This window comes from Oratosquilla oratoria, chromosome 12, assembly GCF_046742065.1.
Source record: "Oratosquilla oratoria isolate Oo_2021 chromosome 12, ASM4674206v1, whole genome shotgun sequence".
NCBI lineage: Eukaryota > Metazoa > Arthropoda > Malacostraca > Stomatopoda > Squillidae > Oratosquilla > Oratosquilla oratoria.
Window position 1 is genome coordinate 40,890,498 of NC_134788.1, and position 72,089 is coordinate 40,962,586.

The window sequence follows — 72,089 nt, forward strand, 5'->3', positions numbered from 1 at the left end:
CTAACCTCTCATTTGTAAACACCGAAAGAAAATAATTGTTAAACTCCTCACTCATTTTTTCCTCTGATTCTATCATGACATGTTCATTGTTTTTAATTGGTCCTATTCTTTCTTTATTTTTTGTGTTATAGAGATGAAAGAAACCCTTTGGGTTGGATCTTGCTTGACTGGCAGCCTTAATTTCATAATTACGTTTTGCTGTACATGTATTTTTTTTTAACCAGCTTTGCCAATTCATTATATCTTGATGTAAGGTGTGTTTCCCCATTTTTTATTTTTACATAAAAGTCCTCTTTTCATTCCGATCTCATGTTTCAATCTGTCCATCATCCATTTGGGATTATTACTATTTTTCCGTATTGACTTCAGGGGGATAAATGTATTTTGTGCATTAATAATTAGATCAGTTAGATTGCTATATATTTCATCCAAATCGCAGACCTGTCTGTTGAGCCCCCGCCCCCAAGTGACCTGACCTAAGGTGTGCATGTTACCCTCCATGACCCAACCCCTGGTCATGTACAGAGACCTGACCATGTCAACAATGTCCGAAACGTCCATAACATCCGTATAACATTTCAGATTCAATAGGTTTTTATATTGTCAATGTTTGCTCTCCTTAAGTCTGGTACTTGGACGTTATTCATACTTTTTAATTCTTCCCAAATAACATTAAATCTTATTTCTTGATGATCGCTAGAGTCTAGACTATCTCCCACTTTTACGTTGCTCATTAGGTGCTCATTATTAGTTAAAAGTAAGTCCAGAGTATTTTCTCCCCTCGTAGGATTGGTAATCACTTAATTTAGGAAATTATCCTGCACCACATCTAGGAATTTCTTCACTTCCTGATCTATTAAAGTTTCCCAGTCAATGTTAATATAATTAAAATCTCCCATGATCACTGGGCTCCGCCATACTTCAATTTCTCATCCTAGCAAGTGTTTGATTCTTATTAATGTCTTCATCCTTTTCATTACAGTCAGTGATGTTAAGGCAGTGATAACTAAGGAGGAGCAGAGAATAATATACCATAGTTATTATAAGAGTTTTGTTTGGCCTCAGGGGATGTAGTTTTCTTATTTTCTAGATTTAAGGTCCAGACTCACTAACACTCCACATTCCTTATAATAACTTGTTTTCTTCAATATGGCATTATTTAAGCTACACCTGTTGGGTTGTGTTATTCTACATTTAACACACTGCATTTTAAGATATTGAAGTCCATTTGCTATTTCTCCAACCATGCAACCAACTAAGATCATCCTGCAGTAATCCCAGCATCTTTCCCAGACCTAATAGTGTCATCTTGCAAAATTAATATCACTTTCAATCCCATTGCTCGAGTTGTTTATATACATAATGAAAAATGTAATGACAGTGGAGGACAAAAGATCACGATGGGAAGTAATGATAGTGGAGAACAAAATATCACGATAGGATGTAATGATAATGGAGGAGAAAATATCACGGTAGGATATAATGTCAGTGAAGGACAAAATATAATTTTAGGAAGGGATACCGGACAGAATGTCAATGAAGGCCAAAATATCAAGATAGGATGTAATGTCAGTGGAAGACAAAAGATCACGATGGGATGTAATTATAGTGGAGGAAAAAATATCATGTACTTTAATGCTCGTAGTATTAGGAACAAATTTCAAGAAATACAGGCGTATGTCAAAAGTGAATATCCCGATATGATAGGAATAACTGAGACATGGTTAAATGGTACAGAGTTCGAAGCTGAATTTAATATTGCGGGATTTAAACACTTTCATCAGGATAGAAACCACAAGAAAGGTGGGGGTGTTCTATTGTACGTTAAAAACAATGTTCATGCTTGTGTTTTAGAGAAAGTGAAACAGGATGCATATGATAGTTTGTGGGTTGAGTTAACCCAAACAAATGGACAAAAAATTAATATAGGTGTAATATATAGGCCAAAGACATTATCATTAGCAGACGACCAACTGTTATTTCAAGAACTGTCTAGTTTCTGCAACCAGGATTTATTGATAATGGGTCATTTCAATTTTACTGACATTGATTGGATGACCCTTGAACATGGCCATATAGGTAGTCGCTTGATTGATTTTCTTGGTGACAATTACTTAATTCAGCATGTAAAAGAGCCCACAAGATATGGAAACTTACTCGATCTTTTGATCACTAGCCGCGAAAGCATGGTAACTGATGTAGAAGTTGGTGAATCTGTTGCAAATAGCGATCACAACCTAGTTAGATTCAAACTCCTAAACAATTTTAGAATAGATACTTGTGTTTCTAAAATACCCGATTTCAGTAAAGCTCAGTTCATAGGACTACGTCAGGAGCTTCAGCTTACAGATTGGGAGGCAAAATGAAACGAAAGACCTGTAGATCAGATGTGGGAAATATTTCAAAATACGCTCACTAAGATGATTCAAACTTACATTCCTTTTAAGGACAGACGTCCCCCAAATCAGGCTCGCCCAAAGTGGCTCGACAAAGAAACTGAAAAAAGTATTGCTAAAAAGAGACAGGCTTATAAGAAATATAAGTGCTCGGGTGCATCTAATGACTATGAAAATTATGTATCAATACAGAGAGATTTAAAAAAGACAATAAGGAAAAGAAAACGACAATACGAAATGAACATCGCTGATAAATCCAAAGAGAATCCCAAAGAATTCTATAGTTACATTAGAGATAAAAAGGTTGTTAGGAATCACATTGGTCCACTATTATCTGCTGACGGTCAACTTGAATATTCAAATGAAGGAATGTGTAATATCTTAAACAATTATTTTAGCTCGGTATTCGTAAACAAAACACCTCAAAGTGAATTCCAAACTGAAACCTGTGAAAAGTCTGGGGTAAACTTACTATGGTAAATATAACAAAAGAAAAAATTAAAAGATATATAGACAAACTCAAAGTTGATAAAACACCAGGGCCTGACGGTTGGCATCCAAGAATCTTAAAGGAAATTAAAAATGAGATTGTTGTTCCATTAGAAATTATTTTCAAGAAATCCATCATATCCGGAGATGTCCCAAGAGAATGGAAGATAGCTAACGTTACTCCCATATTCAAAAAAGGTGACAAAAAGAAACCAAATAACTATAGGCCTATAAGTTTGACTTCAATCGTGGGAAAAATAATGGAAACTATCATCAGAGATGCTATCGAACATCATTTAGAAAGTAACCGTTTGATAAATGATAGCCAGCATGGTTTCAGACGGAAACGTTCTTACGTGACTAACTTACTCGAATTCTACAACACAGTTATCTCGAATTATGACAAAAGAAACAATATAGATTTAATATATCTAGACTTTGCAAAAGCTTTTGATACCGTCCCACACGAAAGACTACTTACTAAATTAGCTTTGCATGGAATAAGTGGTAGCCTATTAGGTTGGACTAGTAATTGGTTAAATGGTCGAAAACAGAGAGTTGTTTTAAATGGAAAAACTTCTGGATGGAAGTGTTGCAAGTGGAGTTCCTCAGGGTTCCGTTCTTGGACCACTTCTTTTCATAGTATATATAAATGATATAGACCATGGACTAAAATCTACTGTTTCCAAATTTGCTGATGATACAAAACTGTGCGGAGTGGGAAATGATCACTCAAACCAATTGGATATTCAAGTAGATTTAGATAAATTACAGCAATGGTCTGAAAAGTGGCTAATGAAATTTAACACAAGTAAATGCAAGGTAATGCACATAGGTAAAAATAACAGTAAGTACGATTACAAGTTATTTGGTAATTCGTTAACAAAAGTGGATAGTGAAAAAGATCTCGGCGTAATTATCAGTAACGACCTCAAATCATCCAAGCAGTGTATTTCAGCCTCTGAGAAAGCAAATAAGATTCTGGGACTTATTGCGCGATCTTTTGATTACAAAAGTCCATCACTCATTAACAAGCTATATAGATCGTTACTTCGTCCACATTTGGAATATGCTGTTTCCGTATGGTCACCGAATCTCATTAAAGACATTGACAGACTGGAAAAAGTACAACGGCGAGCCACAAAACTGATTCCAAATATAAAAAATAAATCATACAAAAATCGACTAAAACACATGAATCTGTTTTCCCTAAAAAAGCGTAGACTCAGAGTTGACTTGATACAGGTCTTTAAGATTTTAAAGGGAATTGACAACATCAAAAGTGACCAAATTTTCACATTGAATGAGAATCAGACAAGAAACAATGGTCTCAAACTATCCGGAAATAGATTCAATTTGGAAGTAGGTAGAAACAACTTTGCCAACCGTGTAGTAAATGAATGGAATAAACTTCCTGCACAGGTAGTGCAATGTAGTTCAGTTCGAAGCTTTAAGAATCAGTTAGATAAATACCTAAGTAAGATGCTGTAATGATTATAATTTATCTTATATTATTTGTTTTTGTTTTGTTATTATTTGTCTGTCTGTGATTTTCATTTATTTTGTTTTTGTTTTGTTATCATTTGTCTGTCTGATTTTCATTTATTATTAGTTATATGTCAATTTATCATTATTTACTATTTACCTGTTTGTTTATTATTCAACTATACCTATGCATTTATTTATGTATCTTATTTGTTATTTACATTATTATATTTTTTATTTATTGTTTTATTATTAATATGATTTTTTTTTCGCATCCGACCTAGATATGGATCAAAAGGTCTCTTGTCGGCATGCTCCGCCTTTGTAATCCTTTGTAAAGGACCCAAAATTGACTACTGGGGAACACTAGTACCACTCCATTGGATTTTAAACTGTTAATGGTGACTCGCTGTTTTCATTCACTAATCCATGCTGTAATCCATTCAAACCCTTTAACTTGTATGCCATAGGCCTGGATTTTATTTAGTAGTCTCTGGTGGGGCTCCTTGTTGAACACTTTGCTCAATTTGAGGTGTATAATAATGTAACTATCATTGTTATCCACCACCTTGTAGACAAATTAGCTTAAAAGGATAAAAGATTAGTTACACACGACCTACCATTGATGAACCCATGCTGTGAGTCATAAATCAAATTGTGCTTCACTAAATGTTTCCAGATACTGTTTGGTATTAATGATTCCAGTATTTTACCCATAAATGACATCAAACTGATTGTTCTGTAGTTGTGCATAGAAGATTTGTCTCCTTTTTTTAATACAGGAACAATGTTTGCCTGTCCTGAAGAAATAGGTACAATCCACTGTCGACCGACTTACTAGATACTTTTGTTAACCTATCACAATTTCAAATATGCAGTCTCTCAGCACTGGTCTCCCATTATTTGTACGATGTTTGCCTTTAATTTAGAATAAGATTAAGTTGTGTGAAGATCCTTTGCCGTTTGTGACGTCACGGCTGACGACTAACGCCTTTAGTATGGAATAAGAACTCTCAGTGTTTACTCCCATTTTTCGACCCTCTTTGCGACCAATTCAGTAAGTTGTTTTTGAGCCAAATTTATGTTATATTGGAGTATCTGCTATTTTGATAAGTGTATTCTAAAGCTTGCGTATACATATTGTGTACAGATTCTTTGTAATTTTCCATTTTTATGTTTTTTTTTTTGGCTCGTGGCTGTGGGCCTAACCAGTACTTTTGTTTTTTCGTGTTTTCAGTTTCCATCTCCTCTCATGGAAAGGGGCAATTCTTGTTATGTAAGGGGGCAACTCCTCCTTTTTTCTATCGTCTAAATATACATGGCAAACACACAAGTGATCCTTCTTGCCCTTCCATGTGAGTGAACAATCTTATGTAAGAGGGCAACCCATTAGCCATGTTTTTGCCTCCATAACAAGCCAGTTCGCTGCGCCACAGTGATGGTGGATTGGCTGTTGAGATTATTTAATGTTTGTCTAAAAGAGGGTGCCGGAGGAGTGCCTGTATAGTTCCACTTTACAAGAGAAAAGGGGACAAGTGTGAGTGTAGTATTTTCAAAGAAATCAGTTTGTTGAATGTAGTTGGGAAAGCCTATGGAAGGTTTTTGATCAAGAGAATTAGGAGAGGAACAGAGGGAGTCATTGGTGAGGAACAGAGTGGGCTTAGGACAAGGTAGAGGTTGTGTGGATCAGATATCTGTGGTAAGGTAGCTAAGTGAGAAAGCTTTAGGAAAAGGTAAGGATGTTTTTGTGGCTTTATAGATTTGGAAAAGGCTTATGGCGGTATATAGGAAGGCACTGTGGGGGGTATTGTAGATATATGGGATAGGAAGAAAGCTGTTAAGAGCAGTCAAGAGTTTTTACAAGAGTAGTAGAGCCTATGTTAGAATTAGAAATGGAGAGAGCGAGTGGTTTGAGGTAAAGATGGGACTTCACCAGGGATGTGTTATGTCGCCTTTGGCTGTTCAATTTATACATGAATGGGGTGGTGTGAGAGGTAAACGCAATGGTAATGGTCCGGGGATTAGAGATTGTTAAAGGAAACGGAGAAAATGGGAGATAACCCAATTGTTCTTTGCTGACAACACTGCTTATAGAAGGATCAGAGGAGGGATTAAGGAAGTTAGTGACAGAGTTTGGCAAGGTGTGCGAAAGAAGGAAGTTCAAGATAAACGCGGGTAAAAGTAAGGTCATGAGATGTACAATGGAGAATGTAACAGCAAATTGGAAGTATTAAGGGAGAGAGATTGGAGGAAATGGATAGCTTTAGATACTTGGGTGCGAATGTGGTAGGAAAGGGAGTGGAGGTAGAATGTTGACTAAGAGAAGGAGGTAAATGCCTTTGGAGATTAAAAAGTGTAATGAGAAATAAACATTTGGGAATGGATGGTACGAAGAGATTGTATGAAAGCATGATTGTGCCTACAACACTGCATGGGACAGAAACATGGAACATAAGAGAGGAAGGGAAGATTTTGAATGTGTTTGAGATGAAGTGCCTGAGAAATATGATCGGGGTTGCTAGGTTGGATAACGTGAAAAACGTGGAGGTGAGGAGGAAAGCGGAGGTGGAAAGGGATTTGGGAGATAGGGTTGATAAAATAGTATTGGGATGGGTTGGGCACATGGAAAAAAAGAGTGAAGAAAGATTAGTAATAGGGATGTGGAAGGCAGAGGTGGAAGGAGTGAACATGAGGGGGCGACCAAGGATGAGATGGATGGATGGGGTATAAGGGTCATTGGGGAGGAGGGGAATGTAAGTTGAGTAAGGAAAAGGGAAGACAAATGATAAGGGTGATGGAGAATGGTTGTGTATGGATGATGCCAACTGCGTCCAACGACGAAAATATGCTATCAATACACATTAAATGCTAAATTATAAACAATAAACTGTTTCTTAATTAATTTTCATCTATATCTGTCACACAAATTCATATAAATTGTTCTATTTGGTCATGTTTGCTTATGTCATCATTTTCCATCTTTCCCATTGCGTCCATAGCGTCGTGGTTGTTCGTGGTGGACATACCGTCGAACTAGTTGAAATAAAGAGACAAATATTATTTCAAGTACCCAACCTTATATATATATATATATATATATATATATATATATATATATATATATATATATACATAATTTTTTTACATACATATATATATATGTATATATATATATATGTATGTATATATATATATATATATATATATACATATATATATAAGTAAAGGGGGGGAGCAGATTCTCAGTAATACACGTGGAGTTAAAAACGACAGCATTGTTGTAGTTGTTCAGTTTTTTCTTCGTATTCTCGATTTTCCTGATAAGAGATTTTCCATTAACTGGGTGAATTGAAACTAGGTCTCTATATTCTTCCATTTGTTCCTATTTGACATAACTGACTGAAATAACAAAAATGACATGGTAACAGTAAAGGTACTAGACAATATCAAGATATAACTGAAATAACAAAAATTACATGGTAACAGTAAAGGTACTAGACAATATCAAGATACAACTGAAATAACAAAAAATTACATGGTAACAGTAATAATAAAGGTGACAAATTTGTAAAAAATAAATACGAAGACTTACATACAGGTATTTAAAGAGAGGAAGAAGGGTGTGACAATCCAGAGATGACAGAAGTATATATACCTAAGATCTGGTCAGACGAAGGGGGGGGGGAGGGACAGACAATAAGGACCTCAGAGGTCAAGGGTAGGGGGGGTTGGGGGAGGGTTAGGCGGGTGCGGTCACCGAGGGTGGGGGAGGAGGTGGAGGTGAAGGGAGAGAGAGAGAAGGGGTAGAGGGAGAGGGGGGATTTTTATTTCTAAATAATGGGATAGAAGAGATTACATTGCATTGAATGTTAATAACCGGAGTTTTGTCCTTAATGTGGAAGGCTTCGAGTAGTTTAGTCTCCTAGGGCCATTGCTCGATCCAATAATTTTGGTGTTGTTGATCAAATCATCTCTCCTGAGTGCAGCGTTATGGGAACTCCTATGGTGTTCTTTGATTGCTCCCTCTTGTAGGTGGAAAGTTAGGCGACGGCTGACTTTACATCTAGTAAAACCAATGTAGGAATGGGGGAGGAAATTACAATTTCCTGTAGAACATTGATATTGTTATACTACATTAGTTTTAGATGTGAAGTCTGATCGCTTTGACAAATTGTTTGTCATGATCAGAGAGGAAGTTTTTGGATTTTTATAATAGATGAGAACTGATTTTGTTGTTCTCATTTGTAGGAAGGCAATTTTTATGAATGATGTCTCTGATGACTTTTTCATCTTTATTATAATTACTAGTGAAGGTGTTTCTGTAGTAAATGTTAATGAAGTTATGCTTTTGTGGTTCTTTGATTGTGAAATGGGATTCTAGCATTTTGGAGGTAACAGAATCAAAGTCAGTGTTAGAATACCCATTATTTGTGAGCATCTGTCTCAGGTGTTGAAGTTCACTATGTAAAGCTTGCCATGAGGAACATACTGATATGGCTCTTTTTATGTATGCTCTAATGACACCTTTTTTGTAGTTGTCTGTGCACTCGCTCTTGCCATTCATGCACTTATCCAAGTTGGTGGGTTTTCTATATACACTAGTAATGAAGTTGTCGGAAGTAGAATCGACCAGCACATCCAGGAAGGGGAGTAGACCATTGCTGTTCATTTCAGTGGAAAAAGTTAAGCCTGAAATTTCCTGAAGTCGGCACCGTATATTTTCTAACAAATCAACAGAAGGGGTGCTGACAAAGATGTCATCTACATATCTACAGTATATAGGTGGTTTTAACTCTCCGTCCTGGAAGTCTTCATGTCGGCGGTAGAAAGATCAGCCTTCCAGGACGGAGAGTTAAAACCGCCTGTATACTGTAGATATGTAGATGACATCGCTCCCTGTTTGCGGAAGTGTGGGGTTCAGGTAACGCCACTGTCAAGTGTGTTACCCAGCACACAGGTATGGTCTTTCACTAGTACGTTTGTGTTGTTTATTTTAAGAGGAGTGTTTGTGATTGTACTGTTGGTTCGCTTGCAGCAGAAGTATACAGCTTTGCATTTCGACGCGTTGGTCTTAATGCGCTACTGTTGCTCCCACGCGTGTGCCCCGTCTAGGATGTTTTGCATTACGTGTAACGCTCCCTGCAGCGCTTTGTGTCTACTAATGTGGTTGATGTCGTCCGCATACGAAAGAGGTAGAGCTCGGTTGCGTGGATAAGCTGCTGGCTCTTGCAGGTCATTCGTATATAGATTGTACTGAGTAGGGGCAAGGACTGACTGACCCTTGCGGTACTACTCCAGCCTTTGGTTGGAACAGACAGCCCCGCCACTTTATTCCTATTGTCCTGTCGTCCAGGTAGTTGCAGAGCAACCTTGTGAACGGCAGGGCAAAGTCGAAATTGTGGTACAGTTTGTACTGAAGGCCTTCATACCAGACAGTATCGAATGCCTTCTCCACATCCTTACAAACCAAAATGGCCTTACCAGGGCGACGACCGTCTGTCGGTCTTTGAACCCATCGAGTGATCATGGAGATGACGACCGTCTTCTGCACCGCCCCCCGGCCGAAAACCCAACTGGCAACCCCTCAGCACATTCTCCGTCTCTAGGCACGTACGTACAAGGTCAGGCGGCGGCAGAGGACGTGCTCAAACGCCTTACCAAAGTACTCCAGAAGGGAGATGGGCCGGTATGAAAGGGGGGCGGAGGCGGGTTTCTGGGGTTTAGGAATGAGGATGGTATGGGGGGAGGCCTTGAATAGTTGCGGCAAGTACCCAGAGGCTAGTGAGCTATTGTATAGTGTTGTCATGTGTGAGATTATGTTGTCTGGCTGGCATACGTTTGAGTATGTGTGCATCGATGCCTGAAGGGTTAGGGGGGGATTTTAGTTTTAAAGCCGAGATAACCCCCTTTACCTCCTCCTCCAAAACGATGCGGCAGGCAGATAAGGGGATCATCTTCATCTAACTGAGAGAGATCAACAGTCTCGTCGGAAATGAGGTCACTACATCTGTTCATGAAAGAATTAACACTGTGCGAGGTGCTAAAGCAATGTGGTCCTTGCACACGATGGGGTTTCAAGACCTCACTCCATGCTGACGCCAGACAGAAGGTCAGCTTGGTGTTGCCCGGGGGAGTGTGCAGAGTGGTGAAGATGGCTGATGACCTTGGGTGGAGGCACAGAGCGCCGTGACGTCATAGGCAGAGACTGGTAGATAAAAAAATAAATAACGAAGATATACATTAATAGATCAAAAAGATAAAACATAAAATTAAATAATAAAGAAAAAAGAGAAAGGAGAAAGAATTAATTTTGAAAGAATTAATTGTCGGTCGTCTTCGGGTTTGTTGTCTTTTGCGCATGCGTCGTGACGTCATGGGCAGAGACTGGTAGATAAAAAAATAAGTAATAAAGAAATACGTTAATAGATCAAAAAGATAAAACATAGAATTAAATAACAAAGAAAAGAGAGAAAGACCAAAGAATTAATTTTGAATTTTAGGTTAATCGTTGGTCGTCGTCGGGTTTGTTCTCTTTTGCGCATGCGCCGTGACGTCATGGGCAGAGACTGGTAGATAAAAAAAATAAGTAATAAAGAAATACACTAATAGACCAAAAAGATAAAACATAAAATTAGATAATAAAGAAGAGAGAAAGAAGAAAGAATTAATTTTGAATTTTAGGTTAATCATTGGTCGTCGTCGGATTTTTTGTCTTTTGCGCATGCGTCGTGACGTCATGGGCAGAGACTGGTAGATAAAAAAAATAAATAACAAAGAAGTACATTAATAGATCAAAAAGATAAAACACAAAATTAAATCACAAAGGAAAGAGAGAAAGGGGAAATAATTAATTTTGAAAGAATCAATCGTTGGTCGTCGTCAAATTTGTTGTCTTTTGCGCATGCGTCGTGACGTCATGGGCAGAGACTGGTAGATAAAAAATAAATAATAAAGAAATTCGTTAATAGATCAAAAAGATAAAATATAGAATTAAATAACAAAGAAAAGAGAGAAAGACCAAAGAATTAATTTTGAATTTTAGGTTAATCGTTGGTGGTCGTCACGTTTGTTCTCTTTTGCGCATGCGCCGTGACGTCATGGGCAGAGACTGGTAGATAAAAAAATAAGTAAAAAAGAAATACACTAATAGATCAAAAAAGATAAAACATAAAATTAAATAATAAAGAAAAGAGAGAAAGGAAAAAGAATTAATTTTGAATTTTAGGTTAATCATTGGTCGTTGTCAAGTTTGTTGTCTTTTGCGCATGCGTCGTGACGTCATGGGCAGTGACTGGTAGATAAAAAAATAAATAACGAAGAAATACATTAATAGATCAAAAAGATAAAACACAAAATTAAATAACAAAGGAAAGAGAGAAAGGAGAAAGAATTAATTTTGAAAGAATTAATCGTTGGTCGTCGTCGGATTTATTGTCTTTTGCACATGCACCGTGACGTCATGGGCAGAGATTGGTAGATAAAAAAAATAATAAAGAAATACATTAATATATCAAAAAATAAAACATAGAATTAAATAGCAAAGAAAAGAGAGAAAGAACAAAGAATTAATTTTGAATTTTAGGTTAATCGTTGGTCGTCGTCGGGTTTGTTCTCTTTTGCGCATGCGCCGTGACGTCATGGACAGAGACTGGTAGATAAAAAAATAAGTAATAAAGAAATACACTAATAGATCAAAAAAGATAAAACATAAAATTAAATGATAAAGAAAAGAGAGAAAGGAAAAAGAATTAAATTTAAATTTTAGGTTAATCGTTGGTCGTCGTTAGGTTTGTTGTCTTTTGCGCATGCGCCGTGACGTCATGAGCAGAGACCGGTAGATAAAAAAAATAAACAATAAAGAAATACATTAATAGATAAAAAAGATAAAACATAAAATTAAATAACAAAAGAAAGACAGAAAGGAGAAAGAATTAATTTTGAAAGAATTAATCGTTTGTCGTCTTCAAATTTGTTGTCTTTTGCGCATGCGTCGTGACGTCACGGGCAGATACTGGTAGATAAAAAAAACATAAAGAAATACATTAATAGATCAAAAAAATTAAACATAAAATTAAATTATAAAAAAAGAGAAAAGAGAAAGGTTTTATTTTGAATTTTAGGCTAATCGTTGGTCGTCTTCGGGTTTGTTGTCTTTTGCGCATGCGTCGTGACGTCATTGGCAGAGACTGGTAGATAAAAGAAATAGATAACGAAGAAATACATTAATAGATCAAAAAGATAAAACATAGAATTAGATAACAAAAGAAAAGAAAGAAAGAAAAAAAAATTAATTGTGAATTTTAGGTTAGTCGTTGGTCGTCGTCGGATTTGTTGTCTTTAGCGCATGCGTCGTGACGTCATGGACAGAGACTGGTAGATAAAAAATAAATAACGAAGATATACATTAATGGTAGGGCTAGCACTGATGGCTGACAAATCTTTAGCCCTGGCAATTAAAAATTCCACTTAATAAAAATATTTCAATGAGTGTTTTAAATTTTCAATTTGCTCATTTCAGTTGGGGGGGCTGGCTACTTTTTTTTTGGGGGGGGGCTAATACATTTATGTAGGAAATACATTTAAGAAAATAATAAATGCACAATTACCCATCACTTTATATATATGTATATATATAGATAGATATATATATATATATATATATATATATATATATACGTATGTATGTATACATATTTACATATTAATTAAGGAATTGTGAGTGCATGTATTTGTTTACATAAAGAATGGCGGTTGTAAACAAACACGAACGAAGTCAGTATGTACACATATTGTCCAACTCATGCATATTTGTTCAAACTTTATTAAGTAACAGCAATGTCAGCGAGTCTTCACAAGGAAGAGAAGGCCAAGGAATTGATATAAGAGCAGGTGAGAAATGGTTATGTTGAACGAGTCTTATAAGAAGATGAAAACTGTGATGAACTCTTGATGCAGAAAATCGTAAACAGTGTCTGTGACTGTCACCTATTTAGTACAGGCTTACCCCTGTCCTCAGCTGAAAAGAAAATAGTCTCTTTCAGTACAAAAGATTTTTGAGTTGTTTGCCTTCACAGCTCTAGCTTTGTATGCCTCAAGATTATCCATTAATAAATATGACAAGATACCATGATTTCATAGCCCAAGAATTTTAATATACATTTTATATTTATATCCTTGCACTCACTGTTAGTGTCATAGAATATAGATGAATGACAGATATGTCATTATGTGTGATTTCCTGTAGGATAATCAAAATGCAAAACCCAGTTAATATGGAAACATTATGAGGTACTAAACTAAAATCCTAGCATAGTCAGTTAAAGATGTGTATCTAGCGGTACAGAGAATACCAAGTGAGGAGGTTGCATTTGTAAAGGGATTCCACAAAGGCAAAAACCAAACAGCAGTGAAAATGAAAAGATTGCAGATATCACACGAGACCTCTAAATAGATTTTTGTATTGACCCACTATTATAGGCTGCTAGTGAACCTCACCTACCTAATACTCCAGCTGTGAAATAAAATGCTTACCTGAACCTCCTCAAGTGGCCAACGCTGGGCCATTAACCTTAACTTGGCCACCTCAGTGGGTTGGAGACAGGGCCGTATCCACAGGGAGGGCTTAGCCCCCAAAATCCAATTAGCCACCCAAATTGATTTTTGCTCAAAAGTATTATAAATACACTACACCAGAATACTTACAAAAAAATAAGCTAAGTTGTGAATTTGTGATACATGATGGATGTACATGAAATATAAAATTGTAGCTATCATTACAGGCATATCAAATATTATCAGTACAGTGGCAGCCCTGGTTTGAGGGAGTTTTCCCCCTCCACCCCCACTCTCTCTACACACACACATACACACACACACACACACACACACACACACACACACACACACACACACACACACACACATACAAACACAAACACACACACAGAATCATGAAAGGTATAGAAGTCCTTGATATATAAGTCTTACTAAACTGGGATAAGAGAAATACAAGGGGACATGTAAGAAAGCTCAAAAAGGACAGTTAGAGAAGAGACCGGAAAAAGAATAGCTTTCCACAGAGTGGTGGATGTATGGAATAAGTTAGATGAAACAATAGTGTGTTCAAAAACCATGCACGAATTTAAGAGCAAATTAGATATGGCGAGATACAGAAATGGGACACCTTTAGTGTAGCTCCCCTTCCCCTAAGATACAACTAGGTAAATACAATCCCACAGTGGTAGTGTTCACAACTGTTATTCTAGCAGTGTGAATTCAGTTCCCGCCCAAGGCTGAAATAACTTCAGTATCACTCCGCTGCATGCCAGCACTCCAAATCTCATGAGCTTGAAGATGTGCGTGTATGTTTATTTAACTAATTATAGTATACAGGAAAAGAGCAATGCTTGTTGGGTCCCATCTATTCTCTAATTCTTTTATCACACCTGGACTCAAATTCATGTACAGATCCAACTTAATCTATATCCTTGATTTCCATTTATCATATTTAGATTTGAACTCTTGTATTGTTTGAGATTGGGCTATATCACTTTACAAGTTTTTTCAATTATTTATGAAGAATCATCACCCCAGACTTTGACAGGGTGACAATTTTTCATGTGGGCTATCCTCCTAGGGTGACAATTCTTCATGTAGCCAATCCTGGGTTTATGATTCTTCAATTGTGTAAGTTGATGACAATAAGCATAATCTTCATTCAACCTAACTTAACATAATCTCTTATTCCACTTTTGATATTTGGAGTACTGGGGTGACAATTATTCAGGTAGGATTTCATGGGGTGATGATTCTTCATGTGGACTTTCTGGGGTGACAATTCTTCATGTGGATGTTCTGGGGTGACAATTCTTCATGTGGACGTTCTGGGGTGACAATTCTTCATGTGATCCAACTGTATTTATTTCATCCTTTAGACATGTAGTCTTTCTTGATTTGCTCTCACGACCTCATGAAACCCTCCCAGCTTTATCAGGATCTTCTGTCATTGCAATCTATGTGTATGTATAAGTAAGGTCAAAGCATTACCCATAGATCAGGTCATATATGAGCTCTGAGCTCTCATCCAGGAAGTTAATAGATCTCAATCACGAATCCAATATGTGATCCAAGACCATGGTGAATCATACACACACACACACACACACACACACACACACACACACACACACACACACACACACACAATAGACGGAACAAGTTGGATGAGAAAGTGGTGTGTGCAAAAACAATACATAGATTTAAAAATAAATTAGATAAAATGAGATATGAAGACGGGACACCACAAGCATAGCTCCCCTTCCTGTAAAATACAACTAGGTAAATACACACACACACACACAAACACACACACATAAAATGGGATGATAGAAATACAAGAGGACATGGAAAGAAAATCAAGGAAGACAGCTATAGAAGAGATCTGAAAAAGAAGAGCTTTCTTCACAGAGTAATAGACATTTGGATCAAGTTAGATGAGAAACTAGTGCGTGCAAAAACAATACATGAATTTGAAAATAGTTTAGATAAAATGAGATATAAAGACGGGACACCACGAGCATAGCTCCCCTTCCCGTAAAATACAACTAGGTAAATACATAATTTAGATAAAGATTTTAAGAAAAAACTTGATGCTGAAAGATACAAAGACGGGTCACCACGAACATAGCTCCCTTCCCGCATAATACAACTAGGTAAATAGGTAAATACACACACACACACACACATCTGACCTAGTTATGGACCAAAAGGTCTCCTGTTGGCATGCTTTTCCTCTGTAATCCTTTGTAAACATCTTAGTAGACTGATCTCTGTCCAGAAAATAATGCTCATCTTCTTCACCTTCTATCCCTCCAATTTGCTGTTCTTAGATCTCTGCCTCTTTGGTGCTGTCTCCAAGGATAGAGACATTGCTTTTAATTGATAAAGTTCTAATTCCCCACCCCCTTCTAAGTATGCATTCATGTCTTTGCCAAGGACGTAGTTTGGAACATTTAAAAGTTGAGTCGGAGATATCCTGGAGGATTGTCTCTTGTTAACCCATTCAACTCCGATGACAAGATGTCTTGTCATTTGGTCAAATAAAACAAAAAATCATAAAACACCAAAATGTTTGATCAAACACCAGAAAAATATGACGCCAGTCCTCGCTTCGCTGCGAGCGAAGCGAGGACTGACGTCATATTTTTCTGGTGTTTGATCAAACATTTTGGTGTTTTATGATTTTTTGTTTTATTTGACCAAATGACAAGACATCTTGTCATCGGAGTTGAATGGGTTAAGGATGTATATGTTGACTTAATTTTTACTTAGCAAAAAATCTATTTTAAATTATAGTTAATGAATTTTCTCTTGTTTTGAAGAAAAACTAGATACTTTTGTATATTAAGTTCTTGGTTTTGGGGTTTGATACTCGTGTCATTGATGGTTAGTATGACAATTATCTCCCAGTGAATAAAACTTGAAATTTCCAAGTTTTTACTTATTTATTTATTTATTTATCTATTTATTCTCATCCATGGTGTATTATTTGGTGTCCAGACAGACAGGTGTTTATTCAGTGATGCTCATCTTGGGTAATTTTGGGAAACTTGTCTTTGTGCATCCTCCAACTTGAAGAATTTATTGTTATGAAATGGAAAAATAAAATACAAAGATTATCAATTGTTAGATTGTTATTGCATTTAATTTTACACACACACACACACACACCTACCAACTATCTATAGAATTATGAAAGGAATGGAAATCTTAGATAAGAATGATTTATTGAAATGGGAGAATAAGAGGACACAAAAAGAAACTCAAAAAAGCTAATTACAGAAGAGATCTGAAAAAGAATAGCTTCCCACATAGAATGATAGATACCTGGAACAAATTAGACAAAGAAACAGTGTGTGTAAACACTATTCAAGATTTTAAGAAAAAATTTGATGATGAAGGATACAAAGACGGGTTACCACGAGCATAGCTCCCTTCCTATATAATACATACATATACCAAAGGCTTTTTCCCTCTGACATGGGGGGTAGCCAAAAGAAAAAGGCATAGAAATCACTCTCACCCATTTCATTTCCCATATATTCTACTCCCCTCCACCCTCCTCCCTCCCTCCTATCTTGGCACCTCCTGGATGACGGGTCATCCCTGCATCCTGTCCACTATCCTGGGTCAGAAGCAGTGGTCACAAGATACAGCACATCCATAGCAAGGCTGCTTCATAAATTCGGTGACCCCCCCCCCCCCTCTCCGTCCCCCCATGCAGGAAAGGAGAAGACGGGGAGAAATCCCTTGGGCTGCGTCAATTTTTTTTCTCATTCATACTTCCTCACCCCCCATCCCCCACATGCATCACAGCCTCATCTATACACAACCCTTCTCCATTCACCCCTATCTTCTGTCCTCTCCCATCCTTCCTCTACACTTTTATACTATGACTGTCCCTCCATTATGCTGTCCCCCAACCCCTTGTTACTGTCCTGTACCATTTCTCTGAATATTCATTTCTTTTTTTTACCTACCTACCCTGTGGTGGGGGAAATGAATACTGCCACCAAGTATTTCCACTTGAGTCATAAAAGGCATATAATACAACTAGGTAAATACACACACACACACACACACACACACACACACACACACACACACACACACTTTCAACGAACGGACGGCTTGAAGAACGTTCTGAAGAAAAGTGAAGATTGTGGATCCCAACGCAAAGAGAAGTGCCTTTTTGTATTTGCAGGGTGGGGGGAAATTGCTCGTCAGACACTAGAGCAAAGAAGAGAGAGAGGAGATTTGATAGCTATTTACAGAATCATGAAAGGCATAGAAATTACTGATAGAGAGAATCTGATAAAATGGGATGACAGAAATACAAGAGGACACGGAAAGAAAATAAAAAAAGACAGCTATAGAAGAGATTTGAAAAAGAACAGCTTTCCTCACAGAGTAATAGACAGTTGGAACAAGTTAGATGAGAAAGTGGTGTGTGCAAAATCAATACATGAATTTAAAAATAGTTTAGATAAAATGAGATATGAAGACGGGACCCCACGAGCATAGCTCCCCTTCCCGTAAAATACAACTAGGTAAATACAACTAGGTAAATACACGCACACACATACACACACACACACACACACACACACAAAGACAGCTATAGAAGAGATGTGAAAAAGAACAGCTTCCCTCACAGAGTAATAGACAGTTGGAACAAGTTAGATGAGAAAGTGGTGTGTGCAAAAACAATACATGAATTTAAAAATAGTTTAGATAAAATGAGATATGAAGAAGGGACCCCACGAGCATAGCTCCCCTTCCCGTAAAATACAACTAGGTAAATACAACTAGGTAAATACACACACACACACACAGTCATAGAAGAGACCTGGAAAAGAACATCTTTCTCCACGGAGTAGTGGATGTATGGAACACACTAGATAAAACTATAGTGTGTGCAAAAATCATACACCAATTCAAGAGCAAATTAGACATGGGGAGAAACAGAGATGGGGCACCATGAGCATAGCTCCCCTTCCCCTAAGATACAACTAGGTAGATACAACTAAGTAAAAGTAAATACACACACACACACATGTATATAGATATTGATATGTGTGTGTATATATTTTCTTTTTCTTTTTTTACTATCTTAGTTCCTTATAGATGAAGGGTCATCTCTGTCTTCTGTCCATTGCTTGGGTCAGAAGTAATGCAGTGAGCCACAACACCTCCACAGCAGGACCCAATGACTGAAGCTGGTTTACTCGCACCACATCATTACATGACAACCCTCCACACCTCATCCACTTCAACACCCGATTACAATCTTCAGGTCACTAAAGGGGATCACATTGATAAAAGAGATCTCCTGATTAAAACTGAGAGGGTTTTAAGAGGTTGTGGCAAGGCTACTGCAAGAAAAGAAAGGTTTTGTTGAGTTTGTCTCCTTTATTGTAAGGTACGATTGAACTGGTTTTACATGCAGCAGGAGCCAATATATATATACTGCGTGGGTAGTCACCCATGGTGCGTAATTACACAATGGCACTGGATTAGGTTAGGTCAGGTCAGGTCATGCAGGGTTGCACTGTCAGAGAAACATCAGATCATGGGTGACATGACGTGCGTTCTATGCCACAGGGTTATCGTGGTCATGGAAGTAAATTAAGAAAGACCACATGTCGAAAGAATGTGAATAAATAAGTTTTCCATATGTGAAATGGCTTAGATGGTGATATAGCCCAAGCTCAAACAATATATGAGTTGACATCTAAGTAATATAATTGGAAATCAAAGATATATATTAACCTCTTCAATACAAGTCAAATTAGAAATAGTTTTCCATATGTGAAATGGCTTAGATGGTGATATAACCCAAGCTCAAACAATATATGAGTTGACATCTAAGTAATATAATTGGAAATCAAAGATATATATTAACCTCTTCAATACAAGTCAAATTCTTGTGGATGGCATTGGCTGCCTGATGTACAATGATGCATCACACTACTTGCATTATAAAATATCAAATTAGAGCTGTATTACTTGTTCTTTTTCACTCTGAATATCAATAAATCATAGAAAATGGGATCAGGCCAGTTCACAGAATATAGGGGTCACTCAACTATAATTAAAAAATAAATATAAACGAGACGCTGACACTGGCATCCTCATATATCTACTTGTGCCTCATGATGCATGTGTAGGATTTGAGTCTAGGTATGTTAGAAAATTAGGAAGTAGGAGATAGGACCCAAATAGCATTGCTCCTTTCCTCTATACTACAATTAGATGAATACAGAACCCTAAGGGGCTGAAAGTTTGTTTTGGAATTTGTGAAACAATAAATGTATGATATGTGTGATAGTTGATAAGTATGATATACAAATATTAATCTACAATTGACATTATTTACTGTTTCAGAGATGACTTATACAAGGAAGATGTCACTGATGGTGGGTAATATGATATGTGTGATAGTGGATAAGCATGATATACAAATATTACTCTACAGCTGACATTATTTACTGTTTCAGAAATGACTTGTACAAGGAAGATGTCACTGATGGTGGAAAACAGATTTCTTTACAACTGCAACCAAAGATGCCAGAGAAGAAGATAATGTATAAAAGATGTATCACTTCTATGAGGATAATCGTGAGAGATGTTACAGTGCAAGAGATTCTGGTACGGTGAATATATTTATAAGGTATGGCTGGTCAGAGTGGGGAGAAAAACAGTGAGGTGGAGTGCGATGAGATGGCGAACGTATTAGAAAAGGCCCATAAATGTTTGATGTGTGACATTGCCTTTTCTACAGGGAAATCTCTCAAACGACACATGCAGACACATGTACGAGAAAAGCCTTATAAATGCTATGCTTGTAAATCGGCATTTACTCGAGAAGATACACTGAAAGTGCACCTGCGGACACACTCGGGCGAAAAACTGCACACGTGTTCTGTTTGTAGTTCTTCGTTTTCTAGGAGCGAGCATCTGAAGAGGCATCTCTTAACGCATACAGGCGAAAAACCGTATGAATGTTCAATTTGTAAATCTGCATTTTCACAAGCAAGCAATTTGAAAATGCACATTCAGATACACTCGGGTGAAAAGACCCACATTTGTTCAATATGTAATTCTGCATTCTCGCGAGCAGGTTACCTGAAGATTCACATGCGGAAGCACACGGGCGACAAACCTCACTCGTGTTCGCTTTGCGAAACTTCTTTTTCTGATCCAGGGAGTCTCAAAAGACATATTCGGTTGCACACGGGGGAAAAACCGTACGCTTGTACAGTTTGTGCTTCCGCTTTTTCCGATAACGGGAGTCTGAAACGACACCTCCGTGGGCACACGGGCGAGAAGCCGTTCAAGTGTTCTGTTTGTGAGTCTGCCTTTTCCGAAGCGGGGACTCTGAAAGTGCATGTACGAACACACACGGGAGAAAAACCGCACGTGTGTTCGATATGCCAAGCTGCATTTTCTCAGTCCGGAGCTCTGAGAGCCCACCTTCGGAAGCACACCGGCGAAAGGCCGTACAGGTGTTCCGTTTGTAAATCCACTTTTTCCGAAGCAGGTACTCTGAAGTTGCATATCCGGACGCACACAGGGGATAAACCTCATGTATGTTCCATATGTAATTCTTCATTTTCCCAGTCGGGAAGCTTGAAAACCCATCTTCGGAGGCACACGCACCAAAAGCCACACAAATGTTCTTACTGTGATTCAGCTTTTTCCGGAGTGCAAGGTCTGAAACGACACCTTTGTGCGCACACAGGTCAAAAACCCTTCAGGTGTTCCTTTTGTAAATCTGCATTTTCTCGAGCAGATAGACTAAAGATACACATGAAAATTCATTCTCATATCACAGCACTAAATTGCACAATGTGTAGTGCAGAGTGTTCTTGTGTCAGTCGTGATTCTCAAGTGAAAACACATTCGAGAGTGAGAGCTGTAAGAAGTCAAAGTGATAGCGTTCATTTGCCTCAGGTAATTCCCTTGAATTCGCTCACCCACAAAGAACTTCCAGACATGGAATCCACTGCTCAGCTCCTTCCCATAGATGAAATCTTAATAGATGAAGGCAGCATGAAAAAGGAAGTCAAAGTAGAGAAGAATAACTTAAACGAGGACACAAATAATTTAACTTGAAGAGAGTTTCTCTGTGGATTATGTGTTGTGTGGTCAGGATTATAATCTGACTATTATCTGTAAAGATATTTATGTTTATATTGCTCTAACAGTCTTCTCAATCTATATGAAAGAAAACCAAATATTTCTTGGGGGTTTTCCATTATTGGGAAGTGGAATACTTAAAACTCCAGTTCACTGTTTTCCCAAAAAATTTTTTTAGACATTGTCAAGTTTATTTCATGTTATTTTGTGACTTTCCACATACAGACTTACAGAGTAATGCCTCCAGAGTGATAAGGTTGTATCATATACATATACCAAGGGTTTTTCCCCTTTACAAAGGAGGTAGCCAAAATCAAAAGGCATAAATCCACTCCCACCCATTTCATCTCCATCCACTCCACTCCCCTCCACCCCTCCTTCCCTCCCTCTTTTCTTGGCTCCTCCTGGATGATGGGTCATCCCTGCATCTCTCCCATTCCCCTTGAGAGGAAATATCATCACTGTATTAACATGACAAGTAGTATAGGCAACTTCAGAGTCTAGTGTAGACACTGTGACACATCATGCAGGTTTGTGATCCCTGATTCGTTTTTGGTATCTGCTCAAGTTGTTGCCCTTTGCAATCAAAGAAGTGACATCATAATTTTTTTAGTTTGCCACGTGCATCACTGGAACTCATTTGTGTACATTGAAAAGGGATTCAAATATGAAATATTTAGTTTGAAATAGATGAAAACTTATGAATAATAAAGTAATGAGCTCAGGGGTGAGCAAGAAACTCCGTTATTTTTCTTCATTACTATCCTACAAAGGATTACAAAGGTGGAGCATGCCAACAGGAGACCTTTTGGTCCATATCTAGATCAGATGCAAAACAAATCATTACAATAATAATAAATAAATAAAAATTATAATAATGTAAATATCAAATGAAATAAATAAATGCATAGGTAATAAGCAGGTAAATAGTCTAATGATAAATCTGCTGCAAGATAACTACACATAATATCAACATAAAAGTAAGGTTCCTATTCCCACTTCCTACATATCATATTAAAAAAAATTTAATGGGCCCTTACGCCGTTTCACGGTAAAAAGGATTACACCCGAAGGAGCGCTGTACTCGATCATAGGCTGTGAGGGTTTTTTGTGAACATGCCTGAAACAAATCTGAAATTATGCCACCAACAAAACCGACTTTCTACGGCGTTCCGGTTGATTCGAGGGAAGAGGAATGGCCAGAGCTACTTCAAAATTGGCAGTCCAAAGGTATCGCCATTTCTGGAAATGGGTAACGGAGAAGAAGAAGCTCGACAAGAAGGAGTTAAACAACGAGAAGACTAAAGCTCTAAAAAGTGAACATAAGGAGAAGTTTCCTAGCCTCTATGACGACAGCCAAACAAAGAAGTTTCAAGTAAAAGAGGAGATAAAGTTATTCCAGAGAAAGGCGATAGCCTTTAACGAGCTCCTGAAAGAACAGAAAAATTACGTCTACGACGAAGGTTTGCTTGATTCCTTGGAGCCCTATAGTGGAGAGATTTCCGAAGAAAGGGTAGAAAGTTTCATCAAACACTACTTCGCTGGCTATAAGAACTTCACCAAAAACGGAGGTAGGTCTGATCACACAGACTACCAGAAACACTATCTCTGTACGAGTTTAGGGACACAAAAACGCATTCAAAAGGCGAAAGCCTACGCCATAAAAACAGCTCGAAAACGAGCCCCCGAGCCAAAAAAAGGAAGAAGAAAGCGTTCCCATGATTGTCGAAGAAGGAGAAGAAGAGCAAGAACAAACTGCGGGACCTGCCAGAGCGAAGCTCGAGGAGTTTGAGAGTAGTCCCTCTCCTCAAACCATAATAGAAGAGCAACATCCTGTCACGTCTGCAGACATGGAAACGGAGAAAATTGTCTCCGCCGCCGCACCTGCTGGTGACACACTAGCAGAGCAAAGGCAAAGCCTCAAAGAGCTCAAGGCTCAAAACCGTGAAGTTAGACAAAGGCGCCCCAAGCGGACAAAAGCTGAAATAACTAAAGAAGTCAAGATGTCTAGAGATATTAAGAATGAAATCAAGCTCATGAGATTGCGTGCAAAGATTCCCGCTGGCGGTTTTCTCTCCTGTGCCATCATTCCCAAACCGTCCGAGGACGAAGAAGTTCGTGCTGGAGTCCTAGAAAGAATAGCCAGTGTGCGCGAAGCGCGTGAAGAACGCAGTAAGAAACCCGTGTTCCTAGAGATGAAAGAGCGAATGCTCAGCACGTTTTGCGGTTACATCTCTGAAACCAGCGAAGCCAAGGTGCCTCAGCACTCGGTAGGCGAGATGGGCGCCTATAGATGCAAGCACTGCCAAGCGTTACTCTTCAAGAGAGAACGAAAGACGTTATGATGTAACGGAGGAAAAACACCCAAGGCAATATACGAGTTGTCACCCCTGGGCGATAACATCAAAGGCTTCTACGACGGTTCCTCCAAACTGTCGATCCACTTTCTTGATAACATCGTAGGGTTTAACAGTATCTTCTCTTTTACGTCCTTTGCGTCCTCGGGGACCTTGGAGGACAAAAGAGAGTCTGCAATCTTCTACAAAATCCAGGGTAAAATTTACCACCGTCTGGGTGGCATGAAGCCTAACTTGATGATTACGGAAGACGACAGCAGTCGTTTGGGTCTCAAAGATCCAACGTCAAGGAAAACGTTTTGGAAATCTGCAGTAAATTTCCTGGATTTGTACTTCTACCACGACAAGGAACAGCAATTAAAACTACGCTGCAACAGGTTTACCTACAGAAATAAAGACGGCGAGAGTCCCGAGACGTCTAAGCGTAGGAAACGCGAGGACGAACAATACCGAAGGAATGAGGGAATTATAGAGCTGTTATACACGTATTTGGTTAACAACAACGCTGCGCTGAGGGAAATCCTCAAAGAGGCGGAGACGTCAGCGAAGCTGGTCCAGGCTTACGTTCCTCAGCACAGCTCTTTGCCAGACGTTACCATCACTCTTAAGACAGCAGAAAACGTCTCCACCAGGGAACACAAGGGCGTCTACCATCTACCGACGGCTTCCTGCCAAGTAGGGGCGATAGTCAACCTGGGTCCAGATACCGATACTTTGAAGGTCAGAATAGCGTCGCCTCTGCCCGATTCGAAATATGCCATCAAGATGATTAGCTCTACCAACTACTTCTACGATCTCTTCCAGTATCCCATGTTGATCCCCAACGGAGACAAAGGTTACAGCTTGAATATGGAAAAGAATGGCTCCGCCAAACGACTGACTGCGCTCATGTACTACTCGGCCCTTTACATGGAGAGAGAAGGGATCTTCAACCACATCACAAAATGCCGTCGGTTGTTCCAGCAGTTTGTGGTCGATAACTACGTAAAAATCGAGTCTAGCCGGTTGTGTTATTTTGAGCACCAACACTCCGGCATGCGCAAGGAGAGGGCCGACGTGCTGAGCTCTGCCGACAAAAGTGGTGTCGGGCAACGCATAGTGCTCACACCGTCGTTTGTTGGAGGGCCCAGATACATGAAAGAGCGCCAACAGGATGCCCTGGCCTACGTTACGGCCTACGGGTCGCCCGACTACTTCATAACCTTCACTATGAACCCTAGATGGCCGGAGGTGTTAGAGGTGGTGAAGAAATTTGGCGGACCAGGGACCCAAGGGGCCGACAGGCCGGATCTTATGAGCAGGATCTTCAAGCTGAAGCTGGATAGCCTAATGGACGACCTGATACACAAAAAGGCCTTCGGGGCCGTCAAAGCTTATCTCTATAGTGTAGAATGGCAGAAACGCGGCTTGCCGCACGCCCACATACTATTGTGGATGGCTGTTCGCGTCACCGCGGATACTGTAGAGCAAGTCATAAGAGCCGAGATACCCGACAAGGAAAAGGAGCCGAGGCTCTACGACACCGTCACTCGGTGCATGATACACGGACCCTGCAAGGGTTATGACGAGTCACAACTGTGTTGCCAAGTAAAGAGCAAGAAACCCGGGCAGTGTGGCAAAGGATTCCCCAAGACGTGCAGAAATGAGCTGCTCTTTGGAAACAGCGGTTATCCCGAGTACGTCAGACGTTCCATAGGAGAAGGAGGTAACTCCTTCAAATTGAAGCTGAAGGACGGCCCCGTTACCGTAGACAATACTTGGGTTGTCCCTTACAACCCTTATCTTTGTATAAAATACGATGCACACATCAACGTCGAATGTTCCAATTCTATAAAGGCTATAGCCTACGTCACAAAGTACGTGAACTAGGTGTAGGACAAGGTGTTGTTCACAAAGACGACGGGAGAAGAAGACAACCGAGTCGTCAACGAGGTTAAAAATTATCAAGAGGCCAGATATGTCAACTCTAACGAGGCTGCGTGGAAGATCTTCAAGTTCGACATCCACAAGTGCTACCCTCCGGTGTTTATGCTGGATCTACACCTAGAGGGCGAGAAAGCCATCTTCTACAACGAGCGTATGACGGCGGCTCAAATTGCCAGAAAGGCCAAGGCCGATACCCAGCTAACTGCTTTTTTCAAGCTTTGCCAGAAGGACGAGTTTGCGAGAACGTTATACTATCACCAATTACCGCTACACTACGTATATAATCTTCAGGAGACTATATGGGAAGAACGTAACGGAAATACATACAGTCTCGGACGCATACGTGCTGTAACCACAAAAACCGTAGAGCTCTTTTACCTCAGGTTGCTGCTAACCCATAAAAAGGGTCCCAAGTCGTACGAAGACCTCAGAACAGTAGACGGCGTCATGTACGAAACTAATCGCGAAGCTGTGAAGGCCCTAGGGTTGTTAACCGACGAAGCCACCTGGAAAGACACCATAATGGAGATCATTAACCACACAAATGACAGGAGACAACTCAGAGAAACCTATGCCAGTATGTTGGTCTTTTCTGACCTCGAGGACCAGTCCGAGATATGGGAAGAGATAAAGGACTATTTTTCCAGCGATTACTTGAACATGGTAAACCTAACAGATTACAACGACGAAATCTACCTGGATGCCCTGGATGACATCCAGCAACACGTGCTTAATTGTGGAGGGGGTTCAATCACCCAATACGGTCTCCCTGCTTCTAGAGGGGGCGTACGCCCCTCCAATCTCATCAGGAGAGAGAAGGCATATAACAAACAAAAGTTGAAGGAGTCTGTGGAGGAAAAAGTTAAGCTTCTCAACGACAAGCAGCGGCAAGTCTATGACACTGTCATGTATCGAGTCGAGAATAGTCACCGTTACAGGAACAATGGTGTGTTTGTCAACGCCGCTGGCGGAACTGGCAAGTCTTTCGTTTTGAATCTATTGATCGATACGGTCCGTTCACAGGGGAAGGTTGCCTTGGCGGTAGCCTCATCCGGGATTGCGGCTACAGTCCTCTCTGGGGGCCGCACGGCCCATAACATGTTCAAAATACCCTTGATGGAGTATGACGAGACTAGGGCGTGTAGCATCAACAAGAACACGGAATTGGCGAGGCTTCTGCAGCAGACTCAGCTGATCGTCTGGGACGAAGTCGTGATGGCCAACAAGAATATGCTGACTGCCGTAGATATCACTCTCCGAGATATCATGGATAACGACGATTTCATGGGAGGAAAAGTGTTTGTCTGCGCAGGAGACTTTCGCCAGATCTTACCGGTCATAAGAAATGGAGGGAAGACGGAGGAGCTAGCCTACTGCATCAAGTCGAGCTACATGTGGGACGGGCTCACCAAGCTAGAACTAACAGAAAACGTTCGTCTCAAGAAGGACGATGTCAAGAATAACAAGTTTGCGAAGCAACTTTTGTCGCTGGGGACTCGCGATGCCGGCGAGCTCTTCTTTGAGAAAGGTTTCGGGGTACGAGCAAATTCGCGGGAGGAGTTGGTTTTCAAGGTTTACGACGATTTGAAGGCAAACCACTTGAACCTCTCCTACTTCGAGAAGAGATCGATAGTCTCGCCCACTAACGACGATGTCGGCTGCGTCAATCAACTCATCTACGATCTCAACGAGGAGAAGGAGGTCGTCTATTACAGCGTTGACACGCCGTCGGATCCAGAACCCGACGTACAAGCCTCTGTTTTCAACTCCATGTGCAGCCCGTCGGTGCCGCTGCACGACTTGAGGTTGAAGATTGGCTGTATTGTCATGGTAATGAGGAACATTTGTCCTCCTAGGATATGCAACGGAACCCGTTTAATGATTACTAATCTCAAGAAACACGTTGTTGTGGGCAAAATATTAGGAGGAACATATCGGGGCGAGCAAGTCTTGATCCCGCGGGTCGTGTTAGAGGCCCAAGATACCCCTGTCCCATTCAAGCGTAAGCAATTTCCTATCAAGTTAAGCTACGTCATGACTATCAACAAGAGTCAGGGACAAATTTTGATCGTTGTGGACTGTTGCTGGACTCGGTACAGTGCTTCGCACACGGACAGTTGTATGTAGCCTGTTCTAGGGTAACAAATTGGGATGCTTTGGTGTATTATACGGGCTGGCGCAAGGTAGGAAATGACGTTAGACGCCGTCCTGCTGTAAATGTGGTATATAAAGAATTGTTTGAAGCCCATGTGGGAGAAGAGGATGAGGAAGGTCCCACAGAAGAGGCTTTAGTTGCTGCTTCACTCATTCCTGAGGAGGCCGACGAGTCTGAAAGGACTAACAACATCCCAGAAGATATCCACAAGATCTCAGAAGACGATTGGGTCAAGATGATTATGCCGGATTGGTACGGGGAGGATGATGTGAAGGAGGTTTCCAGCAACAAGAAAGGAGCAAGTGAAGATCTATTGTCGAAAATAAAGAAGATGATAGAGGAACATATGACTAATATGACTGACGAGTCATCCGATGACGATGATGAAAAGGGCTCCGAGGCGAGCAGATCCCCAAAGAGAAAGCGGGAACCTGAAGAAGAGAAAGAAGAGGTTGACCAAGAAGAACAGCCTTCGGAAGAGGATGAGGTTTGTCTGCTTTCCCCGAAGAGAAAATGTATTCGAGAATGATGTTTTCAGTAAATAAAAAGCGTATAACTTATTCAATCTTTTAATGTCCTAAGCATATTAAAGGGTTAAAACAGGGGCGAAGCCCCAGGGCGCGAAGCGCCCGGAAGCGAAGCGAGCAGCGCCGCAGGCCAAGCCCCCAGGCGGAGCCTGGCCGGCGAAGCCGGTGGGCTTGTATTAAAAAAAAAAATCTCTCCACGTTTTTAAGAATTTTCTCGGAATGTTTCCTTCAGTGTTAATATGAACATAATTGTCAGAATGCTTCGCTCAGTGTTAAAATGAACATAATAGTCAAAATTTATCGTATTATCCATACGAGTATTTTTCATATTATCTCTACAAGTGTTTAGGGATATTTTCAGAATGTTTCGCTCAGTGGTAATATGAACACAATTGTCAAAAATCATCTTTTCTATATCTTTAAAGCAGTTTTCTCTCCACGTATTTAAGGGATTTCTCAGAATGTTTCGTTCAGTGTTAATATGAACACTTCAAAATTCATTGTCTTTTCCATATATTAAAAAGGTTTTCTGTTTTCTCAACATGTTTTGTCAAATTCCATTGTATGTTCTATATTTTTAAAACATTTTTCTCTCCACGTGTATAAGGATTTTCGCAGAATGCTTCGTTCAGTGTTAATATGAACACAAATATCAGAATGTTTCGTTTAGTATTAAAATGAACATAATTGTCAAAATTTATCGTATTTTCTATACGAGTATTTTTCATATTTTCTCTACAAGTGTTTAAGGATTTTCTCAGAATGTTTCGCTCAGTGTTCATATGAACACAATTGTCAAAAATCATCTTTTCTATGTCTTTAATACATTTTTTCTCCACGTGATTAAGGGTTTTCTCATAATGTTTCGTTCAGTGTTAATATGAACACTTTTCAAAATTCATCGTCTTTTCTATATTTTTAAAAAGTTTTTCTCTAGGTTTTCTCAGAATATTTCGCTCAGTGATAATATGAAAACCGTTTTCAAAATTCATCGTCTGTTCTATATTAAAAAAATCTCTACACGTGTTTAAGGATTTTCTCAGAATGTTTCGCTCAGTGTTAATATGAACACAATTGTCAGAATGTTTCGCTCAGTGTTAAAATGAACATAATTGTCAAACATTATCGTATTTTCCATACAAGTATTTTTCATATTTTCTCTGCAAGTGTTTAAGGGTTTTCTCAGAATGTTTCGCTCAGTGTTAATATCAACACAATTGTCAAAAATCATCTTTACTATATCTTTAAAGAATTTTTCTCTCCACGTGTTTAAAGGTTTTCTCAGAATGTTTCATTCAGTGTTGATATGAACACTTCAAAATCCATCGTCTTTTCTATATTTCTAAAAGGTTTTAAGGTTTTCTCAGAATGTTACGCTCAGTGTTAATATGAAAATGATTTTCAAAATTCATCGTATTTTCTATATTACAAAAATTCTCCACACGTGTTTAAGGATTTTTTCATAATGTTTCGTTCAGTGTTAATACGAACACAATTGTCAAACTCAATCGTATTTTCTGTTTAAAAAAGTTCTCGAATTTCGTTCAGTGTTAATGTGAATACAATTGTCAAAATTCATCGTCTTTTCTATATTTTCTATATTCTTTTCTATATTCTAAAACGTCTCTCTAAATGTATAAAAGGATTTTCTCAGTGTTTCGCTCAGTTTTAATAAGAACACAATTGTCAAAATTCATCGTCTTTTCTATATTCTTAAAACATTTTTCTTTCCACGGGTTTTCTCAGAACTTTTCGTTCGTCATTAGGCAAAAACACAGTCGATTTCCATATTCAAACGAGGTAAAAATACAGTCGATTTTCATCATCACACTAGACAAATATGACGTTGATTTCCATCTTCACACTAGGCAAAAATAACATTGATTTCCATCTTCACACTAGGCAAAATACCTACGACATCCTCCTTCATACTAGGCAAAACTGCCGTCGATTTCCACCTTCACACTAGGCAAAAATACCGTCGATTTCTTCCTTCACACTAGGCAAAAATACCGTCGATTTCCATCTTCACACTAGGCAAAACTACTGTCGATTTCCACCTTCACACTAGGCAAAAATACCGTCGATCCTCACCTTCACACTAGGCAAAACTGCCGTCGATTTCCACCTTCACACTTGGCAAAAATACAGTCGATTTTCTCCTTCATACTAGGAAAAAATGACGTCGATTTCCACCTTCACACTAGGCAAAAATAACGCTGATTTCCATGTTTACACTAGGCAAAACTGCCGTCGATTTCCACCTTCACACTAGGCAAAAATACCGTCGATTTTCTCCTGCACACTAGGCAAAACTGCCGTCGATTTCCACCTTTACACTAGGCAAAAATGACGTTGATTTCTATGTTCACACTAAGCAAAACTGTCGTCGATATCCACCTTCACACTAGGCAAAACTTCCGTCGATCCTCACCTTCACACTAGGCAAAACTGCCGTCGATTTCCACCTTCATACTAGGCAAAAATACCGTCGATTTTCTCCTTCACACTAGGCAAAAATGACGTCGATTTCCATCTTCACACTAGGCAAAAATGACGTTGATTTCCATGTTCACACTAAGCAAAACTGCCGTCGATTTCCACCTTCACACTAGGCAAAAATGCCGTCGATTTTGGTTTTCTATGTCGGTATCTTCACATTTGGCTGACAAATCGTATATTTTTGGTTCTATTCGCGAAATAAAAATCCTTCAACGGGAAAAACTTCCTCACATGGACTTCCTTCACACATGACAAAAATACAGTCGACATTTTTGCCACTAAAAACCCGTAAAGCTGTTTTTGTTCCTTGAGAATATAAATAAATAAATAATTAAACATACAAATACGAATAGAATTAATAAAGAAAAAATTAAGGAATAAATAAAGATTAAAGCACATAAAACGCAATATATAGATAAGTAAATAAATAAATAGATGGATCAATAAAATTATTAAACAAAATCAACTTTTTACATTGCCGTATTCTTGCGCATTGTTACATGATTTCTTTAGCTTAGGGTAAAAGCATAATCATTACTTCATTAAGTTTTTGTCTTGCCAAAACGATGCTTACTATCTAATTGATATAGTAAAAAAAATTGCCATGCTTATGCATACTGTTGTTCTGGAGAAATAATGCGAAATATTGGAAAATTTTGAGTGAAAATGGGCTATTGGCAACTCGACGGCAGTGCTGGAATATGATTGGCTAAATTATGTCGTCATACTGAATTTACATCTTGACTAATTTTGAGGGAAATATGCCGTTGAAAAACCAACATGCCTGTTTTGAATAATATAATATATATATATATATATATATATATATATATATATATATATATGTATGTATATATATATATATATATATATATATATATATATATATATATATGTACCCGGTATATATATGTATATATATGTGTATATATATATATATATATATATATATATATATATATATATATATATATATATATATATATATATATATATATATATATATATCCTCTCTTCTGGGTGATGATAGCAAAGTTTGATCACTTCGTCGCTTTTGGCTAATGCTAATTTGGGTCCAAGTATCTGTCATTACCGCTAATTATATACTGTATGACAATGAAAAAAAAACGGAAATGAGACTATCCTTTTCTAGAGTTATTTTTTGCGTAGATCACGAATATAACATCAATTTCTTTCTGTGACCCTCCAGTTCTTCGTAAATAGCAGTGCCCGCAATGTCTATCTGAACGGTATTTTTTGTTGCTTTTACCATTTATATAATTTTTCACATAGCTATGTGTTTTTTTTTTCTTAACAGGATACAGAGCTAAGATGCCTAGAGAATGTAAGAATTCGCCAGACAAGTTTTGTTATATATGTGGATCAGTTACATTAAGGCAATACAAGAGACAGTTGACTCAACGTGTAAAGAAACTTTGTGAGCTGTACTTTGGATGTAAAGTGGGTGACCAGGACAAAAGCTGGGCACCTCACATATGTTGTGTCAGGTGTACAAGTTCCCTTTCTGCCTGGGTGAAAGGCAAAGGGACTGGCCTCATGTTTGGCGTACCAATGGTCTGGAGGGAGCCAAAGGACCACTCAACAGATTGCTACTTCTGCTTAACGGATATTAAAGGTGGGTGTTCAGTGTTTATTTTGTACTGTTTTTATATATATTTTCAAGAGATGTATCAATAAAAAAGATCGAAATACATGATAAGTTGCATTTCTACTATTTTTGAACGTGATCACAACCAATAGTATCCATTTTTAGTCTGATTTTATTTTATTTTCCTGCAGGTCGCAACAGAAAAGGCAAGAAATCTATCGTGTATCCAGATCTTCAGTCTGCTATTCGCCCAGTTCTACATTCAAGTGATATTCCTGTACCACAGCCGCCCTCGCGATGACACGAGCAACTCAGACGATTCAGAATCTCAAGATGCAACGTATACGACACAACTTGAATCTGATAAGAAACCACACCTCATCACCCAACCAGAACTCAATGATCTAGTTCGTGATCTAACACTTACTAAGCAACAGAGTGAACTCCTGGCCTCACGTTTGCAACAATGGCACCTGTTGGATGAAGAAGCTCGAATTACAGTATTTAGGAAGCGTTCTGCAAATCTACAGGATTTCTTCACTTTGGAAAACAACTTGACTTATTGTAATGATATCAGATGCCTATTCAGTGCCCTTGAGCTGTCCTATGAACCCAATGAGTGGAGGCTATTCATAGATGGATCCCTTTACAGCATAAAAGCAGTTCTGTTGCACATTGGGAACACCATGCCTTCAGTTCCAGTTGCTTACTCAGTCATTTTAAGAGAGACATATGAGAACCTTGCTTTTATTCTAGACCGCATAAGTTACAAAGAGCATGAGTGGTTAATTTGTGCAGACTTGAAAGTAGTAGCCATACTTAATGGGCTACAAACTGGATACACCAAATTTATGTGCTTTCTTTGCAAGTGGGACAGTAGGGCCAGATCAGAACATTATATACGCTCAGAATGGCCATCTCGGGAATCTATGACGCTTGGATGCCATAATGTAATTCATGAGCCACTAGTTAAGAAGAAGAAAATCATTTTGCCACCACTGCATATAAAACTAGGCCTAATGAAGCAATTTACCAAAGCACTGCAACATAACAAGCCATGTTTCCAGTATCTCAAAGGGATCTTCCTTAAAATTAGTGATGCCAAGATTAAAGAGGGTATATTTGTAGGCCCTCAGATTCGCAAGCTTATAAATGATGAGGACTTTGAGGCGACAATGGATGAACCTGAGCTAGCGGCCTGGCATGCATTCAAAGATGTATGCAAAGGGCTTCTGGGAAAGCACCAAGAGTCCCAGCGAGAGCGTAAAGTGGAAAGGCTAATCAAATGCTACCAAGATCTCGGATGCAATATGTCACTGAAGATACACTTTCTTCATTCTCATCTGTCCTTCTTCCCAGAGAATGCAGCAGATGTGAGTGATGAACATGGAGAGAGGTTCCATCAAGATATAGCGTCAATGGAAAACAGGTACAAGGGAAAATGGAGCCCTGCTATGCTGGCTGACTTCTGTTGGAACCTGAAGCGTGACACGCCTGAGACATCTTATAAAAGAAGAAGTAAATAATAGATTGTAGGTTAATACATCATATAAAGCTAACAAACATGCCGATTCATTATATATTAATTAAATAAATACAATGAAGACATTTAATCTGACTTTGGGAGCAAAATACATTTATGGAACCTTGGAAATCTCTATTAATTGCATAATTATTAAAACAGCGATTTACAAAAAATTGTGACGTGGCATGAAATTTTTGTTATCAAATTTGAATTCAGCACACTGAACTTCATAATAAAACGCACATGAGAACTATGTTTTTTTCTTAATCCTGAAATTTGTTGTACAGTGTTATGTGTGACCTAATACAAAAAGAATACACAAGATAGCAATAATACCATAATACCATTATAATGATCATAATGATAATTGTGATTATAATGATAATAGTACTGACGATAACAATGATGGATGACAATAATAGTGACGGTAATGATATTGATAATGATAATGATGGTAAAGATAATGTTAATGATGATACTGATGTTGATGGCTATTGTGATGAAATAACGATGAATGAAATTGCAACTCTAATAGGCCAGTTGACAAGAGAGGCTCTCAGTGACAAATGGATCTTATAACAACATGCAAATCGTGAAAATCAGAAAGATTCATAAGACAAAACACATGCTCCCAGACAACCATGCCAACAAAAGTGTTCTATCCCACACGAGAAATATTAGCACGATGTGTATGGTTTGTCGCTGAAAGCCGACCCCGCTCGCCTCAAGTTCACATGAACCTGTAGGCGACGTGACGTCATAACGTAATTTTCAATAAGGTGGACAGACCGAGTTTATATACACGTTGCAAAGTACTACATAATTGATTTCAAACATATCTTTCACCAAGGCAAAACTGCCGTCGATTTCCACCTTCACACTTGGCAAAAATACCATCGATTTTCTCCTTCATACTAGGCAAAAATGACGTCGATTTCCATCTTCACACTAGGCAAAAATAACGCTGATTTCCATGTTCACACTAGGCAAAACTGCCGTCGATCTCCACCTTCACAATAAGCAAAAATACCGTCGATTTGCTCCTTCATACTAAGCAAAAATGAAGTCGATTTCCATCTTCACACTAGGCAAAAATGACGTTGATTTCCATGTTCACACTAAGCAAAACTGCCGTCGATTTCCACCTTCACACTAGGCAAAACTTCCGTCGATCCTCACCTTCACACTAGGCAAAACTGCCATCGATTTCCACCTTCACACTAGGCAAAAATACCGTCGATTTTCTCCTTCATACTAGGCAAAAATGACGTCGATTTCCATCTTCACACTAGGCAAAAATAACGATTTCCATGTTCACACTAAGCAAAACTGCCGTCGATTTCCACCTGCACACTAGGCAAAACTTCCGTCTATCCTCACCTTCACACTAGGCAAAACTGCCGTCGATTTCCACCTTCATATTAGGCAAAAATACCGTCGATTTTCTCCTTCATACTAGGCAAAAATGACGTCGATTTTGATCTTCACACTAGACAAAATACCGTCGATTTCCTCCTTCATACTAGGTAAAAATGACGTCGATTTCCACCTTCACACTAGGCAAAAATGCCGTCGATTTTGGTTTTCTATGTCGGTATCTTCACATTTGGCAGACAAATCGTATATTTTTGGTTCTATTCGCGAAATAAAAATCCTTCAACGGGAAAAACTTCCTCACATGGACTTCCTTCACACATGACAAAAATACAGTCGACATTTTTGCCACTAAAAACCCGTAAAGCTGTTTTTGTTCCTTGAGAATATAAATAAATAAATAATTAAACATACAAATACGAATAGAATTAATAAAGAAAAAATTAAAGAATAAATAAAGATTAAAGCACATAAAACGCAATATATAGATAAGTAAATAAATAAATAGATGGATCAATAAAATTATTAAACAAAATCAACTTTTTACATTGCCGTATTCTTGCGCATTGTTACATGATTTCTTTAGCTTAGGGTAAAAGCATAATCATTACTTCATTAAGTTTTTGTCTTGCCAAAACGATGCTTACTATCTAATTGATATAGTAAAAAATTGCCATGCTTATGCATACTGTTGTTCTGGAGAAATAATGCGAAATATTGGAAAATTTTGAGTGAAAATGGGCTATTGGCAACTCGACGGCAGTGCTGGAATATGATTGGCTAAATTATGTCGTCATACTGAATTTACATCTTGACTAATTTTGAGGGAAATATGCCGTTGAAAAACGAACATGCCTGTTTTGAATAATATATAATATATATATATATATATATATATATATATATATATATATATATATGTATGTATGTATGTATATATATATGTATATATATATATATATATATATGTGTGTACCCGGTATATATATGTATATATATGTGTATATATATATATATATATATATATATATATATATATATATATATATATCCGCTCTTCTGGGTGATGATAGCAAAGTTTGATCACTTCGTCGCTTTTGGCCAATGCTGATTTGGGTCCAAGTATCCGTCATTACCGCTAATTATGTGTGACCTAATACAAAAAGAATACACAAGATAGCAATAATACCATAATACCATTATAATGATCATAATGATAATGATGATTATAATGATAATAGTACTGACGATAACAATGATGGATGACAATAATAGTGACGGTAATGATATTGATAATGATGATGATAATGATGGTAAAGATAATGGTAATGATGATACTGATGATGATGATGGCTATTGTGATGAAATAACGATGAATGAAATTGCAACTCTAATAGGCCAGTTGACAAGAGAGGCTCTCAGTGACAAATGGATCTTATAACAACATGCAAATCGTGAAAATCAGAAAGATTCATAAGACAAAACACATGCTCCCAGACAACCATGCCAACAAAAGTGTTCTATCCCACACGAGAAATATTAGCACGATGTGCACGGTTTGTCGCTGAAAGCCGACCCCGCTCGCCTCAAGTCCACATGAACCTGTAGGCGACGTGACGTCATAACGTAATTTTCAATAAGGTGGACAGACCGAGTTTATATACACTTTGCAAAGTACTACATAAATGATTTCAAACATATCTTTCACCAAGTATTTCTACTAATGTACCACGAGATGATAATAGTATATTATGCATTAGGCATGCTAAGAAAATATGGGGAAAGAGAAAAACTGCAACCATAACATTATAAAGCGAGATTTTTTTTATTGTGTGCATGATATTTTCATGCCTGACTTTATTTCTCGTGTTTCAGTATTATTCTGTACTCTATATTCATATTTCTAATCTTGCCATATAATTTACTAAACAAGAAACTGTTTTCGATAAAAAAAAAAAAATATGAGCCGTTGCTCATTAGTGTAGACTAACAAATCAAAGCAATAGTTTAGCTAAGGTTCAAGAAAAAATAAAACTATTTGTGTCTTATCCAGCGGCGGCGCCAAGGGGGGACTTGGGGAGGGGGCTTTAGCCTCCCCAAACAAGTGGTCAGCCCCCCCCCCCATTAGCGCCCCCCCCCAACTGAAATGAGCAATTGAACATTTAAAACACTCATTAAAATAATCTTATTAAGTGGAATCTTTAATGGCAAGGGCTAAAAATTTGTCAGCCATCAGCGCTAGCCCTACCATTAACCCCCTCCCCATCTGAAATGAGGACAATATATGTGTATTATTGCGGCGTTATGCAAGTTCAACTGCTTTCATTATATATGACCCACGCCTCAAATCACCTGTAACCCGTTGTAGAAATGTCACACATTACAGATAGCCTATCTGTAATGTGTGACATATATATGCATAGCCTATCTGAGATAGACTATGCAACGAATAAGGGCGTGGCCAGGCGACAATAGTATTCCCAAAGTATATAGACCAGGGGTTCTCAAAGTGGTCGATATCGACCCCGCAGGAGTCGATCGGAACATCCAAGGGGTCAATGAATACCCAAGGGGTCGAAAAGGGGTCGATGAATAATCAGGAGGTCAGTGAATGTTTACTATTGGAGTAGAAGAGACCATTTAAAAATAATTTCAAACTACAAAATTACACTGTATTAATGATTATGCTAATAAACATTTTTAGTTAATACCAATCATTGCTTTAATACCGATAATATAAAAATACTTTATAATAGGTTACAATACATTATTGTAGTGGAATATATATATATATATATATATATATATATATATATATATATATATATATATATATATATATATATATATATAATTCGACGCACCCAAGTTATATCACATTTGACCTCTGTCACACTCCAAACTTCATCATAGTTCTTAACTCTTCTTAAACTTTTCTTCGCATTCATTCTTATCCTCTACCCACGTTGATTTTTTCTGTCATATTTGAGATGGTGCCAATATGAATGGATCGTATTTATATGGAAACCAGATATAACTAATATTAATGACTAATGAGACTGAATAGGTTCTTCAAGATGCAATAGATGATGAAATCAATTCATACTAATTAAATAAAATCAATTGAAGTTTCAATTTTACAGCCTTCGTTGTCCGTGCAAGTTTGGTATGTAGTGTTCATAAGCAAGATGCATATTTTAGGCGAAATTGCGTTCTTGGCAACTATAAACTTTAATCAGTTTAATTGGAAACACTTTGAGGAATTTTGTGGTTGTTATTCATGCAGTTTCAGTTTGGTTGGTTGTGGGTTTGTTTGTGATTTTGTACATGCTGAGGTTTTTCAACTTGCTGTTTCAATCTTGTAGATCGTTTTCCCCACATGGAGATGATTTCACTTCATGTATCTGTTTTTATATTGTGGTGCTGCTATTGATATATGGGCATTTTTATGCATAATTATACAAAAAAATGTTATGCTCTTGTTTCGTTGTGAAGCACATGATTTTTCTTAATTTCACAGCTCCACTAATAACAATACAGGCTCTTGTTTCTTAAGAATGTTTTCTATTCGTTTAGTGGTTGTTGCTCGCAGCACATTAGCGCTGGGGGACCCGCTCAGTTTCGAGTCCAATATTACCAATATCGGATTTTAAACGAATACAGCGACCCTATCAAGATGACACTGTTACTATACTATAAATGTTGTTATTTGATAATAGTAATATTGAGAACGCCAATAATGTTCTATGTGAATTTTGTGTTAAAAGACAAAGAGGAAAGATAGAAATGTTAAAGAAGAAATATTAATCTCTTCTTAGAGAATTAGAATCGATGTAAAAATTAATAAGCTTAACATATTTTTGTAACACAAGTCATCAAAAGGATGGAATATTTATACAAAAATTTAACCTAAGCTAACCTAACCGAACCTAATTCAGTTAAAACCTAACCTAAAGTGAACCTAACCTACCTAATGTATTTCCCAATGGTGACAATTGACGAATGAGTCACGAAGTCTATAAGTGGTCCGAATCAGCCATTGCTAGCGAGGGCTGAATGAACCACGAAAATGAACACAATTTCTGATTGTTAGTGTGTTATGTATAGGGCCTATAGTACTTAAAGAAAAATTCGTCCCACCCCCATTTTTAATCATGTGTTCTATTTTTCTGTATAGGTCATAGATCGCTTCCTAATTCCCCACAAGAGGCGACAAGTTAATGACGACGATCAAGAACTATGTATTTCTAGTTCTACTGAAAATCCGGAGTTCGAAGACAGTGTGGATGATAACAGTACCCAGAAAAACACAAGACGTCCTCCAGGGCCAAACAACATCAGCCTGCTGCCAGATAGTGGGCCTACCTGTCCTGATTTGAAGAAATATCCTTCACACATGCAAGGTGGTCAGACAAGATCAATCAATAAAAGATGGCACCAACAATATTCTTGGCTTGAATATTCCGTGGTCAAAGATGCAGCTTACCGTTTTGCGTGTCGTCATTTTACAACTTCCCATCTTGGTCGAGCTGAACAATCATTCACCCACAACGGATTCAAGAATTGCAAGAAGGCAACCATGTCTCTGAAGGCTCATGGTATTGATACTTCAGTTTGTCATAAATTTGCGATGCAAGCTTGGGGAGAATTCAAATTGCAGAAAGTTACAGGGGCAACAATTTATCAAGCCATTGATGCCGGGCATGCCAAGACAGTGGTGGATAATCGGCGGTACATTAAAGCAGTTATTGATGTACTTCTCTATACAGCATGTCAATATGTTGCCCAGAGAGGGCACAGAGAAGGGGATGAATCCGACAATCGAGGAAACTTTTTGGAATAACTTAATGTGCTAGCCAAGTATGATCATACAGTTGCAAAAAAGTTAACGGTCCGGGGAATGCAAAATATACTCACCACAATATTATTTGAAATAATGGCAGGTATGATCAGAAAGGAGATAAGTGATGAGGTGAAACAAGCAGTACACTCTACCATCATGGTGGACGAAACGAAGGATATAGCGAAGAAGGAGCAGATCTCTATTGTTGTGAGGTATCTCCATGATCGGGAACGTCATGAAGAATTCTTGGATTTCACACCAGCTGAAGGCCTTGATGCAGAATCGTTACTCCAGAAGATAAAAGAAACTTTAGCCAAACGTAAAATTGACCACAATACCTGTCTCGGTCAGTGCTATGATGGAGCGGCAGTTATGTCGGGTTGCACCAATGGGGTCCAAGAAAGATTCAGAAGAGATGTTTCACAGGCTGTATACATCCACTGCTATGCTCATAGGCTAAACCTCGTTTTAGTTGACTGTGTAAACAATATAAGGTCAATCTCTGAGTTTTTCGTCACAATCCAATCACTGTACAATTCTTTCTCCTCGTCGGTGGTGTATCAGGAATTTCTAAAATTCCAAAAGGAGCTGAACCCAGAAAGACCACACATAGAACTCAAACGGTTATCGGACACCAGATGGGCATGCTTACACTCAGCCTCCCAAGCTGTTAAGAGGGCCTTGCCTGCCATCGTTGCAACCCCAAAACATTTAATGGAAGGGGGAAATGTGGACAGGGCCAGTGGAGCAAGGTCACTCGCTGCCCTTCTGGATCACCATTTTGTGACGAATCTGGTGTTCATGGAGAGTTTGCTGCATTTGACGAAAACCTTGTCAGATCAACTCCAGTCCCCCTATCTCCAACTTGCCTCAGCAGTTGATTTGGTTGAAGCAGTGATGTCTAGTCTTACAGAGATGAGAAACGAAGAGAGCTGGGAGCAACTACGAAATCATGCTGAAGAATTGTGCCAGACTGTAGGGATTCCCAGACAACTTGCACGTCAGAGGTAAAGGGCAGCCCCACGATACTTGAATGAGTTTGTCATAACATCCGGCATAGGACAAGATGATGATTCGAATGACTCCGATGTTACCAAGAGACGAATTTACTACTCCGTGATAGACAAGTTTCTCAGTGAGTTGAAAAGAAGGTTTTCCGGCGATGCATGTCAGGTACTTATTGGAGTATCTGCCCTCAACCCCAATCACCCATCATTTTTTTAACAAGGAAAAGCTATCAGGAATGGCTGCAAATTACGGGGTGGACCCGGTGGAGGACAAAGATCTATCCGTAGAGTTGCACCAACTAAGACGGTTCATTGCCAGAAAGCAGGAGCAGGCAATGGAAGTGGACACACCTATGCAACTTGCCATCATGCTCCAAATGTACAGAGATGCATTCATATATTTGTATAAGCTAGTGCGTATTAATGTTACTCTTCCAGTTAATTCAGCATCATGTGAAAGAAGCTTTTCGTGCCTAAAGCAACTGAAAACCTACTTGTGTAACAGTAGCGGTGACAAACGTAACAGTAATCTTGGAGTATTAAACATCAATTCCCAAAGAGCAAAGATGTTAGACAGGGATATGATTATCGATACATTTGCTGCCAACCATAGGAATAGGCGTATCATTTTAAAGTAGGTGGAACGATGTATTTCCTGAGATACATCATCGTGAGTTTCTCTTCACTTTTTAACTTTATCTGTTTATGGTTGAAATCCATGAAATGTCAAAACATCAAGGATTTACTGGCTTTTTCATATGAAGGACACTGAATGAAGAAAACATGTATTTCTATCTGTTTTTAAAACTATTCTTAAGGAACAACTTGCAATTAAGTTTAGCAAGAGGATTACATTTTTGTCATTGAAATATATAAGTAGTTTCTAGGGAAGTGCTTATATTTCAAAAGTGTTTGTTCAGCTATATATGAATTTAATTTTCATTCATATAAATGTTTTACAAACCGTAAAACCTTTTTGTTTTTGTTTTTATTTCAATTTTCGTTTATTCGACAATTGAAGAAATATGGCCTACTTCAAGTAATGTTTCATGAAGCAATTTACACAGACGTATATGCTACATGAGTTAAAAGGGTGATTAGATGCCAGGGCCCACAGTACTATATAAGAAGCTTTTGAATTTCCACATTGGCCCTGAATTTCCTATGGCATGTACTGCATGATGAATTGGTCATGGTGAAAATATACACTTGATTTCCTTCCTTACCCAATTACACAATTTGATGATTGACAGACAATAATACCCCATTCATAGACATTTAATCCAGCTCAAGAAACCCTAGTCACAGCATGCAAAGCATGTAGTGGGGGTTTTGATTACAATCCTGCCCAAAGTACCGTGTATTTTTTTGCAACCTAAGTGGAATAGCAGTTCGGTGAAGTGATAATATTAGACCTCCAGCAGTGGGTTTGGAAACTCGATATACCTCATTCGAACAATAGATAAGGGAGGTTAGAAAAGCAACTTTTTTACCGGGATCAAAACAGCATGGTATGCCTCCTATGTTCAGATGTTCGTAAATGATCATCATCTGAGTTTATTTTCTGAGACCCCCCCTCGTCAACATGTTGAGTCCCTCCTCAGCCCCCAACAAAAAATCCTAGCAGAGCTCCCGTCTGGGCGGTGCTCCTGGACCCCACTAAGGACCCTAGGCCGGCCCCTTTGACCCCATGGCGGACCTTGGACTACGTCTTTCGGATTGCCGCTAACACGGAAATTATAGTACTATAAGACACCCCAAAAATTTGCCCAGCCCCCCCTTATCCTTTCCAACTAAAAATCCTTGGCGCCGCCGCTGGCACCATCTCAAATATGACAGAAAATATTAAGAAGAGTTAAGAACTATGATGAAGTTTGGAGTGTGACAGAGGTCAAATGTGGGTGCGTCGAATTTATATATATATATATATATATATATATATATATATATATATATATATATATATATATATATATATATATATATATATATATAAATTCCACTACAATAATGTATTGTAACCTATCTTTTATTCTTTTATAAAAGAATATTGAAACATAAATATCATATGAAAACTTACAATGTGAATAATACCATTGTTAGACATAGATACGATACAGGCCACAATGCTGACTGGAATAATTCTAAGATTATTAAATATGAAAACCATACTATGAAACGTAGATGTTTTGAATCAGCTTTTATATTTCTCATATAAGATATGAAACAATGGATTTTTTACAATAAATAAACATTTAGCAATTTTAATAAAAAAAAAATGAACAAGCAATTTACACAAATTGTGTTTACACCAGTTTCATGTTCGTTTCTCCCCGCAATATCGGTTTTTTTAAGGAGTCAGATGTTTGTCCACTGTGTTATTTCTGAAGAAGCCCTGCTGGGCGAAATGTTAAATACATTGGATCCCATACTCTGCGTTTGGCTTTTCTCCTAGAGTGCTGCTGCAAACGTTGCTGCTTTTACTCAAGGCTGTATACAAAGATATATGTACTGTGCCTACATCTCACACTTAAAATGGATTAAAATGGATGAGGAAGATAGATCTTAAAATACACATATATTTAGAGTGCATATAACAATTGAAGAGTTAAGAAAAAAATATTAAAAGGAAACTACAATTTAAAACCCTTAAAAATGGTAAGCAAGGCTATATTTAATACGTGTGTGAGTGTGTGTATACAGGTATAGTATATACATACAGTACCTGTATACGTATATATATTGAAATACAATACAGTATTAAAACATTAAAAATCTAAGAAAAAAATATAAAAATTAAACTAAAAGGCATAAAATTGATAAGCAGTAAACAGCTTGTATATAATGGTATTCAACAGAAAAAGTCACTTAAAAACGCAACAGATTGATATCGTGTATCCTAGAGTGTAACCCTCCTGTCGGCCATTTTGAATGTGATCCGACTTACGACTGGTTGGTCGGAACCTAAGTCGTAACTCGAATAGTGACTGTATATATTTTTTCATCTCGGCCAAAGTGTGCCAGTGTCAATTGTGGTGATTTATTACTACAAAATCTAATTATTCTTTACACAAGTTAGATACATTATTTTAGTGTTTACTGAGTATAAACAATGAAAGCTTCACCAAACTATAGCTAAGAACAGTTCCAGTAAATTACAAGTGCCTTTTACATTTTTCCTATACTGCATGCCAATATATAGCCAACTACTAAAATGTGATAATAGTGAACTTATAAAAATTAACTTCCTGAATTTTTTCTTTGAATACAGAAAAAAATACTAGTTTAAACAAAATAAAAGGTAAAATATTTGTGTCTGCCTATAAGAGAATATGGTATTACGTAACTTGAATTATCAGTGATGTCGGAAACCCTTACTTCGTCACTTGTTTCACTGTCTTCCTAATTAACCTATCTTGTGTCTTGGTTTATTTTCCCTTTTGCTATATTTATTCTACATAATTTCTCCTGTTTTTATAAGCTTATCAGATATCAAGAATTCAAAAACAATATCTATCATTTGTTTTGCATACGCTTTAAAATATGCTCCCTGTATATATTCTGCACATTAATAATATTGTTACTGGGTGGTTATCAATGCTTTCTTCTGTTGCTTTTCTGAGTTTTGTTATTGATATATTATTATTTTCCATCTCTTTTATATTCTTTTCATCAGTATTTACCTCAGTAGTTTTTTTCACAATTCTCAAATTTGATACCAAATAGCCTGCAGCACATGAGACAACAATTCATCAAACATCATGTCAATGCATGAAGAATAAACACATTCTATAATGTCACTGCAGAGTAGGTGGCACCATGTACAGGTTTTAGGAGAATGGCTGAAGCAGACATTTTGAGGATAGGATCATGGACTCCATATTGCAATGAGATGAAATAAAAATGCTGTGTAATTTATTCAGCTATCACTGGCTTTGGGAAGTACTAAAAATAATCTTGGTAAATTTAGACACCTTTTATTTACAGTGGTTACTCTTTAATATGGGACATTGTAGGGCAGCTTTATCTGTGGCTTGCCTTAGTCTGTGTTGATATTGTCTTTGACCTGGTGTTTTTGTGCATGGCAGTTGGTTCTTCATTACCTTGACAGGGCTTTTCTGCAAGTAAGGGGTTTGTTGAAGTATTGAGTTTGATGTTCTGTCTTGTAGAGCTTGTTTGGTGAATGTATGAATGTTCCTCATGTGGATGTATTGTGTGGTACAGAAGGCTGGTTATTTATGTTTGAGTATTTCAAACTTTCAGCTGGTAGTGTTGTGTGATACAAGATGTAGCTCAGAGTTATAACAGTGAAATGTGTACCTATCACTTTCATGTAATCCATATGCATAATTTTTATTACTGTATGCAGCTGCCCTATTGGGGTGATTTCAGTGCTCTTCATACTTTCAGTGCTCTTCATACTTTTTGCATAGTTTGTAAAATTCCCATGTGTGGCTGATATTGGGAACTGTACTGTGGATGCATATTCAAAGGTAGTTCTCATTATTTGTTTGAAGACAGTAATTGGAATTTTGTTGTTGTATGAAGCTTGTGCTGTTGGTGGATTTTAGTAGATTAGGAGAGAAACAGAGGGAATTGGTGAGGAACAGTGTGGGTTTAGGATAGGTAGGGGTTGTGTGGATCAGATTTTTGTGGTAAGACAGATATGTGAGAAAGGTTTAAGAAAAGGTAAGGATGTTTTCTTGGGCCTTTATGGATTTGGAGAAGGCTTATGAGAAGGCAGATAGGAAGGCACTGTGGGAGGAATTACAGATATATGGGATAGGAGGAAAACTGTTAAGAGCAGTCAAGAGTTTTTATGATAGTAGAGCCCGTGTTAGAATCAAAAATGGACTGAGATCAAGGTGGGACTTTGCCAGGGATGTGTTATGTCACCTTGGCTGTTCAATTTATACACGGATGGGATGGTGCAAAAGGTAAACACAAAGGTAATGGGTCGAGGATTGGAGATGGTTAAAGAAAATGGGGCAAAGTGGGAGATAAGCCAGTTGTTGTTTGCTGATAACACTGCACCTGTGGCAGGATCAGAGGAGGGATTAAGGTAGTTAGTGACAGAGTTTGGGATGGTATGCAAAAGAAGGAAGTTGAAGATAAATGTAAGTAAAAGTAGGGTGATGAGGAGATTGTATGAAGGCGTGATTGTACCGACAGCACTGTATGGGGCAGAAACATAAAACATTAGAGAGGAAGAGTTTGAATGCATTTGAGATAAGGTGCCTGAGAATAAAGATAGGGGTTACTAGGCTGCATAGTGAGAAATAAGGTGAGGAGAATGGGGGTGGAAAGGGAGTTGGGAGATAAGCTTGATGAAAGAGTATTGGAATGGTCCTGGCACATGGAAAGAATAAGTGAAGAAAGATTAGTAAAAGAGGTGTGGAAGGCAGAGGTGGAAGGAGTGAACATGAGGGGGCGACCAAAGATGAGATGGATGGATGGGGTAAAAGGGGCATTGGGAAAGAGAGTAATGTCTGTTGAGGAAGGGAGAAGATAGGGTTTTTTGGAGAATGGTTGTGTATGGATGATGCTATGATACATGAAAGGGAGTGGGTGGGGGATAGGGGGATGAGGGAGTGTGTGTGAATATTTTGATGTATCCCAAAGGGATTTCTCCCTGTCTTCTCTTTTTCTGCATGAGTGATCTGTAAGGGGGGGTCACCAATTAAATGAAGCATCCCTGTTATGGATGTGCTGTGTCTTGCTGCATTGCCTCTGAACCAGGGCAGTGGGCAACATGCAGGGATGACCCAGCATCCAGGGCCATCCTCTCCCCTTGTACATCTCATCACCTTTTACCCACATTTATCTTCAACTTCCTTCTTTCACACACCTTCCCAAGCTCCATCACTAACTTCTTTAATCCCTCTGATCCTGCTACAACATCAGTGTCATCAGCAAACAACAACTGGCTTATCTCCCATTTTTCTCCATTTTCTTTAAACATCTCCAATCCCAGGACCATTATCCTTGTGTTTACCTCTTGCACCACCCCATCAATACATAGAACAGCCACTTAACTGCATAAAATTTAACAAACACAACATAGAAAAATTACATCAGAATCCTAAAGTTGTTGACTTTGCTACAAATATTATGGCAGATTACTGGTATTTCATTGCTCATGTGAAACACACATGGTATGACAATTTCTAATATTATATACATTTTACATTAAAAAATGTACATTACAATAAAATTATATATATATATATATATATATACATATATATATATATATATATATATATATATATATATATATATTATATATATATATATATATATACATATATATATAATCAAGGTCCTCAAATTGTTGACTTTGATACAAAGACATTCAAATACAACACCAAGGTTATCATTTTTCATTCAGCAAAACAGCTGAGAAATTTAATGATACACTATAATATCAGGTTATTTAAATAAGACAACTTGTAAAAAAGTAAGGGCAACTATGGGTTAACAGTGTGATTACTGCACCACTGCAGTTCCATTATGGTACTTCTGAAAAACTAGGGCCAATTTTTAAACAATGTGTGTGAAAAATTACAGATTTCTTGGCCACAAACAAGGGGTCAACTATTACTCGAGGATATATGGTAGGTACTGAAACTTATTTTGAATGGGTGGGAAAATGCTGATGCATTATTTCCATAAAGACAATGACAAAAACCCCCCCTAAGATATTCCAGGAGACAATTTGCAACTTCACAAAATAATCTGTGAGTGTGTTTCCATGTGTCTCTTTAGAGCATCAGCACGGGAGAAACCAGCATCACAAGCAGTACACTTGTGTGCCTTTTCTCCCGTGTGCACCCTGAAATGCCTGCGCAGACTGCCTGCTTCCGAGAAAGCAGCACCACATTGCTCACATTTATGCGGCTTGTCGCCTGTGTGCTTTCTTTTGTGGTTGCTCAAGCTGCTCGTGCTTGAGAAACCGGCCCCACAAAGCCCACACTTGTGTGGCTTCTCGCCTGTATGAGTTTGCATGTGGGACTTAAAGGTAGCTGATTGTGAGAAAGTAGAATCACATTGCTCACATTTATACGGTTTCTCAGTTGTGTGTACCTTGGAATGCCTGCGCAGACTGCCTGCTTCCGAGAAAGCAGCACCACACTGCTCACATTTATGCGGCTTTTCGCCTGTGTGGGTCCGGATGTGGATGTTTAATTTGCCCGTATTTGAGAAACCGGCCCCACAAAGGCCGCACTTGTGTGGTTTGTCACCAGTATGAGTTTGCATGTGGGACTTCAAGTAATCTGATTGCGAGAAAGCAGAATCACATTGCTCGCATTTGTATGGCTTCTCGCCTGTGTGCTTGCGTATGTGGTATTTCAAGCCCGTTCTCTGAGAGAAAGCGGCATCACAAAAGCTGCATTTGTGCGGTTTCTCGCCTGTGTGAGTCTGCATGTGTAACTTCAAGGCAGTCGATTGCGAGGAAGCAAAATCACATTGCTCGCATTTATAGGGCCGCTCACCCGTGTGCTTTCGTATGTGGCTCTTCAAGTTATTTGTCTGAGAGAAAGCGGCATCGCAAAAGCTGCACTTGTGCGGTTTCTCGCCTGTGTGAGTACGGATGTGCAACTTCAAATGTTCTGATCGTTTGAAAGAAGCATCACACAAGGAACACTTAAACGGCTTCTCCCCTGTATGAACACGCATGTGTTCCTTGAGGCGTTCAGGCCAGGAAAAGGATGCGTCACAGACTGTGCATTTGTGGGGTTTGTATGGTTCCTCAACTGTGTGTATTCGAACATGGTCATTCAGATTACTAACCTGGGAGAAAGCAGCATCACAGTATTTGCACTTGTGGCGATTCTCTCTAGTATGTATCCTGAAATGCCTGCGTAGACTTCCTGCTTCTGTGAAAGCAGAACCACACTGCTCACATTTATACGGCTTCTCACCTGTGTGTGTCCGTATGTGGCTGTTCAATTTGCCCGTATTTGAGAAACCGGCACCACAAAGGCCGCACTTGTGTAGTCCCTCACCTGTGTGTTGCCTTATGTGGTTGTTCAAGCTGCTCGTACTTGAGAAACCAACCCCACAACGCTCACACTTGTGTGGTTTCTGACCTGTGTGAGTTTGCATGTGGGACTTCAAGTTAGCCGATTGCGAGAAAGCAGAATCACATTGCTCGCATTTGTACGGCTTCTCGCCTGTGTGCTTGCGTACGTGGTTTTTCAAGCCCGTTCTCTGGGAGAAAGCGGCACCACAAAAGCTGCACTTGTGCGGCTTCTCGCCCGTGTGAGTTTGCATGTGTGTCCTCAAGGTAGCTAATTGCGAGAAATTAGAATCGCACTGCTCACATCTATACGGCTTCTCGCCTGTGTGCTTCCGTATGTGGGTTTTCAAGCTACTTGTCTGAGAGAAAGCAGCGTCACATAAGCTGCACTCGTATGGTTTCTCTCCCGTGTGAGTCCGGATGTGTAACTTCAACGCTCCCGATTTCCTGAAAGCAGCCGTGCACAAAGAACACTTGTACGGCTTCTCTCCCGTATGAATGCGTACGTGCACCTTGAGGCGTTTCGGCCGGGAAAAGGTTGCATGGCAGAACGTGCATTTGTGGGGTTTGTCTTCTGTGTGTGTCTTCTTAATGTGGTCTTGGAGATCTCCGTTTTGATAAAAGGCCATATTACATTGAGGACATTGATGTTGCATTTCCTCTTCTTTACCGCAATGGTCATCCATCACAGCGGTGCTGCCTGAAAGGGTTGAGTTAAAAGACTGATCTCTTTGGGAACTTTTCTGAACACAGACTTTACCATGACACTCAAACTCATCTATTGTAGCAAATGTCAAATGGCAAATATCACAAAATAATATTTTTTCCTCTTTGAAAGTCATATCAGTGTTCTCTTGTGTGGGACTGTCATGCTGAGAAGCAGAATAATCTTTGCAGGTATCAGACTGAAATTGTTCTAATTTGATATGAGCCTTGGGAGGGGCATCTGTCTTGTGGATCTGCTCTGGAAAGCTCTTATCATCTCTCCACTGATTCAGGTCACCACTCACTAACATGGACAATGTACCATCCATTTTACCTCTTGTCAATCTGAAAAGAAAAGATGAAATTCAAGACATATAATGGCTTGCATTAAATACTAAATGTCTGTATCTTATATATGAGGGAGCTTCAAAAAGTTCATGGAAAAAGTCCATAACTAAAAATCATATGGAAGAAAATTTATTTCAATCCACCTGGACATTCTTGTACCAATAAGCTATAACAAGTTCAAACATGAACCCATAAATGTAGACAATAATGCACAGCTGCTAGTTGGAAGTCAGACACCATTCAAGCAACATGGAATCCACCAAAATCAAGGCCAGGACAAACATTAAATTCATGGTGAATTTGGGTGAATAGGCAAATCATTGTAGCTTTTAAACAAGTTTATGGTGACAATGCCCAAAAGAAATAAACAACCTACAAATGGATAAGTTGGTTCAGAAGTGGAAAAAATTAAATTGATGATGAGCCCCGCAGTGGCAGGCCATCAATGTCAGTTTTTGAGGAAAAACATTTATGATGCCCACGACATAATTGAAAAGAATAGATGAATAACTACTGAATCAGTAGCAGACACACTCAACATCTCTGTGGGTTCTGCACACACAATTCTGGAACAAAGTTTGGGGCTAAGCAAACTTTTTGCTTGATGGGTCCCTAGGTTGTTGCACCCAGATCAGCAGCAAACAAGGGCAAATCTTTCAATGGAAATTTTGATCAAGTGGGATGAAGACTCTGAAGCTTTTCTGCAGAGAATTGTGACAGAGGATGAAACATGGCTTACCAGTACGATCCCAAGGACAAAATTCAAAGTAATGGCTGCCCCGGAGTCCAAGTAAAATCTGAGCATTCAAGAAGAAAGGTCATAGCCAGTCTTCTGGGATGCAGAGGGGATTTTGCTGCTTGACTTTCTCGAGAACAAGAAAACAATTACATCTATTTATTATGAATGCATTTTGAGAAAACTGTCCAAAAAAAAGTCTAGGAAAAACGCCCTGGAAACCTGCATCAACGCATCCTCTTCCACCACGACAATGCAAACACTCACTGTGCTCAGCAGACAAGAGCTGTGCTATGAGAGTTTCGATGGGAAATCATCCAACATCCCCCTCACAGCCCCATTCGACTTTTTTGTTTCCAAACTTAAAAAATAATGTTAAAGTACATATACCAATTTTGCATCAGTTGAAGATGTAAAAAGAGCTGCTTTGACATGGTTCAGATCACATGATCCTCAGTTTTACTGACATGGACTTAAAGGCTGATATCAAAGTTTGCAGAAGTGTATTGACCTTAATGGAGCATATGTTGAAAAATAAACATCATAACTGAAACCATATTGTTACAAATTGTTACTATACATGACAAACCTTCTCAGTTCTGTAGCTGCATGGGCCGCGATCCAGAACCTACGAGTGAATGGTAAATTATATACTTCTCCAGGTCAGGGAAAAGGCAGTATTATCATGAATCTATTGCCCCAATAGTAATTTGTGCTGCTAAACCCGGGATTCTGGTAAATACCGTGCCATAAAATCGGGACTCAACCTGTATAAAAATTTAAGTAATGATTTTTTGGGGAACTATGGTCAGCAGTCTTCCCTTAACTACAATGCCATGAACTGTCAATGGATGACAGAATTGGTACAAAAGAAATGGTAGTTAATTATATCAGGCTTCTATATGTTCATGGATGACATTCTAGATATATGATAAAAATACAGCAATATTTCATTCATTGTAGTAAATCAAACTGATAAAATTCCATAACCATGCCAATGTGGATATTTAACATAAAACTTGCATGGTCCAATAGCTCGTAACTTAATCTAGTGTAACCATTCCATAGGAGGAAACAGATCAGTAAATTTTTAGAAGTGCACACCTATGCAATATAGCAATAGAAAATTAAATATTTTCATAAATTATCATACAGTTACATAATATATGTTATTCTTGGCAGAAGTCAATAACAGAAAAAGTTGCTAAAAGCTATACATAAACAAATGTAGCCATACAACTCAGTGTCGCGGTTGGTAGAGTCCCGGACTGTCACTACGGCAGTCCAGGTTCGAATCCTCCCCAGGGCTGAAATGATTTCAGTATTGCTGCGCTTTGAGTCATCACTCCAACTCTCGTGGGCAGGGAGTTGGGGGTGTGTGTGCGTGTAAGGTCACAGCATTAACCATAGATCGGTCATATGAGTCCTGATCTCTCTTCCGGGAGGGAAATAGCTGTCAATCACTAGTCCCACCCGTGATCCAAAGACCAAGGTGAATCACTGCAACTGCTTGAGACACCATCTTTATTTTGACCGATGCAGAGGTCAAAGAAATTAAAGTGTGATGAATTTGTCTATTCTAACCTAACCTGCACTTAGTAATGCAGTACCTGTAATTCTAGAGGTCATCAGGGTCATCCTCAACCTCCAAATCTGTGCAAAGATGGTCTCTAAAGGACTCAATGCAACTTTGTTAGTTTGTGCATAGCTTTTAGCAACATTTTGTTATTGATTTCCACCAAGAAAAATATTCATTACATTAATATACAGTGAGTCCTCCTTATACAGTAATTCTTTATCCAGTAAATTCAGTTACGGTATTTGGTAATTACTACCCTCAATTCTATTTACGGTAAGAAAAATTCACAGATACGGTATCCACTCATGTTTTGGAGGTAAAATTAGATATTTTGAAGAGGAAAGAGCAGGGAGAAGGTACGTCTGCCATAAATCGAAACTTGGGTTCGGTATACAGTAATTTCAATTTGCAGTAAGGTTTTCAGGAACGCATATATACTGTATAACTAGGATTCACTGTACTACATTTTACATTTTTTTTTTCTAATGCTATATTGTGTAAGTGTGAACTTCTAAAATAATGCCAACAGATCTTTTAAATGTACTAATGATATCAATATCATCCATAGGAATGTTACTCACTTCGAACCCTCTATGGAACAGATAACATGATACATTTGTGGTGATTACTGAGGCTTTTAGGTCATGCATAAAATCACAGCAAGGTCTCAACAATCCTTACAACTTCGATATGTAGTGGATTTTTATCATTTATATTTTTACAATAGGGGAATTTACAGGGAGAGTGTATATAATACAATTGGTGTTTCTGTTGAAGGATCTCAATTCGAAATTTACTTACTTCGAAAGATTGTGCTTAAATACAGGGCAATAGTTTCTTTGCGTTTTCTTGAAGATTGGGGTGTATGCCTTGGCTTTTTCACCCCGAGTCCGTTTTGGGTTTCGCTTCGTTTATTTTCGGACTTTGGTTGCTCTGTATTTCCAGAGGTTATATATTGTTTGTCGGTTCGCTTCCAGGATTTCTGCTTCAGCATCGAACAGTAACAGTTTCTTAAAGATCTCGTCTTTGTTCTCCGGGTAGGGTTGTTGGAGCAGTTTGTTACGTGCTCTGATCGATTATAGCTCGTTGCCCTTCAGTAAGAAATGCTCGAGGTTTTCTTAGCTCCGACCGCACGGGACATATTGTGTCTTGATTGCTGTGACGGTTTCTCTAATTTAGTTTCAGGGTGTTTGTCCTGGCGCGGAATAGAATGGAAGATTCTAAGTTATTTTCATAAATTTCTTCTTCCGTTTTTATATCCTTTTCTATCTCCTGTAGTGTGATAAGGAGGATTTACTTGCCAGTTCAGCAAGTAATATCGCTAATCCGAGCTTTGAGGATTGTTGTCGCTTGAGACTCTAGGTGTAAGTGTAGCTTTTGCAAGTACGATCGTAGTTGCTTGGCCCAGTAATTTTCTTGTCTTTCATACAGGTCTTGGAAAATTAGTTTGACTAGCTTGTTCCACATAATGGAAATAAGCGTACATGTTTTGTTTTTTTGTGTGTTATCCTCGGCAGTTTGCAATTATCATCTCGAACTATGTGTTCTTGTCATTATCTGCACTTCATGTATATTGATTCTTTGCCAAATAAATTGATTTATTCATTTATTATCTCCAATTATGTGTCTGACGTATGAGAGCTTGTTTTGCATGTCGGGAGTGTTTACCTAATCGAGAAACGGTGAGGAAATAAGAAGTAAACTTCTTGTCGTGATCTCCACCTCTAGGACTTGTTAGCCAGTTATTGAATCAATCTAAGTGTCTGTCATAACGAGTTTTAAAAGAGGCTAATGAGGTCGCAGTCACTACACTGGGAGTGCATTCCAAAAGTTTGCCACTCTCGTGGCAAACCAGTTACCTTTCAAATTCGTTCTCCAGTGTGTGTGTTTGGACAGCTTAAGTGAGTGATCCCTTAAGTTACTTGTATTGAGGGTAAAGAACTTGTTGAAGGGGACGTTGTCAATGCCGTGGAGCAACTTATATACTTGTATTAAGTCCCCCCTTGTTCTCCTATCCTGGAGGGTCTGAATTCCTAATTGCTGGCACCTGTCTTCATATTCCAGGTTGGATAGCTCTGGTAACAATTTGGTGGCCCTCCTCTACACTTTCTTTAGGGTCTGAATGTTTTTCACCAAGTGTGGAGACCATGCTTGGACCCCATAATCGAGGATTGGCCTGACCAGAGAAAGATAGAGTGGCACCAGGATTTCTCTATTGAGGATGGTGAAGTTCCTCTTTATTATGCCAAGGCGACTGTTTGCCTTGGCAGCAACCATTGCTGCATGAGCAGACGACTTGAGGTCACTCAAGATCACTATTCCTAGGTCTTTCTCTGTGTTGATTTATTTAGCACTGACCTCCTAAGTCAGTAGTCCATCTGCTGATTCCTGTGGCCAATATGCATTGAATTACATTTGTCTTTATTAAATGTAAGCAGTCATTTGTCACTCCATGTATCCAGGCACTCCATATCCCTCTGCAGTGCCTCAACATCCTCTTCACTCCAGATTGTTGACCAGGTCATTGATGTATACCGGGAAGAGACAAGGTCCCAACACACTACCTTGTGGAACACCACTCATGACTGGTAACCATCCTCATACTGTGCCTTGGATTGATACTTGATGCATTCTCCCTGACAGGAAACCCATAATCCACTGGAGCAATTTACCTTCAATTCCTGTTGCCTGTAGTTTGACCAATAATCTTCCACGTGGTACTCTATTGAACACTTTCTCACAATCTAAATAATTAACATCAACACTGCCCACTGTCAACAGCATTGATAAGGTCATCCAAGTAGCACAGCATGTTGGTGACATAACTCCTTTTTTCCCTGAACCCATGCTGTGCATCTGCAATCAAGTTGTTATTGGACAGGTGTTTAACAATTACTTCTCGAATTATACTCTCCAACAGCTTTACCACGATGCTTGTCAGTGATACAGGACAGTAATTAAGTGGGTCAACTCTGCTGCCCTTCTTGTGTATGGGAGAGATGTTAGCCATTCTCCAATCACTGGGGACCCCTCCAGAGTCTATGGAGGACTGGAATATGTCAAGGAGTGGTTTCCATAGTATATCTGAGCATACCCTGAGGACTACAGGTGATATATTGTCCGGCCCCGGTGATTTGTCCTCCTTGAGTCCCTGTAGTCGGCTCTCCAAATCCTCTCTAGTTACTATAACATTGGTAACCTTGGGGCCTTTGAAGACTAGTTCCGGAGTTGGTAGTGGTAGGCTTATGTCCTCTCTCACAAAAACTTGATTGAATGCTCTGTTCATTACCTGTGTTATCTCCTGGTCATTGTCCATTATCTCTCCATTGGTGTTTCTTATTATACTAATCTTCTCTTTAGCACTACTAGAATGGATGTATGCCCAGAAAAGTTTGACATTATTACAGGAGTCTAAGGCCACTTTCTTCTTATATTCATACTTTGCCCTTCTCACTTCTCTCATCACAAGGTTCCTCACAGCACTGTACAACTCCCGATGTGCTGTGCTCTTCTTCTCCCTGTATTTCTTCCAAACATTTTGTTTCTTCTTAATTAGTTTTGTCAATTGTTGGTTCATCCTCTTAGGTTTGGTGTCTCCTCTCCTGTTCTTGTAGAGTGGTATACATTTGTTCACTTCCCTATAGATTTCCAAAAACATGTCCCACTTTTCACTTATTTTGTTCTCAAGTAGTTCCTTCCAATTCATTTCAGAAAACAGTGTTCTCATTCTTTTATTATCCGCCTTGTGGTAATTTAGTCTTTTGAAGTCTCTCTTCTCTTCTCTTCTGTCAGTAACTGGAATATAATGACAGCATGTTTACTCTTCCCAAGTGGGGGTAAATACTGTATATCATCCACTTCACAATCTGTCCTACTAAATATCATGTCAAGTCTTGATGGGTTTTCTAGCTCTTTCAGATGTGTCCACTCCCATACATTTTGTGTCCAGAAATTGTCACTCACTGCCTCCAGGAAGTTATTTGCTTGATTATAACTTTGAGAACCATCCACCACCCTGTTTTCCTCCCATATAATATTTCCATAATTAAAGTCGCCACATACCAATAATTGCATATCTTTGGTACAGTTTTCACTTAATCTAAGCATATCACAGATGAGATCATTTTTACTGGCAGGGGAGGAAGGATATCTATAAATACTACCTAATATTAAGTTCTTTCCTCCCCCATTTTTAACTTCACACCAGAAATTGCCTCTAGTGCACTGTGTCCAACAAGATTGGTTATTGTTGGATCATCTGTAATGAGTGGTTTCTTAACCAAGATTGTTACTCCTCCCCTGGTGAATTTTGTATAACTCTATCTTTTCTTACCACAGTATATCTGCTTGTATTATAGAGATTCATACTCAACATATCAGGGCTAGTTTTAGTTTCTGTCAGGAAAACTATATCAGGATTTTCCCTATGCAACAGTTCTTCTAATTCCACAAGTACTTACGCCATCTAGATGTGTATTAATGCACTTGAGGATCTGGTGTGACTGGTTCTTTGGGTGTTTATCTGTATTTTTTTTTTTTTTTTTTTTTTTTTTGTATTCCCCTTCAGTCCTCATCTAACCTCCTTTTTACTAAAATCTATTATGCACTCATAAGTATCCTCCTCTTCTTCATTGTTTCTCTTTTCAGCCAGTGCAAGTAGTCTCTTTCATTCCTTTCCTTCTTTGACCTGTCTCTAAAAATTTGTATTTGCTTAACTAAGGGGTCATCAGACTTCTGGATGATTGGTGCAGCCCTAGCCACTTCCCCTACTGTTTCAGGCAATTCGAATCGTACCCTGAGTAGTCTTGGTTTTCCAGTCTCACTTGATGAATTCTCACCACCATATATCCTAGTCGTATCTTTGATGTTATAACTGCCCCCCTCTAGTTTCACGTGTTGCGAAAAAAAATTATTTACAAACTGCAGGTCCTCAGCCTTACCTACATCCAGGTCATCTGTATCTGGCTCTGGGACACCAGATAAGAAGAGGTTTCTAGCCCTGAATTCCTTGTCCTTTTCTTCTTCAATTACTGTTTTGATCTCCACTTTCATACTATCTTTATCAGCTAAGTCTAAATCTACTCTGTTCTTGGTCTCTAGTTTATCTAGCCGAGCCGTATTTTCCTCAATTGTATCCACATGCTCTTTCAGAGGCCCCAAACAATTAATTAAATGACTAGCAATTTCATCACAATTTCGTACTGTACAGTAAAACTTGGCCCGATGTCCAAGTTTCTCCCATACTTTAGCTTCGGCATCCGAAAAGTTCTCGCATTTGAAATGCACCCAGAACTTGCAACAGTCACATTGTATACCATTATCCACATATTTATTACAATGTCCACACAACTCCGACTTCTCCCTCCTCGCTTCTTTATGTATGCTAGATGCTGGAGTTACCATACCTATCCCTCATTAGCCTCAGCCTATTTATCTCTATAACTTTTCCTTACAAACAGACACTAGACTTACTGGCATAACAAACCAACAACCTTACTTGTATTTCCCATTTATCTTTAGATTAGGTAAGCAAAGTGTCCTTTCCCTAGCAAAAGTCAGTAGGGCACCGTCCTTTCCACAGCAAAAGTCGGGAGGGCACCAAACACACATCCAATCTCTGCTCACAGAGTTGCTGCTGGTGTGTTGTGTGGTGCTCTGAATATTATTTTGTATGTCTGTAGTTTGTTGAGTTCGCTCTTTGTGAAGAAGATTGCTTCAGTTGAGTGGAGTATACTAGGGATAGTGTAATTTTCCCAGAACACTGCCAAAGCTGATCCTGTTTCAGCCTTTTGTTGTTATTGAGGTTATTTGATTACCAAATGAGTTTGCTTTGCTGAAGATGTTGTTTATGTGTTCTTTAAGGCATTTTCACTTATTTGTTACTTTTATTCCTAAGTATGTTATGGACTCCATGACTTTTATTCCACTAATTTCTTTTGGGGACTCTTCTAGGTTGTAGGTTAGGATATTGCTCTTTGCCTTGTTTATTTCTAAACCACAGTCTTCTCTAATCTCAGTAATGTGAGTGCTTGTACCATTTCTTCTACAGAACTTGTTAGTAGGAGCTTTTGAAGCCTACTAGATGGAGGTCAAAGTAGTTGATGATCAGATATGTTATCAATAGGAAAAGTGTGGTGGAACCATTGCATCCTTCTCTGATACCACTAGTAATTTGTATTTTGCAGGTTTCCTCATTAGTTATCATTATCTTGGTGTCATCTCCTTGGTATATGTTGGCAATTTTGATATGATGTCTGGTTGGATGTTTTAACTTTTTAGTGGTTTTATTAGGATTTCCCTTCTCACACTATCAAAGGCCTTGGTGAATTCTATTGAAATGTCAATCAGAGCTTTTTTATTCTTGTAACTTTCTGTGATGCTGTATTGTAGCATGAAGATGCTGTCTGATATTCTTCTTTTTGATGTGAAGCCATTTTGTGTTTCAAGTAGGTTATGGTTGTGGTAGAGGAGTTTTTCCATTTTTTCTTTGATAATGCCATTAGTATTTTGTAAGATGTGTCTGAAGTCTTTGGTTTATGGAGTTTGTGTTTTTTGGGATGAGCTTTGTTTTTGAGGTTTTCTAGCTTTGAGGTACTCCATTTTGTTTGATTATTGAGTTGTAGACTGCAACAAGTTTAGTTGTGGCTTCTGTGTCTTTTATTATTTCTTCAAACATTTCAATGTTTAAGTCGTTTAAACCTGATGCTGTAACATTTTCATTTTTCTTCTTTGTTTAGTTAGTTCCTCTGCTGTGATGTCTCCTGTGCTCATAGGATTGGAACTTGGTTCTGTTATGTTGAAGGAATAGTCATAGTGTTCTCTAAGAATTTCTGGGATGTTAATTGTGTGATCTATGTCTGTGGCTAGGGTACCCTTTTCTATTTCCTCTTGGTGTTGTTTTCTGTATTTGGCTTCAAATTCTGCACTCCATGGGTCTTCAGTGAGGTTTACATGTTGTTGGTATGTCTTTTCAGAAAATTATAAATTTCTCATCTAGTTCTTGTTAATTTATTTTTATTTTGTTTTCATCATATACTGCAGTGTCTTTCATGGTTTTATTTGTGCCATATGACTTCAAGCTGTTTATGTGCTTCCATAGTTTTTTCATTTAATTTTCCTTTTGAATTTTGTCTTTTTTTTCATATAGTGAATTACATACATACATACATATAGCAAGGCTTCTTCCCCCTTACCAGGGAGGTAGCCAAAAAGGAAAATGCATAAAATCATTCCCACCCATTCCATCCCTGAATACACTCCACACCCCTCCACCCTCCCTCCCATCTTAGCACCTCCTGAATGACGGGTCATCCCTGCACCTTGTCCACTGCCCTGGGTCAGAAGCAGTGTCACAAGACACAGCACATCCACAGCAAGGCCGCTTCATTAAATCGGCGACCCCCCCCTCTCCGTCCCCCCATATAAAGGAGAAGACGGGGAGAAATCCCTTCGGGCTGCGTCAAAATTTTGCTCACACACACTACCTCACCCCCCATCCCCCCGGGACCCATTCCACCTCATGCATCACAACATTTTCCATATACAACCATTCTCCATTCTCCCCTGTCTTCTGTCCTCTCCTGTCCTTCCTCAACAGACATTCCCCTCTTCCCCAAAGCCCCCTTCACCCCATCCATCCATCTCATCCTAGGACGTCCCCTCATGTTCACTCCCTCCACATCTGCCTTCCATACCTCTTTAACTAGTCTTTCTTCACTCATTCTTTCCATGTGTCCAAATCATCCCAATACTCTTTCATCAACCCTATCTCCCACCTCCCTTTCCACCCCTGTTCTCCTCCTCACCTCCTCATTTCTCACCCTATCTAGCCTAGTAACCCCCATCATACTTCTCAGACACTTCATCTCAAACACATTCAAGCTCCTTCTCTCTTCCTCTCTTATGTTCCATGTTTCTGCTCCATACAGTGCTGTTGGCACAATCACTCCTTCATACAGTCTCCTCTTAGCATCCATTCCCAAATTTCTATTCCTCATTACACTTTTTAATCCACCAAGGCATTTACTCGCTTCTCTCAATCTACATTCTACCTCCACCTTTACTCCACCTTTTCCTGCCACATTTGCACCCAAGTATCTAAAACTATCCACTTCCTCCAGTCTCTCTCCCTTAATGCTCACTTCCAGACTACTGCCACTTTCACCCCTTGTACATCTCATCACCTTACTTTTACCCACATTTATCTTCAGCTTTCTTCTATCACACACTCTCCCAAACTCTGTCACCAACTTCCTCAATCCCTCCTCCGATCCTGCCACAAGCGCAGTGTCGTCCGCAAACAACAGCTGGCTCACCTCCCACTTTTCTCCATTTTCTTTAACCATCTCCAATCCCTGACCCACTACCGTTGCATTTACCTCTCGCACTACCCCATCCATGTATAAGTTTAATTATTTTTTTTTTTTTTTTTTTTTTTTTTTTTTTTAAGAGTTCCCAAAGTTCCTCTTTTTCTTTAGCATCTTGATTATTTCTTTTAGGAGAGGAACAGTGTGGCTTTAGAATAAGTAGGGGTTGTGTGGGTCAGATTTTTGTGCTAAGATAGATATGTGAGAAAGCTTTAGGAAAAGGTAAGGATTTATTTTTTATGGATTTGGAAAAGGATTATGGCAGGGTAGACAGGAGGGCACTGTGGAAGGTATTGCAGATATATGGGATAATAAGAAAGCTGTTAATAGCAATCAAGAGTTTTTTATGAGTAGTAGAGCCTGTATTAGAATTAGAAATGGAGAGAGTGAGTGGTTTGAGGTAGAGGTGGGATTTTGCCAGGTATGTGTTATTTTGCCATGGCTGTTCAATTTATACATGGATGAGGTGGTGCAAAAAGTAAATGCAAGGTTAATGAGCAAGGGATTGGAGATAGTAACAGAAAAGATGGGAAATAAACCAGTTGTTGTTTGCTGACGACACTGCGTATGTAGTGGGATCAGAGGAGGGATTAAGGAAGATAGTGACGGAGTTTGGGAAGGTGTGTGAAAGAAGGAAGTTGAAGATAAATGTGGGTAACAGTAAGGTGATGAGATGTACAAGGGAAGAGTATGGCAGCAAATTGGAAGCAAGTATTAAAGGAGAGAGACTGAAGGAAGTGAATAGTTTTAGATACTTGGGTGTGAATGTGGCAAGAAAGGGATGAATGGAGGTGGAGGTAGAATGTAGATTGAGAGAAGCAAGTAAATCCCACGGGATTGAAAGGTATAATGAGAAGTAGACATTTGAGAATGTATGCTAAGAGGAGATGGTATGAACAAGTGATTGTGCCAACAGCACTAGTGGTATGGGGCAGAAAAAAAAAAAAAAAAAAGGATAGGCCCAGTTAAAAACAATGAAGAAATGATAGAATCAGAGGAAAAAATGAATGAGGCATTTAACAAATATTTTCTTTCAGTGTTTACAAAAGAGAGGTTAGATAATGTACCTGAATGCAATCCAATTTTCAGTGGTGATGAAGAAAGTAGACTATCAAATATCAGCATTAGTAAGGTAGAAGTAGTCAAACAGATTGAAAGAGTTAAAGGTACAAAATTACAAAGGATTACAAAGGTGGAGCATGCCAACAGGAGACCTTTTGGTCCATATCTAGGCCAGATGCAAAAAATCATAATAATGATCAATAAAAACTATAATAATGTAAATAATAAGTAAAATACATAAATAAATGCATAGGTATAGTTGAATAATAATCAGATAAATAGTAAATGATAACAAATTGACATATAACTAATAATAAATGAGAATCAAGCAAATAATGATAAACGAACAGATAAATGAAAACAAAACAAATAATATAAAATAAATTATAGTCATTACAGCATCTTGCTTAGGTGTTTATCTAAATTATTCTTAAAGCTTCGAACTGAGCTACATTGCACTACCTCTGCAGGAAGTTTATTTCATTCATTAACTACACGGTTGGCAAAATTGTTTCTACCCACTTCCAAATTAAATCTATTTCCAGACAATTTGAGCCTTTGAGACTATTGTTTCTTGTCTGATTCTCATTCGGTGTGAACAAAAAATTCACTTTCAATGTGGTCAATTCCCTTTAGAATCTTAAAGACCCGTATCAAGTCACCTCTGAGTCTATGCTTTTTTAAGGAAAACAAATTCAGTTGATTTTTGTATGATTTATTTCTTATTTTTGGAATCAGTTTTGTGGCTCTCCTTTGTACTTTTTCCAGTCTGTCAATGTCTTTAATGAGATTCAGTGACCATCCAGAAACATATTCCAAAAGTGGATGGACTAACAATTGATATACTTTGTTAATGAGAGACAAGCTTTTGAAGTCAAAAGATTGCACAATCAGTCCTAGAATCTTATTTGCTTTCTCAGAGGTTGAAATACACTGCTTAGATGATTTGAGATCATTACTGACAATTACCCCTAGATCCTTCTCACTATCCACTTTTATTAACGAATTTCCAAATAACTTGTAATCGTACTATTATTTTTACCTATGAGCATAACCTTGCATTTTCATTGTATTAAATTTCATTAGCCAATGTCAGACCATTGTTGTAGTTTATATCAATCTTCTTGAATATCTAATTGGTTTAAGTGATCATTTGCCATTCTGCACAGTTTTGTATCATCAACAACTTTGGAAACAGTAGATTTTAGTCCATGGTCTATATCATTTATATATACTATGAATAGAAGTGGCCCAAGAACGGAACCCTGAGGAACTCCACTGGTATCATTTTTCCATTCAGAAGTTTTTTCATTTAAAACAACTCTCTGTTTTTGATCATTCAACCACTTATTCTGTGTGAAGCTAATTTGATAAGTAGTCTTTTGTGGGGGATGGTATGAAAAGCTTTTGCAAAGTCTAGATATATTAAATATTAGGATGGTTTGGACACATGGAAAGAATGAGTGAAGAAAGACTAGTAAAAGAGGTGTGGAAGGCGGATGTGGAGGGAGTGAACATGAGGGGATGTCCTAGGATGAGGTGGATGGATGGGGTGAAGGGGGCTTTGGGGAAGAGGGGAATGTCTGTTGAGGAAGGATGGGAGAGGACAGAAGACAGGGGTGAATGGAGAATGGTTGTATATGGATGATGTTGTGATTGCATGAGGTGGAATGGGCGGGTGGATGGGGGGTGAGGTAGTATGTGTGAGCAAAATTTGACGCAGCCCGAAGGGATTTCTCCCCGTCCTCTCATTTTATGCAATGGGGGGGACGGAGAGGGGGGTCGCCGATTTAATGAAGCGGCCTTGCTGTGGATGTGCTGTGTCTTGCGACACTGCTTCTGACCCAGGGCAGTGGACAAGGTGCAGGGATGACCTGTCATTCAGGAGGTGCTAAAATAAGAGGGAAGTGGAGGGGTGTGGAGTGTATTCAGGGATGGAATGGGTGAGAATGATTTTATGCCTTTTTCTTTTTGGCTACCCCCCTTGTAAGGGGGAAAAAGCCTTGGTATATGTATGTATGTATGTATTGTTTCTTTTGTCATAATTCGAGATAACTGTGTTGTAGAATTTGAGTAAGTTAGTCACACAAGAATGTTTCCATCTGAAACCATGTTGGCTATCATTTATCAAAAAGTTACTTTCTAAATGATGTTCGATAGCATCTCTGATGATAGTTTCCATCATTTTTCCTATGATTGAAGTCAAACTTATAGGCCTGTAGTTATTTGAATTTTTTCTGAGAGTGCTTAAAGAGTGTAAATTTGAAATTTGCAATCAGTAAACAGAAATATTTAACAAATCGGTAGACACTGGTTTTGTGCATAATGCTTGAGGGAAGGAAAACATTGTTCCTGTTTTTAAAAAGGGAGGTAAATCTTCTATATGCAACTACAGGTCAATCAGTTTGACATTATCTTTTTACAATAAAGTATGTAAGGCATCAGATAACAATGATAGTTATTATGTTATTTACCTTGACTTTAGCAAGGCGTTCAACAAGATACCCCACCAGAGACTACTAAATAAAATAAAAATTCGTGGCATAGGAGGAAAAGTGTTAGAATGGATTAGAGCTTGGATCGGTGACAGAAAACAGCGGGTCACCATAAATGGTGTAAAATCCAAATGGGGGAGTGTTTCTAGTGGAGTTCCCCAGGGCTCGGTTTTGGGTCCCTTATTGTTCATTATGTACATAAATGACTTGGACAATGGGATTAATAGTCATTTTAGTAAGTTTACAGACAACTCTAAAATAGACACTTAATTAGGTCAGGAGACAATGCCAAGATTCTGTAGGACGATCTTTACAAATTGTTCACATAGTTGGTGAAATGGCAAATGGACTTCAATATCTCAAAGTCCAGCATGTTAAACATAGGGCTACACAAACCCAAAAGCAGATATGGCTTAGATAACACGTTTTTAAAGAAAATTGAATGTGAGAGAGACTTAGGAATTCTAGTGAGTCCTGACCTTAAATCCCGGAAACAGTGCATTAGCACCAGAAATAAAGCTAACAGGGCATTAGGTTTCATTGCTTGGATGGTTACAAATAGAAGTGCAGAAGTAAATATCAAACTCTAGTGTTAGACCCATCCTTGACTGTGCGGTACAGTTTTAGTCTCTGTACCATAGAATGGACATTAATTCACTCGAATAAATACAGAGGCGAATGACCAAAATAATGCATGAGATCAGAAATTTACCTTAAAAAGAGAGGCTTAGGCACCTTAACTTACACTCCAGAAAACGCAGTGTGGAGTGATCTAATAGAGGTGTTCAAGTGGATCAAAGGCTTTAACAAGGGTGATGTAAACTAGGTCATCATATCAAGACAATGGGGCACAACTTGCAGTAATGGATTTAAATTGGACAAATTTAAATTTAAGAAAGAAATAGGAAAGAACTGGTTTACTAATAGGGTGGTCAACGAATGGAATAGACTTATGAACTATGTAGTGAGGGCTGAAACTATCGGTTTAAGAAATGGTTAGACATCTTTATGAATGGGGAGGATAGGTGGTAATGGACATGCAACTGCCTAGTATAGGCATTATGGTCTCTTGCAGTCTCCTTCATTCTTACGTTCTTATGTTCTAACATGGATCTACTTTTTCTACATGAGGGGACAGAGAAGGATGGGGGTTGCCAATTAGATGAAGGGGCCTTGCTGTGTTTTGCTACATTATTTTTGATGCAAGGGTTATCCATTCATCCTGGAGGAGCCAAAAAAAAAAAAAAGAGGGAGGGAGGGAGGAGTGGTGAATGGGAGTGGAGTATGTGGGGATGAAATGGTGGGAGTGGATTTATGCCTTTGACTTTGGGTACCTCACTTGTAAGTGGGAAAAAGCCGTTAGTATATACGTATATACATATATATATATATATATATGTGTGTGTGTGTGTGTGTACAAGTGTCAGATTATTCTTGCGCCATGTAGTGAGAAGAGAAATAAAACCTATACAAATTTCAGACACATGGTTGAGGTGTTCTAACAAAATTCTGGAATATTGTAACCAAAGTCGTTTCTACTCAAAGTGGCAGAAGCAAGTAGCATACTAGCCTAATTTATTTACCGGCTGGATTTGCTAGTGACGACTAACTGGTCACACTTGACGACTAGGCGGCTACCAGTCGCAGCTACTGCAGTGGCGGGGATCGGTGCCACCTGCGTAGAGCCGGTGGCCAGGGCTGGTTGCCGCCGTTTGGCCCCCAACTAAGCTACCAGAAGAGGCTGGATGACCGCATTGTGAACAGCTGCCCAGGATGTAACACTTCACCCCATACCATACAACACATAATGGAAGACTGCATTATACACAATCATGCACGCAAACAACACAACATACACTCTATAAAGGATTTGTGGGAAAACCCAGTTTCGGCTGTGGCATTCCTTGGGGAGACGGGACTGCTCGGACAGACAGTCTAGGGAACGACAACAACAACAACAACTGCAGTGGCGGTAAATAAAGTCGCCTCGTGTGACTTTTGGAGAAAGTGTAAGAAGAGTGACAAAGCTGATCACAGGCTTAACCCAAAATAAAATATTTTTGTACTCAGTAATATATATTTCTAATTACTTTACATTCTAATTTGCATTATTACATACATAAATTAATTTAAAGGGAGTCGACTGTAGTTGTCGGTAAATTGTACGCCAATTTATATTTCTACATAATCTTTACCCCATGTGCCATTTCCCACGATGCTCAGACGGCCCTCTAATAAGTGTACATCAATGGTGAGGAGAGGTCTATGCCCGGGACCAATTCCTTGATTGCAAGCCCCCAAAGGCTTAGAACATAAGAATGAAGGATACAACAAGAGGTCAAAAGAGGCTAGAAAAACAGGTTGTTGTATCTTATAGGTAGGTTGTTTGTAAATAACAGCCCGAACGAGCTGTCTGAGTCCGCTCTTTCGCATTGTGTAGGTAATAAAATAGTGTTTGTGAATAACATCCCGGGAGCTCGAGTGTATATTTGCATGTTTGTTTTCATGGGTTCGGGGTGGCAAATAAAAGAGTTCACACACCAATAATGGTATAATTGATAACAAATTTACACAAGAGATAGAGTTCGTGCGCCTCCGACCAATGCCAAAAAAGACTGCCTACCCCGTGTGGAGTAGCTCAAAGTTCGTTCTCAACTTCCTAGCGCAAACCCGCTAGGCTTTATACGTACACAGATAAATATGCATAGATAAATATACAAACAGAAAAGTTAATGTGAAACTCATAATTTACATATATATCACCTATCAGTCAAACCATTGCCCCAGTTTTCTTTTGCAGGCGACCCACAGCTCCCAGGAAACCAGCAGCAGCTGTAAGGAAGAAATATTGAATTATTGCCTGAGTGCAACCAGAGTAAGGCAACATCGGAAGAGGTGTTTGCCTGTGTGGTGACTACATCTCGAACGAGTTGTTTCTGTGGCTAGGCCCATTCAGGAGTGAACAAAGCGAACGCGTTAACCAGGGTAGAAAAAAGTTGGCCGAGAGTACCGGAAGAGGAAGAGAAGCTTGAAGTGTGCGCCGCAGAGTCCATATGCGCGAAAGAGTTGCGTGGAACACATCACCTGGGTATTGAGAGGGCGATGGATTTGATGGTGTCGTTCTACTATTGTAGTATATATTAATCAATATAATTCTGTTAGCATTATGTATAGATGTAGAAATTAAAAGTGATGCGTCATTGTATGTCTGTGTGTTCGTACGTGTAGCGAGTATAGAAGTTTCCAGAAGAAAGCAAATTGCCATTTCTGTTTACGTAATTATCATTTTATTTTTTGTAAACGCCAAAGTTGAATGAATGGGAAATAGATTATTAATATTATCAAATTTGAATTATTGTATTAAAATTTCGAGTGTATGTAAATTTGTGTGTGAAAGAAAATAATTATAAAATTGATTGAAAGCAATCGTTTGGGCACGCCATTCCATAGCTGGGATGACGCGATCAGTCATTCGGAAGCGAGTCCTTGAGAGGTGTGCAAGTGGGCTAGTGTGTGTGTGTGTGAGATAATACCTTCTTGTGCAATAAAACCTATGAACGCTTCATCATAAGTGTTTTCCCTTACCATTTGTCCAAACAATACTATTCCACTTCCGCTCGGCCGGTACGCAGCCCTAAAGAAACGCCTCGTGCTCAACAACTTGTCGAGCGTTTCTTTCAGTGCTCTCGACCGAAATGCGGTGCTGTTATCCATCAGGACTTCATCCACTGGACCCCGTTCCAGAAATATCTCATTCATCACCCGTGACATTTCCTCTCCCGTTTCCGTCTTCAGCTCCCGCCAGACGGCGAATCGTCCTGAGCCACAATCAACCACCGAAGTGTTGAGTTCCTCTATTACATGCGGTCTAGGAGTGGGATCTATCGATTGACACCGGGCACGCTCTCAGCCCCCACCGGACTTCTTCTCTTGTTATTTTCAGGTAAACTTTCCTTGCTAAGAACAATGACCTATGTGATGTGTTCCATGCAACTCTTTCGCGCACACTTCAAGCTTCTCTTCCTCTTCCAGGTCTCTCAACCAACTTTTCTTTGCCCTGGCAAGAGCGTCCGCTTTGTTCACTCCTGACGGCACTTAGGTTACGCTCACATTCACGCTGAACTCACTCAGGACCCCAAGGCGCCGTTTCACAATGACCTCTGCTGCTCCTTTAGTGCATTAGTCTCAGCCGTCAGCATTGAGCTCATCCCTCCCGCCAATGGGGCTGAGTCCGTCCTAATTTTAATCTCACGTAGCCCCCACTTCACCGCCAAATTATCTCCTATACAACCGCATCCAACTCCGACACGTTAATGCGATGGTAGTCACCTTTTTTTCGCTGCCGCGCCCCATCTTCGACTACCACACCTTCTATCTCCAAAACTACGCCAGTTACTATGCTGCTAGCATCACACCATATTACTCCTATGTTCTGTTGTGGTGCACTCCACTGTCCTCTCTCTCTGGATCCTCGCGTCTCGCCCGTCGTGTGACGTCGTGTATCATCGTGAACGTGCCCTCATCAACCTTCTCTCCCCAGTTCTTCGACCCTGACTGCCTCTTAATATAACTGCACGCTACACGGAGCCAACGGGCGATCGCGTAGTGACCAACCCATTTTCATGAAAGTAGCAGTTGCCGACAAGACTGACGAGTTAAACACCATATGAGGACGGAGCCTTTAAAAGCTGTAATAAGCGAAACGTCGTACAAATAAAGGCTCCGTCTTCATATGGTGTTTAACTCGTCACCAACCAATTTGCCACACAGCGAGAAGTGCTCTAGTTTGCTCATCTCTTCCCTTACATTTGGAATCTCATTGCCTCTCCTGGACGTCAGGTTTCCGTTCCTGTCTCTCTCTAGTCCGAGTCCCAATACCGTCCTTCCACCAGTTCCAGCTCCTTCAAGACCAATCCGAACCGAGCTAAGCGTTCCACCACGTCCGATGCCGGTACAACAGCATCATCCACCAATATGTCATCGAGGTAAGATTCCATGCCTTTCTTCATCGTTTCAGTCTTCTCCAGCACAGTCTTCAGGATCCTAGTCATTATTCTCGGAGCTGAGCACAGCCCAAACCCCATTCTAGTCAAGCAATACGTTTTACCTTTGTACTTTATTAGTTGGTATCTCCGTAGCTTCTTCGCCACATGAATCTGTAGGTAAGCCGCCCGTAGATCTACAATTGTGGACGCCTCCTTCATTTGGCGGCATTTGCGTAGGGTCTCGTTACATACGTCTACAAAATCATCGCCGGTATGGTGCCTCACGAACTGGTTCAGCTCTCAGAAATCCAACACCGGTCGCACTTTGTTCTTGGTCGGCTGCACCACTGCCATTAGCGGCAAGATTCTATCCTCCACCGGCTCCCCCCCAGGGACTCAAAATTCCCTCGTCAATCCACCGCTCTACCTCGACGTCAGTCATCCCTCACCCCCTCTCCGAGAGTCTATTCGTTGCAGTCGACTTTGTTCTTCAATAGAGGTGAGTCTTTTTTCATGTACCACTCTACCTCCCTCTTCTGGCCATCAGGATTTCGCTAAAAAGTCTTTGTCCTCAATTCCCTAGCAAAAGTCAGGAGGGCACCGTCCTTTCCACAGCAAAAGTCGGGAGGGCACCAAACACACGTCCAATCTCTGCTCACAGAGTTGCTGCTGGTGTGTTGTGTGGTGCTCTGAATATTATTTTGTATGTCTGTAGTTTGTTGAGTTCGCTCTTTGTGAAGAAGATTGCTTCAGTTGAGTGGAGTATACTAGGGATAGTGTAATTTTCCCAGAACACTTTGCCAATGCTGATCCTGTTTCAGCTTTTTGTTGTTATTGAGGTTATTTGATTACCAAATGAGTTTGCTTTGCTGAAGATGTTGTTTATGTGTTCTTTAAGGCATTTTCACTTATTTGTTACTTTTATTCCTAAGTATGTTATGGACTCCATGACTTTTATTCCACTAATTTCTTTTGGGTCTTCTAGGTTGTAGGTTAGGATATTGCTCTTTGCCTTGTTTATTTCTAAACCACAGTCTTCTCTAATCTCAGTAATGTGAGTGCTTGTACCATTTCTTCTACAGAACTTGTTAGTAGGAGCTTTTGAAGCCTACTAGATGGAGGTCAAAGTAGTTGATGATCAGATATGTTATCAATAGGAAAAGTGTGGTGGAACCATTGCATCCTTCTCTGATACCACAATTGATTTGTATTTTGCACGTTTCCTTGTTATTTATCTTGATGTCATCTCTTTGGTATACGAGTATGTTGGCTATTATAGATATGATGTCTGGGTGGATGCTTGAATTTTTTAATGCTTTTATTAGGGTTTCCCTTCTCACAATATCAAAGGCCTTGGGGAAATCTACGGAAATGACGATCAGAGGTTTTTTATTATCATAACTTTCTGTGATGATGTATTGTAGCATGAAGATGCTGTCTGATATTCTTCTTTTTGATGTGAAGCCATTTTGTGTTTCAAGTAGGTTATGGTTGTGGTAGAGGAGTTTTTCCATTTTTTCTTTGATAATGCCATTAGTATTTTGTAAGATGTGTCTGAAGTCTTTGGTTTATGGAGTTTGTGTTTTTGGGATGAGCTTTGTTTTTGAGGTTTTCTAGCTTTGAGGTACTCCATTTTGTTTGATTATTGAGTTGTAGACTGCAACAAGTTTAGTTGTGGCTTCTGTGGCTTTTATTATTTCTTCAAACATTTCAATGTTTAAGTCGTTTAAACCTGATGCTGTAACATTTTCATTTTTCTTCTTTGTTTAGTTAGTTCCTCTGCTGTGATGTCTCCTGTGCTCATAGGATTGGAACTTGGTTCTGTTATGTTGAAGGAATAGTCATAGTGTTCTCTAAGAATTTCTGGGATGTTAATTGTGTGATCTATGTCTGTG

At 39.0% G+C, this 72,089-nt stretch overlaps 3 protein-coding genes across 6 annotated transcripts; 2 read left to right on the forward strand and 1 right to left on the reverse strand.

Moving 5' to 3' along the window:
• Window positions 1-13,118: 13,118 nt before the first annotated feature.
• On the forward strand, window positions 13,119-22,956 carry LOC143031515 (uncharacterized). 4 transcript variants are annotated; one of them, XM_076195459.1, is made up of 4 exons: window positions 13,119-13,259; window positions 19,046-19,350; window positions 20,316-20,347; window positions 20,429-22,956. In XM_076195459.1, exon 4 carries the CDS (start codon window positions 20,604-20,606, stop codon window positions 22,044-22,046), a length of 1,443 nt encoding a protein of 480 aa, XP_076051574.1. In that variant the 5' UTR covers window positions 13,119-13,259; window positions 19,046-19,350; window positions 20,316-20,347; window positions 20,429-20,603; the 3' UTR covers window positions 22,047-22,956. The 4 variants fall into 4 exon arrangements, with proteins under 4 accessions (XP_076051574.1, XP_076051575.1, XP_076051573.1 ...); XM_076195460.1 differs by having other exon boundaries at window positions 19,046-19,319; XM_076195458.1 differs by lacking the exon at window positions 19,046-19,350.
• A 964-nt stretch (window positions 22,957-23,920) lies between these two features.
• On the forward strand, window positions 23,921-46,003 carry LOC143030351 (uncharacterized). The gene is made up of 6 exons (XM_076193503.1): window positions 23,921-24,340; window positions 24,440-26,188; window positions 26,324-28,472; window positions 28,598-28,995; window positions 40,223-40,340; window positions 45,912-46,003. Exons 1-6 carry the CDS (start codon window positions 23,921-23,923, stop codon window positions 46,001-46,003), a joined length of 4,926 nt encoding a protein of 1,641 aa, XP_076049618.1.
• Window positions 46,004-48,222: 2,219 nt separating this feature from the next.
• On the reverse strand, window positions 48,223-54,668 carry LOC143031516 (uncharacterized). Its single transcript, XM_076195462.1, has 2 exons — window positions 54,088-54,668; window positions 48,223-50,968 (listed from the first exon to the last, which is right to left on the reverse strand). The coding sequence occupies exon 2, from the start codon at window positions 50,950-50,952 to the stop codon at window positions 48,622-48,624; it is 2,331 nt and encodes a 776-aa protein (XP_076051577.1). The 5' UTR covers window positions 50,953-50,968; window positions 54,088-54,668; the 3' UTR covers window positions 48,223-48,621.
• Window positions 54,669-72,089: the final 17,421 nt, after the last annotated feature.

Coding starts and splice junctions, on each gene's coding strand:
- LOC143031515 (XM_076195459.1), top strand. CDS start 20,604: ATGGCTGGTCAGAGTGGGGAGAAAAACAGTGAGGTGGAGTGCGATGAG.
- LOC143030351 (XM_076193503.1), top strand. CDS start 23,921: ATGGAAACGGAGAAAATTGTCTCCGCCGCCGCACCTGCTGGTGACACA. Junction 28,473..28,597: donor TGCTTCGCACACGGACAGTT/GTATGTAGCCTG, acceptor AATTGTTTGAAG/CCCATGTGGGAGAAGAGGAT. Junction 40,341..45,911: donor AGACAGTGTGGATGATAACA/GTACCCAGAAAA, acceptor GGGACATTGTAG/GGCAGCTTTATCTGTGGCTT.
- LOC143031516 (XM_076195462.1), bottom strand. CDS start 50,952: ATGGATGGTACATTGTCCATGTTAGTGAGTGGTGACCTGAATCAGTGG.